This window comes from Dermochelys coriacea, chromosome 1 (assembly GCF_009764565.3).
Source record: "Dermochelys coriacea isolate rDerCor1 chromosome 1, rDerCor1.pri.v4, whole genome shotgun sequence".
Taxonomy (NCBI): Eukaryota; Metazoa; Chordata; order Testudines; family Dermochelyidae; genus Dermochelys; species Dermochelys coriacea.
In genome coordinates, this window is record NC_050068.2 from 63,532,372 (window position 1) to 63,604,460 (window position 72,089).

General features: G+C 43.1%; 1 protein-coding gene across 1 annotated transcript; it reads left to right on the plus strand.

Moving 5' to 3' along the window:
• Window positions 1-16,645: 16,645 nt before the first annotated feature.
• On the plus strand, window positions 16,646-48,103 carry OLFM4 (olfactomedin 4). Its single transcript, XM_038380639.2, has 6 exons — window positions 16,646-16,757; window positions 18,579-18,656; window positions 21,893-22,045; window positions 32,338-32,550; window positions 33,587-33,740; window positions 46,133-48,103. The coding sequence occupies exons 1-6, from the start codon at window positions 16,662-16,664 to the stop codon at window positions 46,933-46,935; spliced, it is 1,497 nt and encodes a 498-aa protein (XP_038236567.2). The 5' UTR covers window positions 16,646-16,661; the 3' UTR covers window positions 46,936-48,103.
• The last annotated feature ends 23,986 nt before the right edge of the window (window positions 48,104-72,089 follow it).

Genomic DNA, 72,089 nt, shown 5'->3' on the forward strand with positions numbered 1-72,089 from the left:
GGCCACAATGATTAGTTCCAGTACAATATGACAGAGAAGCTTGCTGCTCCTGTCTCCTGCCTTATGAAGCTTACCACATGGCGACAGCCAGCAGTAAGGGTAATCTATAATATGAGTGGACAGTACTGTAAAGAACTAATTACAAGAAATTTACATGTGGAGATCTAATTTGTAATGTCACTACTCCAATTTTCTGTTTTCCTCCTCATGTACGTAGCATTGTAGGATACACTATAATTAATAAAAAGAAAAGGAGTACTTGTGGCACCTTAGAGACTAACAAATTTATTAGAGCATAAGCTTTCATGAGCTACTGCTCACTTCCTATCCCAGTGTTTCTACATGAATCTATTGTCCAAAGGGAGTCCCAATGTCAGGGTGAAGTTGAAACTTACTTACCAGGTTTTAACATACATATTAATCCACTTATTTTAAATTTAAAAACATTACTAGATGGGAAAGATACACATTTGTCAAATTAGCAATGACTCGCAGAAGACAAAACTAGACTTGAATGAACTGATCCATGATGGGGAACTTTAAATACAGATTTCCCATACCTGGATAGAAGCTGCATTTAAAGCTTTGCTTGTGTTAAAAGGTGCATTAATTTTAGCTGTGTTAATTATGTAGCGCTGCTCATGCAGTTTGGTAAAACACTTTAAATTACATATAAAGGTCCTGTCACTGGGGCCACTGCTGCTCCCCAGCTTCAAGTATTCGCTGCCATGCTCAGTCTCAGTCAAGGAGATTTATTTTTTTTATGACAAACGTTAAAGAAACAGAATGCAGTCTTTAGTTAATACCTGGCCCCCAGACTTCAGGGCCACTCTTCCCAGGAGTCTCTGGTACACCAGGTCCTAGTAGCTTCTTTGCCTATGCCAGCTCTGCTCCACTCTTGGAGTTGCAGTCATGGGGTTGCTTCTTTGAGCCTCTGGCCCCCTTGCTCCTAGGACCACCACAGGAATTAGCTCCACTCCAGTGTGGCCGTTGCTGTCCAGGGTTCAGCCTATCTCAGTTCTTCCTCTTCAGCTGCCTACTAGCTGTCCTTTATAGGCCCAGGTGTAGCCTAGCCCTGTTTAATTGGCTGGATTAGGTTCACCTCACCTGCTCCAGTCCACGGGAGCTGGGCTCAGTCTATTCACAGAGACCAGTTCCCTGTGACAGGCCCTCACCACTGCTCCATATATTAGTCTGGCAAAAGTGTCACTTTAGTATAATAATTATTAAGGTGACAAGGTAGGGATGTTGACTAATATATATTAATAATATGTATTATCTGCACCATATTTATATTAGTATGCATTAAGCACAAATATTATAGCACAACATATAGCCTATATTGGCCTATGACTTTTATATAACCCAACTCACTTATGCTAAGAAGCCCATAACCCCTTGCATTCACTGAAGAAAGTTTTGGCCTGAGCAAAAAGGGAAGCTGTCAAGGTCTGGACAGATGAACGCTTTACCACAGAAATAGAAAGGGAGTTAATCTCACAGGCCTGTATGAGAATGTCCCCAAGGAAGAGAAAAAGATATATAATTGTTCTACCCTACTACAAACCTAGGAGGTGCCTTCATGCCCTTTGGCACCTGAAATGCATATGTTCAGATCAAGGAGATAACGTGTACTCCAAGGTACCAGAAAAACAAGGTAGAAAGCTGGCTGGTTAAATCTAGTTTCAGATGATGCACTCAGTACCTTTTACTTGTAAACAGGTAGGGTATAAAGTTATGGTTTTTAAGGAGTACACCTTCTGTGTAAGGTGAAGGTAACAATGCTGCATAATATGGCTTCCCAGAGATTGGTATCATATAAAACCTTTTTTCCCCGTACTATATTATTGCATTATAACAAGAAATCTGATGGACTGTACACTCAGTATAAGAATATGAAAAATATACTCGAGACCAAATAACCAAAGTGTATCCAAGTAATTGACTATACAATTATCAACAATCAGCATATTAGAAAACTGGCTTCTGTTTCTCAGCTCTGCAAGGCTGACCGTGTATAATGCTTCAGATATTTCTTCTCTTGTAAAATTTAAACTTATAACTTGGCTAAATCTGACTTGATCATCTTGGAGACGGCATAAGATACCGGTCTGACCCCAGGACTCTGCCTCTACCACATTTCAAGTTACTCCTCCAACCTACTGAGCTACAGAGTCTAAAATCTGCTAGAAAAAAATTAACAATGGAAAAACTACCTATTTTCCCCTAATCTTATTCTCAAAAATGGTTGTTTTGTTTTTGCTGAATCTTTAAAAAAATGAAATTAACCTGAGCAAGAAAAATTTCATTCCAGATGGTTAAAGTTTGGCAAAATTACAAGCAATTGAAAACAAGGCCTCTGTAATGGGAAGTGCTAGGTAGCCTTATCAGTGTCTCCTATATCATAGGGTTAAATTCCTCCTTGGTGTAACTTCACTGAAATTAAGGTTGAATTGGGTTCATAAGATCTGGAGACTATAGAATTGGGCTCATAATGAACTGTAACCATAACATTTCCTTGGGGAGCTAGTGAAAATTCAGGTTGTAATGTGGGTACTATTCTAAGAGAAGTTTCTTTTCTCAAGAGCTTCCTGCGGCTGCTGGACCACTCTGTTTTTTACTTGGTAGCTGAATAGTTTTGTTTTTTTTAAAAGGGTGGGGGATTTCTTCATTTAGCTTAAATAGTGGGGGGATGGAAAGAAGGGAGGCAGGGGGCAAGGGGCTGGGAGCTTTCTTTTCACCAATTTCTTCTATGACCTCTTCTGCAATGACTGAAACTGAGGATGAAGTCAATGAGATTGCTCATGTGAGTAGCTGTTCATTTGTTCTAGTCTATTCTGGTTCTTAGACAGCCCTCCTCACTGTAGTATTGGAATGATTTCTGGTAGTGCATTAAGTGATGTGATTAATGTCTGTCACATGTGGTTCATTCTTTTTCCCTGTACTCTCCAGAGGGAAATTGTGGGGAGGGAGGGGTTTTAAATGTCTTCTTTTAACAAAATGATTTAGTATGTTATACATACACTGTACTATGTGTTTATATTGGAAAGGCTGAAGGAATGCATTTTGCATTTGGAGTAGAAGGTAGTCAAGTCTGTGATGGTTCCTGTGAGAGTTTGTTTTACATTCTCTGACTGCCTCTAAGAACTGCCTGTTTCCTGCACAGATGAGCTTTAACCTTGTTGTAGAAAAATGGAAGTAAGGGATTCACAATCTGATCCTTTGATCTTTGTGGTATGTAGGGATGTTGTGAAATGTCTGTTTGGTATATTCATTTCTGAGTTATAGAGTATTGGGTTTAGTTCCATGCATATCACTGGGTCACATCCCTTGCCCAGCTGAGCTGTTTCAATTTTCTTTTTCTTGTGGTAACTTGTTGAAGACGGTCTGTAAGATGACCTATTTCCCTTCATGCCAACTTCAAGAAGAGGGAATGCATAGCTTGGGAAGAGAATACCACTGGCAAGAGGTCACTAATGCTTCTTGTGCCAATGAACTCATTGTACATTAGGTTGCCTACCCAATGCATACTGGAGAAGAGCCTTTTTCTAGCCATAAGGTCAGAACTTGTGTGGCTGCTGTTACAACTGCTTCTCTAGATTCAGGTTCTGGATCATCAAGATAGCCTTGTGGATGGTGCTCAAAGCAAGTGGAAGTACTGAGAACCATGGAACTGAGGTGAAACATTAGGGTGAACATTAGGGTGAAACTTGTACCACTCCACAAGGGACAGCAAGATGATAAAGGTAGCAATTTGATGGAGTATATGAAATGATACAAGCAGCCTGGAGGCTTTAGTGTGATCAAGGTAGGTATTTACATTCACAAGTGATAAGCACACCTGTAAGGGTAACAGGTCTTTCTCAGGCATCATCATCATAATAATCACCACCATTATTATTATCTTACACTTTAAACTGTTTGTATTGCAACTCCCTTGTGAGATAAGTCATGTCCCCATTTTACAAATGTGGAAAAGGAAGCACAGAGATGCTAATGGTGTTATCCAAAGCCATGCAGTAAGTCAGTGGAAGAGACAGAAAATGAAACTAGGAATCCTGACAGCCTGAACTCAGCACTATACCACACTACTAAACAAACTGTGGCTAATATATGTAGATGGCCATTAGCTTATGCTCACTGTTTCCTAATTGTTCCCTGACTACTATCCAAGTAGATTTATCTCTATAACGTAATACCCCTAATTCCTTGTTAATGCCATCCTTTTCAAGATGGTTTGTGTACCATATCCATTATGCACCTTACCCACTAGTGCGCCATCTGCCTTTGCTATGTCCCAAGTTATTGATGAACAGTTTATTCTTCCTTCTTTAAAGGCATTTTCATTTTTGCTTCTCACCTCCTTATCCACTTGCCTAGTCCCGCATGCTGTATGTAGCATATTCCTATTACACATTTATTTGTTTTCTAGCAATGGAGAGTCCTTTTTATTCTCATGTTGTCAGAGACTGTCTTGTCTTCTGCCTTTCTTTGTCCTTCTGGACAAAGGGATTTCGCTCCCTGCTTTCACTCCTGCTTCTTTTAACTAGCTATTTCTTTTTCTTAAGTGTCCTCTCAGTTGGAATTAATTTGCACACTCCTAGCATGTTTTGTTATAGCCAGTGACATTATTGTCATTGTTCCATGCATGCACTTACAGTTCCTCTCCTAATGCTCTTCATACATTTTAATGCCTCCTAACAAAGTGTACCAGTTATCTTCCATGCTGTCTTTCCTGAGCTTCATATAGCTCTCCTGCCTAGTGTCTTCATCTCTCTGTGGGTCATCTGTTTTCCCTTGGCTTTGACACTGTTAACAGATCAAGGCTGGTTCCAATGGATGGATCCAATGCTCTCCAGTTTGCTTAATTTTAACAGATAGCAAGTTATTTTGCTAAGTGCTTGAATCACTTCTCTTTGCTCTGCCCCGATGCATGTGTATCAACCCCTCTCTTTCCTCTTATGTTTTCTATGCATCCATCCTTTACAGCTGCCTCTTTCCCGATAATTAGAGCCCTACCAAATTCAGAGTCATGAAAAATGAGTCATGGACCATGAAATCTGGTCTCCCCCGTGAAATCTGGTCTTTGTCACTTTTACCCTATACTATACAGATTTCACAAGGGAAACCGGTGTTTCTCAAACTGGGGGTCCCCACCCAAAAAGGTGTCCCAAGCTTATTGTAGGAGTGGTCTCGGTATTGCCACTCTTACTTCAGTGCTGCCTTCAGAGCTGGGCAGCCAGAGAGCGGTGGCTGCTTGCTGGGCATCCAGCTCTGAAGGCAGCACCTCACCAGCAGCAGCACTGAAGTAACAGTGGCAATACCATACCATGCCACCCTTACTTCCAGCCTTCAGAGCAGGTTGGCTGGAGAGTGGTGGCCGCTGGCCAATGGCCCAGCTCTGAAGGCAACAGCTCAGAAGTTAGGATAGCAGTACCATACCTTGCCATCCTTATTTCTGCACTGCTACTGGCAGTGGTGCTGCCTTCAGACCTGGGCTCCTGGCCTGCAGCCGCCATTTTCCAGCTGCCCAACTCTGAAGGCAGTGCCGCCGCCAGCAGCAGTATAGAAGTAAGGGCGGAAATACCATGACCTCCCCTACAATAACCTTGCAACCTCCTCTGCCACAATCCTCTTTTGGGTCAAGACCCCAACAGTTACAACATCATATCCAAAATGAAATTTATAGTTTTTAAATCCTATGACTATGAAATTGACCAAAATGGACTCTGATTTTGGTAGGGCCCTACCTATGATGATCATTAGTGTAGACACCCTGGACCAATTTTTCCTTTTGGTCATGGCAGTTCAATCCATTACATTGTTGGGGTTACATTGTTAAGGCTGAGAAGAGAGTGCCCTCTTTACAAATACAATGGTGTCCTCTGTGCTCAGTTTCAGCTCATTCTGCCTGCATTAGGCCCCTTCTATTGTAAAAACTCCATGCTTCCCACAGTCTCTGGAATCTAAATCCTTCTTTGCTGGACCAGTTATTTTTTTGGGCACTAAAATTTCTGCTCTCTCTCATCCTGGGCCTGCCAACATTATGGTGACAAAGGAATTGAGCAAAAGCATTTGCTTAATTTTTTTTTTCCTCTGAAATGTTCTTTTTCAAAAGATTGGCTTAATGGTAATTGACACCGCAGTGCATTTCACAAGCATTTAAATCACTTGGTGGGGGAAAAAGAGAAGTAACTAAGTAGAGACAATGTGGGTGGGGTAATATGTTTTATTGGACCAATTTCTGTTGGTGAAAGAGAGAACCTTTCGAGCTTACACAAAGGGAAAGTATTTAGTGTCAGTTGGTGTGCATGTGTGAGTGTGTTCTCTCCGTCTGCCGTCCCAGCTCTGAGCAGAAAGCTGGTTCAGCAGACCTCAATAGTACAACCCAGAAAGCCCACCAACTCGGTGGCGAAGGAACTTGTCTAGGTTTATTCCTGATGAATGGTTCTACTCCTCTGGCTCTGTGGTTATAGGTATGCTAACACGCATGCCTGTGACAATGGACTTGGCTCACTCAGCAGCGGGATTTTCTGCTGCCCCCTAAGCTGGGCGAAGTTGCCCCTCCTATGATTTCTCTTTTATCCATTGATACAAACAAGTTACGTATATCACTCCTGACATGTTTAGTTACCATCCCTAGAGCTTCTACCCGATGGTTTGAACAAATAGCTCCATCCATCATCCTGTCCTCCTATCCTTGTCTTACTCAGGGTCGCTATGGTCCTGTACCATCTCCCAGGATTGTGTTTATGCCAGAACTCTATGTTGGGGTGTAGCTATACTGACCTTCTGGCCATAGGCACTGACTCTGTGGAGACTCCGTCTCCCCTCTGCCCCCAGCATCTCCTGCAGACCGGTGGGCACCACCGATGAGCACCTTCCCCTCCCTCCCCGTCCCTCCCACCTGCCACAGCTGTTTTGTGGTCTGTAGGAGGCTCTGGGGAAGGGTGAGGATGAGCGAGGATGTAGCGCATTTGTGGGAGGGGGCAAAAAGGGGTGGGGTGTATGTGGCCTTGGGGGAAGGGGTGGAGTGGGGGTGGGGCCTGGGGTAGAGCCAGAGGTCGAGTAGCCCTGGTACACTGGAAAGTTGGCACCTGTGCTTCTGGCATTTGTTTACATGAATACCTAATACCGACTAAAAGAGCAGGAGTACTTGTGGCACCTTAGTGATTAACAAATTTATTAGGGCATAAGCTTTCATGGGCTACAGCCCACTTCATCAGATGCATAGAATGGAACATATAGCAAGAAGACATATATACATACAGACTTGCTGTGTTTTAGCAATGCCAGCCATGCTTTTGCCAAGTTCATGTACTGGACAGTGAACTTGTAAGCAAGCTTCTACTTTATGACAGGGCCTGACTGTTGCTCATAGCCTGGCTTTTGCTGACTTTGGTTCAGGCCTCAGGCCTTGCACCAGGGCCAGTGCTCCAGGCTCTCTCTCTGTACTAGAGTACTCAGAGAATAACTAAATAACCAAGTAAGCAGATAACCTAGCAAAACAATGTGCCTCCTGCAATACATGTTGTGAAATACTGTAATAACTATGGTGTGAATTCTTGACTAATGTCTTACTGAGGATATCCTGCCTGCTGGAAATTTCTTATTTTGCAATACATGGATCCTTGCTATATGCAAATTCTATAAGAAAAGAAGCTGACCCAATTAGCTTCAAAAGAAACATTTTGCAATCATGTTGGATAAGGAAATGTCCTTGCCAAAACCTTGATATAATTTTTAGTCAATATGACTTAGGAATAATGTTTGCTAATTCTTTTTTTGGCTTTGGGTCAAAAATACATATTTTGGGGGGGCGTATTTCACAAGCTTTAGACAAGCTTTGTTAAATACGCAATATACAGTGTACTGGACAAAATGCATTGGATGGTTGAATTTATAAGTTTCTGGGGCTTCTCTCTTCTGCAGGCAAAACAGCAGAACCTCTTTTACATTAGGCTTGCAAAATGTTAAGTACAATGCAATGTATTCTCTCGCTGAACTATTCTGTCAGGTTACAACAATTAAATATTACATCCTGGTTTGGGATATGTATTTTAAAAAAAAGTCAAGTCATAAACCTGAGCTGCAGCTGGACTGTGAACACTTCACAAACAATTTGGAAATCTCAGATCAAATAGATTACATGTGTCATTTGACATTGTCTAGCAGGTACAGCCAAGGCTTAGGAATTATGGGACTACATTCTCAGGTCTTAAATTCTCACACAGTATTTCCTGGAGCCTCGGGGCTTCTGCCGAGGCATGCTGGGGCTCAGGGTGTCTGCCTCGCAGGCAGGGGTGAAAGTAAAATGCAGCTCTTACGAGTACAGGGCCACTATGGCCCTCCCCAGAAGGGGTGGGTGGGTGTCAGTGTCCCCCAGCCAGTCCATCTGCTCTCCCTGGCCCGTGCCTCCAGGGGCTCCAGCAGCGTTTTAAAGGGCCCGGGGCTCTGGCCGCCGCTGTCACGGTAGCAACAGCGGTAGCCGGAGCCCCAGGTCCCTTTAAATCACTGTCCCAGGGCAGCTACTTCTTTCCCCACCCCCCCACTGTTGGTGGCAGGGGGGGGGGGGAAATGGGCAGCGACATTAAAGCACTTTAACCTGTGGAACTCCATGCCAGAGGGTGTTGTGAAAGCCAAGACCATAACAGGATTAAAAAAAAAAGAACTAGATAAATTCATGGAGGATAGGTTCATCAATGGCTATTAGCCAGGTTGGGCAGGAATGGTGTCCCTAGCCTCTGTTTGCCAGAAGCTGGGAATAAGCAACAAGGGATGAATCACTTGATGATTATCTGTTCTGTTCATTCCCTCTGGGACACCTGGTACTGGTCACTGTTGGAAGACAGGATACTGGGCTAAATGGACCTTTGGTCTGACCCAGTAGGGCCGTTCTTATGTTCCCTCAGCAAATTGTTCCAGTGCTTAATCACTCTGACAGTTAGGAAGTTTTTCCTAATGTCCAACCTAAACTGCCCTTGCTGCAATTGAAACCCATTGCTTCTTGTCCTATCCTCAGAGGCTAAGGAGAACCATTTACCTCCCTCCTCCTTGTAACAATCTTTTATGTTCTTGAAAACTGTTATCATGTCTCCTCTCAGTCTTCTCTTCTCCACACTAAACAAACCCAATTTTTAAAATCTTCCCTTATAGGTCATGTTTTCTAGACCTTTAATCATTTTTGCTGCTCTTCTGTGGACTTTCTCCAATTTGTCCACATTTTTCTGAAATATGGCACCCAGAATTGGACACAATAATCCAGTTGAGGCTAATCAGCACGGAGTAGAGTAGAAGAATTACTTCTCCTGTCTTGCTTACAATACTCCTGCTAATACATCCCAAAATGATATTTGCTTTTTTTTTTTTTTTTGCAACAGTATTACACTGACTCATATTTAGCTTGTGATCCACTATGACCCTCAGATCCCTTTCCGCAGTACTCCTTCCTAGGCAGACATTTCCCATTTTGTATGTGTGCAACTGATTGTTCCTTGCTAAGTGGAATACTTTGCATTTGTCCTTATTAAATTTCATCCTATTTACTTCAGACCATTTCTCCAGTTTGTCCAGATCATTTTTAATTTTAATCCTATCCTCCAAAGGACTTGCAACCCCTCCCAGCTTAGTATCATCCACAAACATTATAAGTGTATTCTCTATGCCATTATCTAAATCAGGGATTGGCAACCTTTGGCACGTGGCCCGTCAGGAAAATAAGCTGGCAGGCCAGGATGGTTTGTTTACCTGCAACGTCTGCAGGTTTGGCCGATTGCAGCTCCCACTGGCCGTGGTTCGCCGTTTCAGGCCAATGGGGGCTGTAGGAAGTGGTAGCCAGCACATCCCTGGGCCCGCACCACTTCCCGCAGCCCCCATTGACCTGGAACAGCGAACCCCGGACAGTGGAAGCTGCAATCGGCCAAACCTGCGGACTCTGCAGGTAAACAAACTGTCCTGGCCTGCCAGCTGATTTCCCTGACGGGCCATGTGCTAAAGGTTACCGATCACTGATCTAAATCATTGATGAAGATATTGAACAGAACCAGACCCAGAACTGATCCCCATGGGACCCCACTCATTATGTCCTTCTAGCATGACTGTGAACCCACTAGGTACTCTCTGGGAACAATTTTCCAACCAGTTATGCACCCACCATATAGTAGCTCCATCTAGGTTGTATTTTCCTAGTTTGTTTATGAGAAGATCATGCAAGACAGTATCAAAAACCTTACTAAAGTCAAGATATACCACATCTACCACTTCTCCCCTATTCACAAGGCTTGTTACCCTGTCAAAGAAAGCTGTCACGTGGTATGACATGATTTGTTTATAGATTCATAGATACTAAGGTCAGAAGGGACCATTCTGATCATCTAGTCTGACCTCCTGCACAGCGCAGGCCACAGAATCTCACCCACCCTCTCCTACGAAAAACCTCACCTATGTCTGAGCTATTGAAGTCCTCAAATCATGGTTTAAAGACTTCAAGGAGCAGAGAAGCCTCCCTCAAGTCACCCATGCCCCATGCTACAGAGGAAGGCGAAAAACCTCCAGGGCCTCTCCAATCTGCCCTGGAGGAAAATTCCTTCCCGACCCCAAATATGGCAATCAGCTAAACCCTGAGCATATGGGCAAGATTCACCAGCCAGATACTATAGAAAATTCTTTCCTGGGTAACTCAGATCCCATCCATCTAATATCCCATCTCAGGGGATTAGGCCTATTTACCCTGAATATTTAAAGATCAATTACTTACCAAAATCACATTATCCCATCATACCATCTCCTCCATAAACTTATCAAGTAGAATCTTAAAACCAGATAGATCTTTTGCCCCCACTGCTTCCCTTGGAAGGCTATTCCAAAACTTCACTCCTCTGATGGTTAGAAACCTTTGTCTAATTTCAAGTCTAAACTTCCTGGTGGCCAGTTTATACCCATTTGTTCTTGTGTCCACATTGGTGCTGAGGTTAAATAATTCCTTTCCCTCTCCTGTATTTATCCCTCTGATATATTTATAGAGAGCAATCATATCTCCCCTCAACCTTCTTTTAGTTAGGCTAAACAAGCCAAGCTCCTTAAGTCTTCTTTCATAAGACAAGTTTTCCATTCCTCGGATCATCCTAGTAGCCCTTCTCTGTATCTGCTCCAGTTTGAATTCATCCTTTTTAAACATGGGAGACCAGAACTGCACACAATATTCTAGGTGAGGTCTCACCAGTGCCTTGTATAATGGTACTAAAACCTCCTTATCCCTACTGGAAATGCCTCTCCTTGTTCTTGACAAATCCATGCTGACTGTTGCTTAACACCTCATTATCTTCTAGGTGTTTGCAAATTGATTTCTTAATTATTTGCTGCATTATCTTTCCGAGTACAGAAGTTAACCTGACTGGTCTGTAATTTCCCAGGTTGTCCTTATTTCCCTTTTTATAGATAGGCACTATATTTGCCCTTTTCCAGTCTTCCATGACTTTTCAAAGATAATTGCTAATGACCTAGAGATCTCCTCAGTCAGCTCCTTGAGTATTCTAGGATGCATTTAATCAGGCCCTGGTGATCTGAAGATATCTAACTTGTCTAAGTGATTTTTGACTTGTTCTTTCCTTATTTTAGCCTGTGATCCTACCTCATTCTCACTGGCATTCACTATGTTAGACATCCAATCGCCACCAACCTTCTTGGTGAAAACCAAAACAAAGAATTCATTAAGTCCCTCTACTATTTCCACATTTTCTGTTATTGTCTTTCCCCCCCTCATTGAGTAATGGCCCTGTTCTGTCCTAGATCTTCCTCTTGCTTCTAATGTATTTGTAGAATGTTTTCTTGTTACCGTTTATGTCCCTAGCTAGTTTGATCTCATTTTGTGACTTGGCTTTTCTAATTTTATCCCTACATACTTGTGTTATTTGTTTATATTTATCCTTTGTAATTTGACCGAGTTTCCTCTTTTTGTAGGATTCTTTGAGTTTTAGGTTTCAGAATAGCAGCCGTGTTAATCTGTATTCGCAAAAAGAAAAGGAGTACTTGTGGCACCTTAGAGACTAACAAATTTATTTGAGCATAAGCTTTCATGAGCTACAGCTCACTTTATCGGATGCATTTGGTGGAAAATACAGTGGGGAAATTTATATACACACACAGAGAACATGAAACAATGGGTTTTATCATACACACTGTAAGGAGAGTGATCACTTAAGATGAGCCATCACCGGGGGGAGGGGTAAGGAGGAAAACCTTTCATGGTGACAAGCAAGGTGAGCCATTTCCAGCAGTTAACAAGAATATCTGAGGAACAGTGGAGGGTGAGGTGGGGTGGGGTGGGAGAAATAACATGGGGAAATAGTTTTAGTTTGTGTAATGACTCATCCACTCCCAATCTCTATTCAAGCCTAAGTTAATTTTATCCAGTTTGCAAATGAATAGGGCCTAATCACATCAGCCACACTATCAGAGGCTCGTTTACCTGCTCATATACCAATGTGATATATGCCATCATGTGCCAGCAATGCCCCTCTGCCATGTACATTGGTCAAACTGGACAGTCTCTATGTAAAAGAATAAATGGACACAAATCAGACGTCAAGAATTATAACATTCAAAAACCAGTCGGAGAACACTTCAATCTCTCCGGTCACTTGATTACAGACCTGAGAGTGGCTTTCAACAAAGAAACTTCAAAAACAGACTCCAATGAGAGAGTGCTGAATTGGAATTAATTTGCCTTTACCTTAAGCCGGGAAATTTTAGGGGTCCACCAATAACACTTAATTGGCAGGAGTGGCTAGATAGGGAAGGGGGTTGGAATTGCGACTTTAATGAATACCTTCCCACAGCTCTCGAGAGGGTCTGGCAGAAGGATGTTACATGCCATTGATGGGTTGGGTCTGTCACTGCCTTTGTGACTCACCAGTGTGACTTTGTGACTCACTCAAATTCTAGATGCCAGGTGAAGCTTTGGGAACATTACTTATCCTTACACAGAAAGATTAAGATTTTACGTATTCATAATAATGAAGTATAATGAATCCAGTTGGCACAGGTCATCTTTCCTTTAACTGATCCTTCTCAATGTGTTTTCCACCCCTTTCCTCCTTCTCTCTCATCTTCCCTTTGTCAGACCTCTCCAGGCCTGCTACAGGAAAGCTTGTACTAATATTAAGCATGAGCTTAAGCCCATTTAAGTCACTCTGCTTTTAATTATTTTGTTTCCTTGAGCTCATACTTTGAGACTTCTTCTGCTAGGCTGTCAATTTTAAACTCAGGGCTGCTTGGTAGTTTGTGGCACTTGTATTTGTGGCTCTTATAGGAGCTTTGGTCTTCTTTTTGGTAACTACAGTGTGTATCACAGCCTTCTGGTCCAAGGGAAGCTGGCAACAAAACTGTTTATTGTAATTTATTTAATTTAAGTGGGGTTATATATATGAGCTGCAATGTCTTGCACCTTCAAATAAAAATATGCTTTCTTGTCAGGGTTTTCCTCCACCTGCTGGGGGCAGGAGGGGTAGTGGAACCGGAGGTGGTGGTGGGAGGGGGCAGGCTGGTGTCCCTGCAATGGAAACATTATGGGGGCTCTGCCCCCCGGTAAACTTACATGTCTGTGGGGGGAGAGGGACAGAGGTGAGAGCAGGATGCAGAGTGGCTGGAGTGGCTGCCGTGGGGCCAGGCAGCAGGAACCCAGAGGGGCTGGAACAGGCCCAGGAGCAGGTGGGAACATCTGAATCCCTCCTTTCCAACCTGGAGCTGTCTGCCTCTCCTTTCCCTCTGATGAGTCTCAGCACCGCTCCTCACTCTCCCTCCTGTCCCTTTTCCCTGTCCCATTGACAGGGAGCTTCTGCCTCCCCTAGATGCCAGATTCCCTTGGGGACATTCCACAGTCTAAAAAGGGTGCGCGCAAAAGTTCATACTCACTAGGAGCCTGATTCAAGGTCTGCTGAAGTCAACGAGAGTGTTTGGATGAGGGTTTGGATCAGGCCATAGGTCAATATTCACTTAAGTGAGGATTCTCCTTAGTGTTGGTGTGGGGGATGGTGCATAGACAGCATGATTTTCCCACCCTTCCCCCAGCCCTGCTCCTTTATGCCTACCCCTGAAAAGAGCATAGATCCATTTACCTGTGGAGGGACTACCACGGAGGTTGGAAGAAGGGACACTACTAGGCCACAGAGAAAGCACTACACCGTTCTGCTCTTCTCAGCAAGAGATCCAAGTTTTCATCCCTTCCACCCACAAACAGATGGGACAATAGGGACCATAATTTTCTCAATTAAAACAGAATCCCGCATATTAAGCAGAATGTTTGGAACACCTTGGGTGGCCTGTTTGTGATTAGAAATGAACCAGAGAAGCAAATATTTTAGTTACCTTGTCCTCCCAATTCCCATGCTGCCAGTTTGTTTCTGTTCCAACTGCTGTCACTCGTCGGATGTTTAGACTGCATAATATTTTGCATACTAAGTTAAACCAACAGTGTGGCTCTAAATTTGCTCTATTGCAAATTTATACAAAATAAATCTGTGTGCTTATTCAAAGTCAACAATAGAAGATAAACATAGAAATCTGACAGACTGAGAACTATATGTCCCAAGAATTGATGAGAAACAATTTGTGCTGTCCACAGAATATAGCATGTCTTGGGACTATCTACACAACACCTCTGCCCTAGTGGAAAGTTCAGTCAAGTGGTGATAGGGCCAAATCCAAAGCTCCTTTATATCAGTGGGAGTCTTTCCATTAACTTCAGTGGGCCTAGGATCATACCTATGAAGCAGAGGCTGGAACTTTGGAAACTTGGATTCTGTTCCTGACTTTGTCACACTGGCTTCCTCTCTGAGTCTATGCTACAGCAGAAAAAGGTTTGTTGATATAGCTATACAGGTCTAGTTATACTAAACCCTTCTAGTGTACATTCAGCATCTACCAGCAAAAATGTGCTTTTGCTGGTGTAGCTTATACCAGTTCCCCAAACAAAATAAGGACTTATGCTGATACAAAAGGACTTTTATGCACCTACACTAGGACTTTTACCAGTATAGATGTATTGTAAAAATATATCACACCCCTAATCAACATTATTATACCTGCAAAAGTTTCTAGTGTAGATCTGATCTAAGTCTTAGTTGTCCCCTCTGTAAATTGGTATATTAATCCACTGCTGAAAAGCTCTTTACATTCTTCAGAAGGAAGATGTGGTAGACGTGAAGTGCTCTTATTACTCAGAGAAATTGGAATAACCTCATATCTGGAGGGACATAAAGTTTCTAACTTGTTTTGTAAGACAGGAAATAGGTGGGTAGAATATTATGTTCCGATATGGGGCCTCTTTGCACTGCTCCACCAGCACAAACAGGCGAGAAACCTGATAGAACTGGCCAGATGGGATTTCTCCTGTGTAAGGGAAATCCCCAAAGAGCCTACTACTGCCATAGTGGCTTCCTCCAGCCTGTGCCACCTCTGCCTCACCTGCATGCTGGGGGAGCTCATGTGGAACACAGCTCTGCGGCGCTCAGGCGTTGCATATCCTCTGCGTAAGGTCTCAGAATCCTCCCCCTCCCTCATTTTCTTACACTTAAAGAAGCAGTACTCAGAAAACAGAACCCAAGCTGCATTCTCCACAATAAGTATGTATTGTTTAAAATTACAACTGCAGACACTAATTAAAGGTAGGGGAACTGACCTGAACTCCCACCCAAACTCACACCTAGCCTTCCTGCCAGTTTAGAAATGTTTGGATAGCCATTTTCATCCTTGCTTACCTCTACGCCTGGCTCCAGTGAGCACTGGAAGCGGAAGTGCCTAAATGCCATGAGACCAGCTCATTGATTGCTGGAATGTCATGAAATATCCTGGCAAACCATGTAGATCTTTGTGCTCCCACGCAAAGGGCCATTCTACAGTGTGCTGTTCCCTGATCTCCGCTGCTTCAGGAGCCATGGTACCAAAGCTGTAGGATGGGCATTAACGTGGACTGTCTTAGCATTATCTTGCAGGTTTGCTGGGGCTGTTCTTTAACTCATTCCCCTCCCCGCTCCAATGGTTGGTCTTTAGCCCAAATTTGTGGAGCTCCATGTGTGCTATGCTTATGTTAAAGGGCATCCAGGGGCTTAGAGGAAGGGAGGGATGTTCCTTTGACATTGTATGTGAAATGACCTAACTTGAGGTGCTTTCACCCCATCTGAGTTTAGAAGCAGGGTTAGGAAGATGATGTGGCCCTGGTTGTCTATGTACTCCTGATAGGATTTACAATAAAAATATGGATAAGTCCAGTAAAAGGAAGCAGCTATTCACCCCCTTCCCCAAAAACCACCAAGAAAACATTTTAATCATTGCAGTCCTATCAAATTAATTGTTCTGTCCATTGTGTACTTATTCCTTTGTGGCTGTCAGAGAACAAAGATTAGATAGTGGGAATGAGGAAAGGCTTTGTGGTACAAAAGGGCAGGGTGGTTAATTTTTGACAGCGGGCAATGAAAAAGTTATGTTTGTATAATAGTAGTTCAGTCACTTTCTGTGCTGAGATTTACTCACCTTTATAAGAAGTATCAATAAATATTACCCAAGTTCCTCTTTCTAAGCACAAAACTCCTGCTGGGGGAATTCCCAGAGCACACTATAAAAGGGCTCTGTCTGTCCTTTCTCCATCATACCTGTTTGCTGAGAAGATGAAGTGTGCAAACTTGGCTGTGCTGCTAGTCTTTCTAGAAAATGCCATTGCACTGATTGCAACTACCACCACCATCACCACACTCCAGAATGTGGTAAGATGCGTATTATGATTTTCACAGGCTCTAATGTATTCTTTTTTCCTCTCACTATTCAAGTTGCTAGGAACGTCTTTTAAAATTATTTGAGGCAAGTTTTCCGATCTCCACTTGTTCTGTGGGCTCTCTGCAGGTAGCAAGTGTAAAATACTGCCTTTAACAAATATGCTGGGATTTAATTATAAATCTGAAAACAGATTACACTGTTTTAAAAAGCCAAAATTCTGCCTTCAGTTAGGCGAATGCAACTCCCATTGAGAATCTGAATAGAGTTTAAATGCAAAATGCAGGTCGTATTTAATTAAACATGGTTTGTACTTGAGACAAGCTCAATCCAAAACCACACATGCAAACACCCCTCAGGCTTTTGGAATGTTGAAGATCTGGATCTAGATCTCCGTGTCTCAGGTTCATTTGTCCAGCACTTTGAAAACATAATGCACTATACAAGTTCTAGGTGATACTATTAATGCAGTCTATTGGTCTAGTAGGCCTTGAAAGTGCTGTGGACTCATGTAGGGAACTCAGCATGTAAGGGGAGGGACTGTTTTTCACTGCAGCATGAATAAGAAGTGGCAATTCCTGGCAGTAAGAATCAAGGCTGAAGTGTAAATACATAATGATAAGCTGAGGATGGGGGAATTTAGTATGTCAGAGATTTCTCCTCATTATGCTCACTCTTGGGTAAACCATAATTTGTGCAGACATTTGTAAAATTTATGATGCTCCTTGTAACTCTGCTGTTAATCACTATCAGCCCCCCCTGTACAACACTATCAGGGGGCCAGACAAATGGTTGGGCATGTTATCTTTTTGACAAGCTGGCACAAAAAACCCCTGTTTTCTCTGAATCAGTTTAAACAAGTAGCCCTTTTCCTGCCATCTTCCAGTTCCTCAGCTGTCCAGCTGGCTGTTTTAGGGGCTCCTTAGGAGTGGGACTGTCTGACTGGCTTGGGGAATGAGGGAGTAGGTGATAGGGATGCAGCAGCATGAGGAGTTGAACCGGTTCTTGGATGAAGTAGTGGGAGGCCTTCAGGGGAAGCTGGCTAAAACTGGGACTCCAGAGCTCTGTCAGAATGGAGTTCTGCTTAAGCGTGGCTTTGAAGTTGTGCAACTGGGGATGACACCTGCCACGCGGAGCTCCTGCAGGAATGGCACATTGCTCTTGTATGGCTGGCTAACAGCTGCCTCCTTGTGCAAGCCCCTTCCTGCCCCACACTCTTCTAGTTTAATCACATCATTTGATGCATAGTTTATCAAATGGTTTTGCAAGCATTGGAGTTTGCCACGGTTCCCATTTGGTGGAGCTCAGCTGCGTATGGTGGTCTGCTGCATCGCTGCGGTATAGTATTTTGTGCAGTACATAGGCCCTTGATGACTGTAGATTCCCAAGGATGCATGTTAAGGTTCAAGAATGACATCCAATCTTGCCAGTGCTACGGAGGGGTAGGACCTGACACCTTATTTCATAAGATGGCAGTGAGAGGGTATATATTACTTTAGCATAAATAATGCACATTGTTTTGGACAGACTCAGCATTCACGGCCTTTCATTGATCACATGAAGCTTTTTTCAGAGGAAGGACTCCCTGAAACAGCACTGTACCAGAAGAAACATTAACTGTCTCAGCAGTCAGTCAGAAATCCCAATCAACGTTAGAGCTCCTGGAAATGGCTCCCTTAACAAAATCAAAGTGTTTCAGAATGCTGAGGAATGCGGAATGCTGATTGTCTGTCAGGAGAGAGGGGTCATGATTTAAATAGGGATGGGACACATAGTGTGTTGCATTGTAACAGGTGTTTTTGTTTCCTTTCCAGAATACATCTCTTCCTACCTTGGTGGAATACCTGACTGAACCTCAGGCCACACTCAACAAACCTCAGTTTATGCCAGAGGTACACCATTGTTTACTGTGCTTGGAAAGCTATAGTAAACATCATCATTAAGATAAGAGAGATGTGTGGTCTAGTATATTAAACGCAGGACTGGAAATCAGGTTGTTTAGAGGTCTAATCCTGGCTGTCACAGGACTCTGTGTCCTCTGTGCCAAATTGCTTAGGCTGAAACTTGAGCTCAGGATTTTCAAAATTAGTTTCCTAAATTTAGGTTCCTAAATTCATATATTGTTGCTGTAACTGGGCACAGACTCACCGGCAGCGCCTCCTGCTGGCCGTCTCAGGGCATTAGCATTCAAGCCTCTGGAGCGTCCTCTTCAGGCTGGTGTCTCACCTTGCTGCTGGCTCCCGTGTCCCTCCCAGGACCCCGGTGCCCCTTTCACTGTGTGCTGCCCCCTGGCAGTACCCCACAGTTCTAGGTCTCCCCCTCCCAGGGGAACCCCCCCCACCCACTATCCCTACCTTGCCTCAGTCGTAGGCTCCTGCCAGTCACCAGCTAGCCCCCACGCCCTGGGGCAGACTGCAGTATAAGCCACTGGCAAGGTTGGGTTTGGACCTGCTGCCTCTGCCTACCTGTGGCTGCCCCTGCAACCCCTGTACCTAATAGGCCTTCCCAGACCTGCAGCCTGGGGCTTTCCTAGGCCAGAGCTCCCAGGCTCCCCAGCCCTGCTCCAAACTAGGTCCTCTATTCAGGTCTCTGCAGCCAGGTCCGTCTCTCTCAGAGTTAGAGAGAGAGAGTGCTCTTCTGCTCCTGGCCCGCTGGGTCTGTTTGGGGCATGGCACCCAGCTGCGGCTACTCTGCCAATCAACCCAGCTCTTCCCCTGCCCCAGCCCTCTTCCAGGGCTATCTTAAACCCCTCTGGGCCCGAGCGGGGTGTCCACCCTGCTACATCACCCAAATAAATAACCTGGTTTTCAGAAATGCTCAGCACCCAGCAGCTCTCATTTACTTTATTAAGCTACAAATATTTGGACCAGGCTGAATAATATTTCTTTTAGACTCAGATACCTTTATGTAATACATGATTTAATTTTACAAACAGAACTTTTGCAGTCAAGTCCTTGCTGCAGGCTAGGACAGTTTGCTTTCTGTTAAATACTAAATGAAGCTTATTTAGTTTTTAAAAACATACACATCAACCAACCAACCAAAAAGAGCCAAACTTCAGCATATTTTTATGTAGGACTTGGAAAGATGTTATGACCAAATTAATAATTCTATTGACATTGCACTGTGATCAAAGGACTCAGGGACCCAGGAAGATCTTAATAAATAATAATAATATAATACTGCTTACGGTTTCTTCAATATAATGAATCCAGCATACAATAATGTCAATGGAAGAAATGAAACAATTCTGTCAACATCATATTAAGTCTGAGGAAGCTATGAACTTGATGTGATGTTAATGTGCAAAGGCCTTGAAATCTGCAACCATTGTTCATGCTGAATAGTTCAGCTGAAACCTGCCCTTCTAAATTCCTGCTAAATGTCATCAACCTTTAATTCTTAGTTCTTACAGGAGTTCAATGAGTCAACCTATGATGCCATTTATTTTTTTTGGAGGAAGGATAGTCTTATGGTTAAGGCAGTAGCCCGGGGCTCAGGGAATTTGGGATGGTCCAGTGGTTGGGGCTTTGGAGAGCTGGATTCAGATCGCTGCTCTGCCACAGACTTCTTGTGTGATCTCGGGCAAGTCATTAACTTCTCTGTGCTTCAGTTCCCCATCTGTACAATGGGGAAAATAGCACTTCCCTTCCTCACAGAGGTGTTGTAAGACAAATACATTAAAGATTCTGAGGTGCTCAGATAGTAGGGCAATGGGTGCCATAAAAAACAGAATTCTTGCCCCTGCCACAAATTTCATGTGTAATCTTGGCCAAGTTACTTAAACTTTCTGGGTCAAATGCTGGATCCCATTGAAGTCAATGGCAAAATTCCCATTGCCTTCAACGGGGCTCCTCATCGGTGAAACCGGAATAACAATATTTCTTCCTCCCACCCTTTAGCTATCTTGTCTATTTAGACTTTAGCCTCTTTAAGGCAGGGCCTGTCTTTTAGTATGTATATGTACATCTTCTAGCATAATGAGGCCTAACCTCAGAGGGGGTAACTAGGCACTCCTACAGTACAAATAATTTTTAAAAAGTAGTTGAATCCATCCATTGACGTTTGGTGGGTTTTTGATAGTTTAAATCCACTTTTAAGAGTTATTTAATTTATTAAATAAACATAGATAAAGGGCAGTTTGAAATCTGTATCAGGGATAAAATAATGCCCCCTCCCTACAGGCTAGCACAGATGGGGGCCTTATCAAAGGTAAGTACAATAACCGTATTTGACTGTTAATTGGATGTTTTTCTCTCTGCTCCTTTTTTCACCATTCCTGCTGAGCAGAATGCAAATCCAGTAATGTGAGGAGTCTGAGGGTGACAATTCCAAAAGCACCTAAGGGAGTTAGGAGCCCAAGGCCCATTTTTAATAATGACCTAGGCCCAGATTTTTAAAAGCTATTTAAGCATTGCTGCACTCAGTGTTGCAATGGCTAACCAATTTAGGTGTCTCAATTTCATTTTTAAAAGGGATTAAGGAGCCCAAATTTAGGGATTGTGTTAATCAATAAAGGAAGCACTGAATGTGGAACAGAAGCCTGTTTATCTCACTTTATTGGAAGTGGACAAATTTAGCCATGGTACAAAACTACTCATAAAAGCGATATTCAACAGCCAATATTTTATTATTTTTTAACTCTAACTGCCCCAATTAAAAAACTTGTTTATACCTCTCTGCACTGATGGAGCAGTGATAAATGTCCCTTACTCCACTCAGTATCCTGCAGTAGCCGGCATAGCAGCTCTCATGTGAATGTGGTTGAGTATACAACCTGTTTATCAGAGCTAGCTGAAAAATATCAAATGAATCATATTCCCAATGGGGAAAATAGGGTTTAGTCAAAAACATTTTTTGCCAGTGTTAAAATGGTTATAATAGAATTTAACTACCTCTATAGAGGTGAGGTGAAGCTTAATGAATTAATATAGGAAAATACTTTGAGTTTATTGGAAGAAAGATGTAATGAATAATTGCTTTCAGGGTCAGTATTATTATTATTATTATTAATTATTACAGCTCAACTTTTCCCTGCCTGGGGACTGTTGTCAGTCCTTTGCTGTTGTTTCCTAATAGCATATTGACTATTTTTTATTTGCTTTCTGAAACAAACTTGTTCTTACAGCCATTTGCCAATGTATCCGGCTCTTTGAATGAAAATGGAGTGTGCCAGTGCTCAGTGTACCTGCCAGACACCACGTTTCCTGTGCAGAAGGTCGAGATGCTGGAAATCACAGCCCAAGTGCTTTCTGAGAAATTTGAAATAGAACTTACTAAAGTAAGGATTTTTGGTTTTTCTTTTTAAAAAAATCTAGCAGTCCTATTGTTAGTGAATGTGAAATTGTCCAGCAGTCAGAACTTTGCAGGGCCTGCCTTCCAAGCAACGGCAGCGAGGGGCTTGTAAAAATTGCAAGGAAAAGGGTGACTAAACATAAAATGTTCAATATTGTAGCATGCAAGCAGGGCCTTATAATAACATGAGTTTCAAATATCCTCAGGCCTCATTCCTCGGCCTATATAAGCAGTCCCTAGGGAGGTGCGGGACCTGGGGCGGAAGTGATGGATTCATCTCTTCCAGGACCGACTGCACTGGCCAATCGCACTGGCCTGTGGGGCCCCCAAAGCACGGGGCCAGGAGCGGTCACCCCAATTTGCCCTACCCAAGGGATGGCTCTACCTATAGGCACATGGTGTTCTTGGAGGGATGGAGGAAGGGCTATGCTACTCTTTATTAACCATGGAACAATCTTGTTGGCTTGTAATTGCTATATACAGTCACAGAGGAAGCCATGATTCCTGCTCCCTCCTGTATTATTACTTGTATGTAACCAGCTTATGGGAGGGAATGAGAGAAAAGAGAGCAAATGTCAGCTTAGCCCAGGGTGAAGCATGGGCAAAAATCCACCCCCTGACCTCCTCCATTCCCTTAACAGTTGAAAAAAAGTCAGTTATTTTCTCTGTCAACATCTGATGCTTAGCAATGACTACTGAATTATGCATTCTAGTTAAAGAGTTAAAAACTCCTTATTCTTACACTACTTTGCTTGTTTGTTACAAGGATTCAGATCTCATTTTTCTTGCAAAAGTCAGGCAAAACTAGGGGACTACCGTGGTTTCTTGAGAGAAGGAGAACCTGCATTTGATTTTTGCTGGTAGATGAATATTCAGGGTTTAAATTAGGTGTCTATGAGAAAGTGTTTGACTTTTCCAGGAGCCAGACATCTTAAAAAATAAAGTGTCCTCGAATTAATCAGTAGAAAAGGCACAGCAGTAAATTACAAATTCTAACCATAAATATTCATAACTCTCTTCTAGTATAATCAAGAATAGATAAGAAATTATGTATAAAAACACAACAATGGGGGGCATAATCCTATAGAAAGTCTTTTCAGTTAAAATAATTTGCTTTGAAATAACTAGCGCAAACGATGACATACATTCAGTTGTCAGTGGAGATATGAAGGGCAATTTGACAAATCTCAATGCCTCTCAGCACAAGAGTTACCTGATAACTTTAGGAGGAATATGGAACTTGAAATAATGATTCATGAAAACACTAGGTATTTAAAGTGCTCCCATTGTGGTCAGTGGCAAAATTTCAGTTGCTTGCAACAGGACAGGATCAGGTCTATAATTCTCATCCTGAAACTTGGACTAATTTTGCAAGGCCAATCTCCTGTTGAAGTGAAACTCTGCATTGGGAGTTTTGCCTGAGTAAGGACCAAGTATGGATGGCAGGAATTGGCTGATTTTTTGAAACCCTGTAGCCATTCTCTATTTAAAAAATGGCTGGACTCTAGTGACCTCAGCTGATGTTGTTTTCTCAAAGTCAATGGAGCTCTGGCAGTGTATACCAGTTCAGGAGTTGGCCCTCACTGTTCAACTCTAGTGGTAGATACCAAAAAAAATCTTGACCTAGTCTGAGTTTCACTGCACTTTATCATGTTGCGTCTGATCAGCCAAACAGTGTTACAATGCATCAAGTTAGATATAGTGTGATAGATCCTCCAATGTGATCCAGGCAAAGAGATATCAGGTCAGAAATGAAAACAAACAAACTGTATTTTCGTTTAACTGTGGGGGTATTACAATTTCATAGTTAATTATTATGTTGCTTGACTATAGAACTAAAAAGATACCAGGCGTTGACCTGTTCATCTCTGAATTCAAGTAAAACTGAAAGATCTGGAGAGGGGCAGAAGATGCTTGAATCTATGTGCATATTTGTACTTGTCTTATGTAAACATATTTCTCAGGCTCTCTTTGAAATGAGTTTTTCACCTTTCTAATTGTAAAGATACTCGTCAGTGTGTAACCCAATGTACTGCTTGTTTCCTGAAAATACTTATGGACAAAATGAAACAATAAAACCAAAAGATCTCCCAACTCATCCTAGTGATAGAGGGGTCTGAACCAAAACTCTGGGTTCCAAGCACCCCCAAACTATGCGGATGTTCAGATCCACATCCAATTTTGCAACCCAGACTCATCTTTACACATTATGGAGTGGAAGTGACCACTGAACTACTGTGAAAGTTGAAACAACTAGGCAAATCATAAACACTTGGATTTGGGTTTTGAATCTGAGAACCATTTTACAAAGAGGGTTGGAATAACAAACAGATCCTCAACTAATTTAAATGAATGAAGCACCATGGAAGTTAGTTTACAACTTGCTAATTTACACCAGCTGAGGATGTGACCCAAATGCCATAACTACATTTCACCATCCCATTGTGGTTGGGTTCAATCTTGCCTTACTTGCTTAGTCAAAACTCCATTTGAAGCTAATGGGAGTTTTTCCAGAGTAAGACTTGCAGGATCCAGCCCTTTAAGAGGTGCTATACATGCATTAGAAGTCTTAGATATACAACCTGATTGAATCCCTAAGCTTTTGTCTGATTATAGGCTGCTAATTCAACAAGCAAAGGGGGCCCTTTTATAAAATCAGCAGGCAGTGAATTTCACAGACAAAGAGATACTCTGATATTCCAAAGCAGTAAAAAACTGTAGCCTGAAAATGTTGGACTAATTTTCTCATCTGTAATTTGAAACTTTGCTAGCATAATTATCAAGATGAAAAAATTAACCTGTTAGACTAATGCGGGAATCAGCTTTTGTTCGCAACAGTGAAGAGGAGTAAGGCTCTCTTTGTGCACCTCATTAAAAGGGAAGAATAGCAACGTTAACCCCATGGGAGAATGTGCCTTTCAGTGCTTTGACCACAATGCCCAGAACATGCTTGGGCAATAAAAACAGGAAGAGCAAACACACCTGCCCAACAGAGATGAAAACTACATTCAAAACAGATTATTCTGTTGGAAATATTCCTCTTGATCTCAGCTGGGTTATATGACATGCGGGTGGCATGCTCACAATGTGATCATGGAGATCAGACTTGCCTGTGGCCAATGCACTTGCATGTGAATTGCTTGCTCATGTCATTTCTATCCCCCTTTCCCTCCCTCTCCATCCTTTTTCATTTTATGTCTTCCTTCTGCTTCCTCATTCCTCCGCTCCCACCCTCCACCTGCATGCTGGAGAAGTGTCTGCTTGCATGCTGAGTAACCTGTGTTGATAAATACCAGTTTTGGGTAACTGACACAATAAATTAACATGACAGATTTTCTCCCTGCCCTTTTCAGGCCCTTAGTGTGACAATGCTTGCAAAGCAGGAAAAACTAGATAGGAATAATTCTTACACATGCCTAAAATAGATGAATTTTATATTTCTTTAAGGGTGAAATTCACCCCCTGCGGAGGTTCACCACAAGGCCTATGCACTGCTCAAACCCCACTGCAAAGCTCTGTGATGAATGCGAGATGCATGCGAGGTGAATACTGATCTGTACCCCAAAATGTGGTTCATGTACTAGATGTCTGAGATGGTGTGTTGGCCTGTTAGAAAGGAGCAGATGGTTTCAACACAATCCCCCACAGGTAGATACAGTCACAAGCTATTAAGGCAAAATGGGTCTAACTACCAAGCAATAGAGCAGCCATCATGGAAGGCATTCTCCTAGATGGCCCAGCTGGGCAACTGGGAAAAAACAGTCTGAAGCAGAAAGAAGACTGGGCTGTGTAACACACTCCAAATAGGGCTTACGTATTGCCTCTGTCTTGTGCTGGGCCTCTCCATTTTGCCAAAATTGAAAAAAACAGATCAATACATCTGAGAAAACCAAAACTCCTGGGCTCAGGCCTGAAGCTCTTACTTATGAGAGTAGCCCTTACTTAGGCTGGTAGTCCACTGACTTCAGTGGATTGCAGATTTGGCATATTTTGGACAACTAGCTTTTCTTTTAAAGCATTTGTTTTCTTTGAGTATTTTAATATTATTAGCATCGGGATAGATACCCACATTTCTGAACGTTTGTGCCTGTGGTATAGGTAATTGCACATATCAGTATGTGTTTTCTCCACATGGTTGCCACTTTGTGCTCATCAGTTTGCGAATGCAAATGCATTTTTGTGCATGCGGTGGGTTCATGTGCAAATTTTACAGGCACAGTTTAGACACCAACTTTTAAACATCTTCCCCACAGAGCTTACTGGGGAAATCTTCCAGCTCTCACTGGATTTTTGTGAGTAGCAAGGTAGTCAAAATCCATCTAAATCCTCTATTCAAACAACATGGATCTTGCTCTATGGACTGGTCCATGTTAGGGTGGAGGTAGGGAAATTTAGACATACCTATGGTGAACGTCCAGTCAGTTAGCTCCATTATGGAGATAAATTTAAACAGACACTATTTGTTTTGATTGCCAAGTACAATACCTTTAATCATTCCTAAACTTGAATTTACACAGGACTAAAACTATGAGAGCAGATCCTCAGTGAGTGTAAATCAGGGACTTGGTGTAACCAGAAGATATTCAAAGACCTGAAACTCAAAAAAGAGTCGTACAAAAGTGGAAACTAGGTGAAATTACAGAGGATGAATATTAAAAAAACCCAACAGTAGCATGAAGGGACAAAATTAGAAAGACCAAGGCAAAAAACCCCAAGATTAATCTAGCCTGAGACATAAAGAGTAACAAGAAAACATTTTACCAATATTTGAGAAGCAAGAAGATGACCAAGGACAGGAGAGGCCCATTACTCAATGAGGAGGGAAAGACAATAAAAGAAAACACAGCAATATCTGAAGTGTTAATTGCCTTTTTTGTTAATATTTTCACCAAAAAAATTAGCAGCGATTGGATGACTAATATAGTGAACATCAGTGCAAATGGGGTAGGATCTGAGGCTAAAATAAGGAAACAACAAGTTAAGAATTACTTAGACAAGTTAAATGTCTTCAAGCTGGCAGGGCCTGATGAAATACATCATAGAATACTTCAGGAAAATATTGAAAATATTGCTGAGCTATTAGCAATGATCTTTGAGAACTCATGGAGGATGGGAGAGATCCCAGAGGCCTGGAAAAGGGCAAATATAGTACCTATCTATAAAAAGGGCATAAGGAAAGGCCAGGGAATTATAGACCAGTCATCTTAACTTTGGTTTCCGGAAAGATAATGGAGCAAATAATTAAACAATTTGCAAGCACCTAGAAAAAGTGAAAAGTAGCAGTCAATCTGAATTTGTGAAGAAAAAATTATTTCAACCGAATATCCTTCTTTGACAAGGCAACAACCCTTGTGCATAATGTGGACACAGCAGATGTGATATATCTTGATTTTAGTAAGGATTTTGATACTCTTTCACATGACTTACTTGTAAGAAAGCTAGAGAAATATAGCCTAGATGAACCTACTATAAGGTTGGTAGGAAACAACTGGTAGGAAAATTGTATACAGAGAGTATTTATCAATAGTTCACATTTGAGCTGGAAGGGCATATTGAATGGGGTCCTGTAGGAATCTTTTATGGGTCTGGTTTTATTCAATATCTTCATAAATGATTTAGATAATGGCATAGAGAGTACACTTTTAAAATTTGTTGACAATACCAAGATGGGAGGGATTGCAAATGCTTTGGAGGACAGGATTAGAATTCAAAATGATCTTGATAAACTGGAGAAATGGTCTGAAATAAATAGGATGAAATTCAATAAAGACATATGCAAAGTACTACCTTTAGGAAGGAATAATCAATTGCACAAATACAAAATGGATATGACTGCATAGGAACACGTACTGCAGAAAAGGATCTAGGGGTTATGTGGCATCGCAAATGAAATATCAGTGAACAATGTAATATTGTTGCAAAAAAACTGAACATCATGCTGGGATGTATTAGCAGAAGTGTTGTAAGTAAGATATGAGAAGTAATTCTTCCATTCTACTCAGCACTGATAAGGCCTCAGCTGGAGTATGGTATCCAGTTCTGGGCACGACACTGAAAAGATGTGGACAAATTGAAGGAAGTCCAGAGGAGAGTAACAAAAATGATTAAAGGTCTAGAAAACATGACCTATGAAGAAAGATTGAAAAGATTGGGTTTGTTTAGTCAGGAGAGGAGTAGACTGAGGGGGGAGGTGAAAACGGTTTTCAGGTACCTAAAAGGTTGTTAGTAGTTAAGGAGAACAATTTTTCACTGAGGGATGTACTGGCCACCGCTTCCAGCAGCTCCGATTGGCCTGGAGCAGTGAACCACGGCCACTGGGAGCCGCGATCAGCCGAACATGTGGACACGGTAGGTAAACAAACTGGCCCGGCCCACCAGGGGCTTTCCCTGCACAAGCGGCGGAACAAGTTTGGGAACCACTGCTGTAGACAATATCACCAGGACAGTAGAACAGGAAAGCTCTAGTCTTAATGAAAAACTGTACACGTCACATTTTTAAAAGTCCATTTCGGAGCTGTCCTCTTGATTAAAATAGATCTGAAAAAAATTGTGACTGGTGCAAAACACTCTTACTTCATGTTAAGATAATGCAAAAGTTGCCAAATTGATTTTTAATCCAACAAATTAATTTTAAGTCTTAGAATATGCATGAGCAATTTCAGTCCAGAAGGTAATATTTAGGGAAGTGATAAGCACCTGAAAATTAGAGCTTATAATGGAAATGCCTTCTGAGTCCATAACTTCAGAGTTGACACAATAATATAATTCTATTTATTCCTGTTGAGAGATACTTCTTACCTTTTGGAATGCCATTAAGGAAAAATGGATACAGTTTTAAATCATATGGGAAGAATCATAGAAATCAGGGTTGGAAGAGACCTCAGGAGGTCATCTAATCCAACCCCCTGCTCAGAGCAGGACCAATCCCCAATTTTTTTTATTTTTTATTGCCCCAGATCCCTAAATGGCCCCCTCAAGGATTGAACTCACAATCCTGGGTTTAGCGGGCCAGTGCCCAAACCACTGAGCTATTCCCTCCCCCCTGAGCAAGATTATATCTTTTCCAAGATGTTCCATTTGTATGGAACTCAAATTTTTCAGAGAATGCTTCAAATCCACATAATGTTCTTGACATTCTTCACAATGTTTGCACCGTGACCTTTACATTAGTAGATACATGTGCAAAAGTATATTTCTCCAGCCATCTGTTTAGTGGTTCCACATCTGAAGAGGCTGCTGGGCAACAGTTATTCTACCTAAAGGCTAAAACAACTATTTCATCTCAACTGGCCTTCATTTAAATCAGTTTCAGGATGGATGGGTTGGATTTGTAATAGTGCACTCTGCTAAAATATCCCTTTCTTCAGGGGACTCAATAAGTTCTAATGCAGAAAAGATTGGATACTATGGCCTGACCAGTGGCCACTGAAGTCAACAGAAAGTCATCTTGGAGAAATTGCTGGATCTTTCGTTACCTTTTTCAGCCCCCGAGAGTACATCTGTACAGCAAGTGGCAGGCCGCAGCAGTGAATCTCTGAGCCCAAGTCAACAGACTCAGGTTTGCACTACGTGCTAAAAATAGCTGTATAGGTGTTGTGCTCAGGCTGGAGTGCAGGCTCTGAGGCCTAGGGAGGGGTTTATTTTTAGCACTGCTATTTTTAGCATGGCAGTGAGAGCCCACGTCTGTCGACAGGCTCAGAGACTCGCAGCCACAGCCTATGCAGACATACCTCAAAATTTTTCATGTATATCACTTATTAGAAATAATCACTGCAGATTCCCTGGTAGACTGTGGCCCCTGAAATTCTATATAATCCTGGATAAAGTTAGCTCCTAGTGGGAACATTAGTGAGTGTAAGCGGGTGGCTTGCCCTGTACAGGCCAGAGGGCCTGCGGCTCAGGGCCGGATTAACTTTTTTTGGGCCTGGTGACAAACATATTTATGGACCCCTTAGGGACAGTGGAGCATGGCGTGGGGAGGTTGGGCCCCAGAGCGAGGGGCTGGCCAGGGGCAATGGGGCATGGCATGGCGGGGGTGGCCCCACTCCGCCCAGCCCAGTGCAAGGGCACAGTTTACAAACCGGCAGTTGCCAGATGCACAATGGCTTGTCTGGCCCTGTGCTGCCAGCATGCCACTTCCCTTTGGGGGTGGACCTGGGCTGTGCCCCACCGCTCCCTGCCCAACACCCCCCTACGCCCTATGCCTAACGTCCCCTGGACCTGCTAAGCCATTTGTGGTGCCCCTCCACATATCCCACACCACCAATGCACAGTGCCCTGCACACCACCACAACTGTCCAGCACCCCCCCAGCCCGACCACAACTGTTCAGCACCCAAACAAAACCCACACTCCTTACCACCCTAACACACACAGATCTCCCCCACCTGCCACTGCCCAGCGCCTTTCCCCACAGGCCTATCACCACAACTACACAGCACCCCAAAGAACCTCCATTGCTCAGCACCCCAACACACACAGACCTCCTCCACCACCCAGAGCCCCCCACAGACCTCCCCATTGCTTAGCAACCCAAAACACATAAACTTCCCCCACTGCTCAGCACCCCCGCCCCCTCACAGCCCAGCAGCCCTCCACTGGCCCCCCAGAGATCCACTCCCCTCATGCCCTGCCCCCCGGCTGAACTCACTGCTGCTGGGAGGTGACTGTGTCTGCTGGGCTGAGCCAGCAGCATGGCTGGAGCTGGTCCCATTCCCGGGGCAGGGAATTGCTCTGGCCCCTTGGGAGCAGCATGATCACCCAGGCAAGACCTGCCCCTGCCACGGACAGACTCTCAGGACCCTCTTGCCTGGAGGGGCCCAGCCAAGCCCCCAACACTGCCTCTTCCCCCCTACACTGGCCGAGAGTGGCCAGAGCCAGAGCTGCACTGGGGTCTGGCCAGGGGGCAGAGAGGAGCCAGTGGGTTGGTGGGGCCTCAGGGCACAGTGCAAATGGAGAAAGCCAGGCTGGGGCTCCTTCTGAGTGTGGGTCCAGCACCTTGGCACCATTGTAAACCTGGTGTTGCTGGGGCAGCCAACCCCGATTACTGAAAGAGGCACACCTGATAGGGATCAGGAGATTCCCCTATAAAAAGTAGCTGGAAGCTGAAATGGGGAAAACTCAGGGAGAGTAAAGACTGCTGGGAGTGAGGAGGCTCCAGCAGAGTTCTGGGATTTGTGACTATTGTTTGTCTATACCACTGGTACACAACCTTATTACACAGGAGTGCCACATAAACCTTATGTGGGCCAAACAGATTCTACATATTTTAATAAGATTTAAAGTCACATGTATTGATTTATATTTGAAGTTTAGCTTGTGTTGTATTTCTTTAGATAGGTTGTTTCTATGTACAGTATTGTCTATTTACACACTTGTGTAAACTAAAATGATGTAAACGTGATGACCAAATGCTAATGAATCGGCCATTAGTATATTGTGTTGAAGCAGGCTGCAGGCTTTATGAAATTCTCTGCTGGGCTGTGTACAGCCCACAGGCCATAGGTTGGGCATTCCTGATCTACACTGTCCAGCAGTTTGGACCACAGGGGTGTGAATAGCAATGTGCACCAAGATGCTGCACTGTAATTCACTTGTGCGGATGCTGCGGGTGCAACCCATAAGTTTCCTAGTTTGCCTTCATAGAATCCTCTTCAAACAGGACTATATTAATGGGAAGAAGCAACCTTTTAGTTCACACCCCAGGCATCCATACAGGGAAGTTACAGAGCAGCACTTTGATGTGCCCTGCAGTCTGAACCACAGGTCAGTATAGATGTAGCCTAAGATTCCAGCTAGGAAGTGCTGGCAGTAGCCTGCTAAGGCAGGGGAGACCCTGAGAGAGCAGGGGAAAGACAGCCAACGCTCTCCAAGCAGGGAGGCTTGGGAGCAGGAAGAGAAACGTTTGCTTGTTGGACTTTAATTTGGGACTCTGAGATTTATTTTGAGTTTGTTTTGTGAATCAACCTAGGTCCCAACAATGGGTATTTTGACCCCAGAAAAAGAGTATGGTGTCTGCATAAGGGGTACTGGAGGGGGAAAGACGCAGGTGCTGCAGGGTGACCTCTGGTCAAGAGGGGTTGCTCACAGTGTGGTTGCTCTTGTTACAGTGAGGAATAAAAAAGTGAAGATTATGAATGAAATTGTGCCCTCAGTAATGCATAGGTGTAAATGAAGGCACAATTTGACAAATTTATATATAAATACATGTAATAAAGATGTCAAACATGCCTGTTATATTTGCTAAACTGAACTTGAAAATGTGCTTGGTTTTTTTTAGGTTAGCCAATATACCAAAGTAGTTGAAATATATGAACAGAAAATCCGAAACCTCACCATCAAGGTGGAACATATGGAGTCAACCAGTGTTTCTTACACTGAGCTGGACTTTCAGTTACTGAAACTGGAAATCAATGAAATGGAAAGACTGGTCACTCAGCTGAAATCCACACTTGTTGGAAGCAATGTGATTGTTGAACAACTATACGTTGAGGTAGAGTATGAGGGTTATTCTGCCATTCAGAAACATTCAGTTCTGTGTTGCACCAGTGACATTTGGAATGTCTCTACTATTGTCAGTGGAGTTACTCTGGATTTAAATCAGTGTAAATTAAAGCAAATCTTGGCCTTAAGCATGTTTCTTCATATATGACAGAAAATGGCAATTTTTATCATTTGTGTGACTGAAAGCTAAAGTTCTTGGATGCTGCTATATTATAGAATATCAGGGTTGGAAGGGACCTCAGGAGGTCATTTAGTCCAACCCCCTGCTCAAAGCAGGACCAATCCCCAATTTTTGACCTGGATCCCTAAATGGCACCCTCAAGGATTGAACTCACAACCCTGTGTTTAGCAGGCTAATGCTCAAGCCACTGAGCTATCCCTCCCCCATTTATTTATTAAATAAATATGCTGTCTAAATTATTATAAAAATATTAATTTATGGGCACCAATGCCTGAAAGCTTCTGTGCTCTACAAATATAATTTAAAAATTTAACTTATTAGGGTAGTAACCCAATCAATATAAAATCAAGAACTGGAAAAGACTCACACCTTCCCAATATTCAATAAATCAAATTTTCAAAGTTATCACTCACTCACCTGGAGTGAATAATTGCTTTTGATGGTAAATAAAATATCATTAGTTTCTTCACTGTCCTCTTCAACATTAAATGAGTGTGTGAGTAGATTATTTTATCTGGGCAGGTAAAATTTCAAGACACATTTGCAAGGTTGAAATCATTTATAGTTAACAGTTAATAATCAGTAAGCCTTATTGGACATTTTTGGGTGATCTTTAGCATTATGGAATATGATTGAGTGCTAAAATCACAAACCTTTTCTTGTGGTTACACACATCCACATGATGTTTATGCTAAACCTGATGTTTATGCTAAAACATATTTTTGGGAACATTTCCTAAAACTTGTTCTGCAGCACCTTTTGTGAAATGATAAATCCAGCCTAAAATGTTTGTGAAATAAAGTTGACTGTAATTTAAAGTCATGCTGAACTTTTATTTCTCCAGATTAGGAATTTGACTCTCATGGTAAATGATCTGGAATCACTGGACAAAAACAATATCCTTGCAATCCGTCGAGAAATTGTGACTCTGCAGAATCGATTGAAGGAATGTGAAAAAGATAGAAATCAAACCACTCCACCCCCGTATTTCCCACCAGGTAAGCATTTCATGTATAGATCACATGAGAAGGGATGGGAGAAGTAGGAAGAAGACTGAGTTAAATGAAATGACAATAAAGCACAGGTCCTGGAAAATTTGCCAGATATGTTCTAACCTTTCAGCAACAGGCTGGTATGAAAGATGAAAGCAGGAAACAAACACTTTCACATACTCTTATACTGTTTTTCAAGTGGAAAAAGTTGGAAAACAGTACAAATGTAATGTTTTCCCCTTCTTCCAAACTCTCTTTTTGTGGTAAAATATAAGAACGGCCATATTGGGTCAGACCAAAGGTCCATCTAGCCCAGTATCCCGTCTTCCAACCGTGGCCAGTGCAAAGTGTCCCAGAGGGAATGAACAGAACAGGTAATCATCAAGTGATCCCTCCACTATCGCCCATTCCCAGCTTCTGGCAACCAGAGGCTAGGGACACCATCCCTGCCCATCCTGGCTAATAGCCATTGATGGACCTATCCTCCATGAATTTATCTAGTTCTTTTTTGAACCCTGTTATAGTCTTGGCCTTCACAACACCCTCTGGCAAGGAGTTCCACAGATTGACTGTTCATTGTGTGACAAATACTTCCTTTTGTTTGTTTGACACCTGCTGCCTATTAATTTCATTTGGTGACCCTAGTTCTTGTGTTATGAGAAGAAATAAATAGCACTTCCTTATTTACTTTCTCAACACCAGTCATGATTTTATAGACCTTTATCATATCTCTCCTTAGTTGTCTTTTTTCCAAGCTGAAAAGTCCCAGTCTTATTAAACTCTCATCATATGGCAGACTCTCCGTACCCCTAATAATTTTTGTTGCTCTTTTCTGAACCTTTTCCAATTCCAGTATATCTTTTTTTTTTGAGATGGGGTGACCACATCTGCACACAGTATTCAAGATGTGGGTATACCATAGATTTATATAGAGACAATATGATATTTTCTATCTTATTATCTATCCCTTTCCTAATGATTGCCAACATTCTATTCATTTTTTTGACTGCCGCTGCACACTGAGTGGATGTTTTCAGAGAACTATCCACAATCACTCCAAGATCTCTTTCTTGAGTGGTAACAGCTAATTTAGACCCCATCATTTTATATGTATAGTTGGGTTTATGTTTTAAATGTGCATTACTTTGCATTTATGAACATTGAATTTCATCTGCCATTTTGTTGTACAGTTAACCAGTTTTGAGAGAGAGTTTTTTTCTGACTAGCTCTGATCATGGATAACTTCTGTGAAAGTGATCTGTGTTTTGTCAATATCACTCTACTGCTGCTTGGGAAATTTGAGAAGTAGCTGATGCACTGGGGGAGTTTGTATGCAGACTCAAGAAGACAACATTGCGTAGTTTACATTTTTCATTATTATGCAGAAATTTATTTTGAGCCATAAAGGCTAGAATCTTAGGGTGAAATCCTAGTCCCATTGAACTCAGTGGGAGTTTTGCCATTGTCTTCAATGGAGCCAGGATTTCACTCAGTTTTTTTTTAAAGAAAGTTTAAATTCTCTAGCAATTGATAGCTTTCCTTAAGGGAAAGCTTCCCAGTCACTAATGAGTAGGCAAGAGGATTTTTCAAGCAGCGTTACTCCCTTGTATGCATTTTTATGACTTCTTTTTGCCAAATTATTCTAAAGCAGAAGATATTAAAATGTTCATAATACAATTGGGGAAGAAGACTGTTTTTTCACCTGTACCTAACAATTTGCTAGCAAATCAGAGGTGAACCAGACGAATAATGAAAAGTTTGGAGAAGCCTTTGAACAAAGCAGAGCACTTTCCACTGTACAGTGCACGTATATTACCTGCCAGCACTTGTCTCCTATCATCTTCAGGTCAGTTATTTCAAGCTTCCCATTAGCAGGAGAGAAGAACTGGTGGAAGTAAATGTTTTCCCTCTGTGGCCTCTTCAGGGTTTGCCAGCATTGCAGGCAGCAAGTGCAGTTTGTCTCTGATAGGAAAAATGAACAGCACCTTCTCCGTTAGGTCAGATGATGCGGGAGATGGGGAGGGAAATACACTCTAAAGTCCTTTGCTAATCCTTAGGAAAGGCTTACCAATTGTTCAGTGAAAAGTGTAGGGTTTAAAAAGCATTTGAAGGGCATTCCATTGATTTATTGAGGGTGATGGTGTGTAGAGAGAGGCTGCATCTTTCTTCTCAAGCCTGAGAACAAGTCTTTCTTAGGCCACGTCTACACTACCCGCCAGATCGGCGGGTAGTGATACATCTATCGGGGATCGATTTATCGTGTCTAGTGTAGACACGATAAATCGATCCCCGATTGCTCTGCCGTCGACTCCGGAATTCCATCCCGGAGAGAGGCAGAAGCTGAGTCGACGGGGGGCGGCAGCCGTCGATCCCGAGCCTCGAGGACGTGAAGTAAGTGATTCTAAGTCGATCTAAGATATGTCGACTTCAGCTACGCTATTCTCGTAGCTGAAGTTGTGTATCTTAGCTCAATCCCCCCCCCACAGTGTAGACCAGGCCTTACAGTGGAAAAGTGCTAAAACCTTTAACCATAGTGCTGTGTTCAGCAGGTGTATGTAAGAGGAGGAGGGGCTTATTTCAGGGTTGGTGGATCTCTTTCTGGTTGACTTGAATGTGACATGCCTGCAGGGCACCGCAGCTTTCTTAGCACCGGGAATGGCATGGAAGGCCAGATCCTCAGCTGGCATAAGTTGCCATAGCTCCATTGATTGTAGTTGGACTATGACAGTTTATACCAGTTAGGGACCTAGCTGATGACTTTTTTGATGGGTTCTGGGTGCAATTCCCCCATTAGCACAGAGTCTTCAGAAGGCCCCTACTGCAGTGGAACCTCAGTGGTTCTCTTGTTTGAGGGGATGTGTGAAGCTGTGGAGAGACCATAGGGAGTGACTCTACATGTCTTGTGCATGGTAGAAGTAAGTTGCCATCAACTTCAAATAGCTCAAAACAAGGATTGCTGGGAGTTTGGGAGCAGAGAGTGATTGTGATTTCTGGGTGTGCCATAAGGTAGATCAAATGATAGTAAACCATGCTGAAGGGGAGTATATCAGTGCCATGGTTCCTACTTCTGCCCAAGACTGGAATAGCAACTGTGGAGAGCCTGGGAATTTGCCTGTCTGTTAGGAAGTGGAGCTGTAAATATCTAGATAGAGACAAAGATTCAGATCCCTAACCTGCTGTATAATTGACCACACAAAGCCTGCTTAGCCTGACATTGTTTGCATCGTGGGGAGGAAGGGGAACAGATGAATAACACTCTCTTTGCAGTGGGTGCAATCTTTCATTTCATGTCATATTGTTCAAAACTTTCTACAGCGATTGCACACAGTATAGTCCAGGGGTGGGTAAACTATGGCCTGTGGGCCGGATATGGCCCCTCAGGGCTTTGGATCCGGCCCACAGGATTGTCCCCCGTGGTGCCGCAGAAGTGGCTGTCACCACGTTCCTGGGGCCCCGGGGGTGGGGGGGGGAGAGGGCTGTGTGCATTGCCCTTGCCTCCAGGCACTGCCCCCCGCAGCTCCCATTGGCCGGGAACGGGGAACTGTGGCCAATGGGAGCTTTGGGGGGGTACCTGGAGGCACAGCAAGGGCAGTGCGCGGAGCCCTGTGACCCCCACTCCAGGGGCCGCGCAGGGACGTGGTGACAGCCGCTTCCCAGAGCGGTGTGGCGTGGGGCCAGGGCAGGCATGCAGGGAGCCTGCCCTGGTCCCGGTGTGCGCTGCTGCCACCCCGGAGCCGCTTTAGGTAAGCGGCACCGGGGCAGAGTCTGAACCCCTCCTGCAACCCGCCCCCCAACTCCCTGCCCTAAGCCCCCGCCTGCATCTTGCACCCCTCCTGCACCCCAACTCTCTTCCATGAGCCCCCTGCTGCACCCTGCATCCCAACCCCCTGCCCTGAGCCCCCTGCCACACCCCGCACCTCTCCTGCACCCAACCCCCTTCCCTGAGCCTCCTCATACACTCTGCACCCCTCCTCTGGCCCAATCCCTTGCCCTGAGCCCGTTCCTGCACACCACACCCCCTCCCACACCTCGCACTCCCTCCTGCATCCGAACCCCCTGCCCTGAGCCCCCTGCCACACCCCGCACCTCTCCTGCACCCAACCCCCTTCCCTGAGCCTCCTCATACACTCTGCACCCCTCCTCTGCCCCAATCCCTTGCCCTGAGCCCGTTCCTGCACACTGCACCCCCTCGCACACCTCACACTCCCTCCCACATCCCAACCCCCTGCCCGGGCCCTGCATACAATTTCCCCACCCAGATGTGGCCCTCGGCCCAAAAAGTTTGCCCACCCCATTTCCTTAACAGAGAGAATGTGAGAGGGAGAGGTTGTTGTTTGGGAACAGGGGGCAAATACGTGACTTTGTTGGATTTCCTGGATGGGTCCCTTTGGAGGATGCGGATGGTTGCTCACACTAGACTGTCAAAACTCCCTAACATGCCTTTAAGCAGTTACACACAGATTTCCAGACATTTCCTCCACAGCCTTGATTCCTGTCAAACAACTTCCTCTGCTTTTGGCTCATACTATATTTATAATATTTGTATTACACTGACTCTTTGTCCCTGTTTTCAGATCTGTTCCCCCCCCCCTTCATATTTTGGTTGGGTAAAGCGGACTTGGGAGAGCCTGAAAAAATCCCTAACTTGTCTAAGGCGGATTTAATTAAAGTTACTCGTTCCTGCAGTACTTTGGAACAAAGCCCCTCAAACACTGCATGCCAAGGTGCTGCTCACTGACACGCTGTGTAGAGAGAGCAGGCCTATTCTCAAGGAACCTGTCAGAAGGAAAGTACAGTTCTCCATCTAGCCTGCTCTCTGACTGCAGTTTTCTAGTGCATGGCCCAGTCCACGATGGGATTCAGTAAATGTGCTGATAATAAAAACTCATTACTTTTACCATGCCTGCAGCAGTTTCCAGCACCTCTGTCACTATTTACTGCCCCAAATCGGCAGAAACGTATCCAACCTTTTCCCATCCCTTTGACAAACTAAGGACTTGTCTACACTGGCACTTTACAGCGCTGGAACTTTCTCACTCAGGGGTGTGAAAAAACATCCCCTTGAGAGCTGCAAGTTTCAGCGCTGCAAAGTGCCAGTGTAGACAGTGCACCAGTGCTGGGAGCCGCGCTTCCAGCCCTGGTAGCTATTCCCCGTGTGGAGGTGGATTTTTAGAGCTCTCCCAGAGCTGGTGCCGCAACTACACAAGCCACGTTAAAGGGCTGCCGCAGCAGCCCTTTAACATTGCCAGTGAAGACGTGCCCTGAATGACTATCTCTCTTTTATGTTGATTTCAACTGATTGCATCAGGGCAGGAGTACAGAGATAAATGTTCAGTGAGGGCTCAGCAACAGGCTCATTGTCACACTGGACTAAAATGATCTGGTAGTCAGCAGAGAGTCATGAGCCAAATGAGACACTAACAGGCAAATGAAAAGGCAAAGCAGGTTCCCCTCCCCCCCCACTCCATTGTGCCTTCATGGACTAATACATCAGACTGCAGGTTATTTGCAAACAGCTCTCACCAGGGTGGGGACATGGAATCAGCCTCCGTGGAAACTCTGGCATCTCGGTATGAGGGTTACACTGATTTCATGCACCCCCCATCTAAATAAGGCTGGGATGTAGGAAAATAAATGCCTATAATCTGGTTGTCTTTTGGGGTAATGTAGGGGCATCAGTTATCACTTGAAATGTTAATGCTTTAGTTATGGATATCTTTAATTTAGAGCTGGACATTTCCATGGTGTTTTTACAAACACAGGTCCACTCCAGCAATCTGATCCAGGTGGGTGGATCTCTGTGCCCCGATATCAACGGGAATCAATGTGGGTGTAAGTGTCTGCCTGCATGGGCCAGATCAGAGGAGTAGGACTAAAATGTAATATGTTCCCTTCCCCAGGGAGCTTACTATTTCTGGGTTGGATGGTGTCCCAGCCCTTTGGAAGAGGTGGCGCGTTGCCGGGCTGCCCCAGGAGCAACACAGGAAGGATTGTGGTTCAAGGAGCCACATTTTCCCTTTCTGCCTTGTTCTTCAAGGGGCACAGGCAATGTTCTCTCTAATTTTTTCTATCCATGTGTGGAATGAATTTTGTTATGTGCACCAATATCGAGGTAATGTGTGGATGTGTGCCACCAGTAGAAACAAAAAACCTACATATAATAATATTTTTAAAAAGTTACCATATTACTCCATTGCATAATCACAGGTTTCAGAGTAGCAGCCGTGTTAGTCTGTATTCGCAAAAAGAAAAGGAGTACTTGTGGCACCTTAGAGACTAACAAATTTATTAGAGCATAAGCTTTCGTGAGCTACAGCATCCGATGAAGTGAGCTGTAGCTCACGAAAGCTTATGCTCTAATAAATTTGTTAGTCTCTAAGGTGCCACAAGTACTCCTTTTCTTTTTGCATATTACTCCAGACATTTTAGAACTCACTACTCAAAGAATTAAATGTAAGTGTAAGAGAGGAATAAAAATTATGAAATGCACAGATCAGTAAAAAAACTCAAATAACAGCACTTTGAAAGAATAAAATTACAGAGACTATACGTGCATTGTAGGAAGTATTAAGAAGAAACAACAACAACAACAACACCACAAGTATGTATTGGGAGGTGAGTGTGAGAGAGAGAGACACCCACACTGTGTTTTCTTAGCTCCCTCTACCTTATTTCCCCACATGAACATGCAGCCCACCTCTGAAAAAGAGACAAGACACGGCTTTAGCCCTGGGACTTCAATGATTAGAGGCCTAACACAGTAAAAAAGGAGTTAAAAATGCTAAAGTCTGAATAATTCATATGGATTATTTCAACTGCTGCCCAATATTTACAAAATGACATGACACTTTGTTTCTTTTGTGTATCTTTTTCCATAAGATCCAGACAGGAAGGCAGGTTAAGATTAAATAAACAACAAGTTCCTCTAAACCTGTGCAGAAGACAGATAACTCACCCTGACTACCACAGAGTTGGTTTTTTAAAGTGTTTCTGGGAGAATTTTCAAAAATCAAATATCCACTATATGGAACCTCACACAATTTCTCATGTCATTAAACTGAACATGCTTCTAACCTTATTTTAATAATTCATGCATGGTTTCATAAATAAGAAACAAACAAGTGTTCAGCAGAAAGATCTCTTTAAGGGAAGAAATAATAATTTATTACTTCTTTTGGAAGAAAAGGTCTCTCTGCTGAACACGTTTCTTTTTTATTTATGAAACTGCATATGAATTATTAAAATAAAGCTGGATTGGGTTCAGTTTAATAACATGAAAACTTATTTGAGGTTGCATATATAGGAGTTTAGTAGTACCTCAGTACCAGCAATATTATTTGGAACAAATCACAGGTTTATAGAGGCACTTAATAACCATTTAAAAATAAGATTGCTGTGAGTTAAGTTCAGTAATAGATTCAATATGTCAACAGTTAAGAACAAACCATAATGCCGGAGGTAGCGATACACAATAGAGATATAAGGCAAATGGCTCAAATTGATTTATGGCATTGGCAGGCTGCAAGCCACTGTGCATCATCATCCACATTATCTTTCTTGCATTGCATTAGCTGAGGTATGAGCACCTCCAAACATCAGTATGTATGCCAAGTACTGAGGCCATGTTATTAGCCATGCTAATTGCCATTTGCAGAGCTACAGCCTGCCTGGCTATATGTGCCTGCATTGTGTGCTATATCTGGAAATGAGGTCTCCGGTCTCAGCCGTCAATTCCAGTCAGTAAAGCACTTAAGCATGTGTTTAACTGCTTTGCCGAATCTGAGCCTAGAATGCTGATTTGCTGTAATTGGAGCATTATTTGGTAGTGTTTTTCAACAAAGGAGCAAAACCCTGGGCTACACCATCTTCTAGCAGTGTGTCCTCAGAGCAGAAGATTGATCAGGGGGAAGTTACAGTGGCACAGAATGGCTGTAATCTCTAGCCAACCATGCCCCACAAATGGCTGGTGCTGACCAATCATGACCCAGGTGGCCAGGGGAGGCAGCAATTCAGCATAGCCTCTCTGCAGCTTCCATCAGCCGGGCTCCACAGAAGCCCCAGGAAGAAATGAAATCTGCTTCTCACCCCCAGCAGTGAGGGCAGTGAGTGAATTCCTGATCCCCACATGCTTTGGCACCAGGGGTCAGGCTGGGGTAGGGAGGTGTGGGAAAAGATGTACAACAGAAGAAAGGAGACAGTGGAGCTTAGGAAAGGTGGAGAGACAAAAGCAAGTGAGACATGGTGAGTTTCACTGAAAAAACATATTTCATAGACTGCCACAAATGTTACAATTACAGTTAAATGCACATTAAAATTGGATTCTGCAGATGTTACCAATAGTTAAACTGAAAGGCCACAAAGATACAGTCCTGCCTCTATGGCGGTGCATCTTTCTAGCTAGATGCCAATAAATCATCCCTGCCAGGGATGACTTTGATCCCTCTATTTCTGAACAAGAAATATTTTGCATTTGCAAGTGTAACGCCGACAGACCCCGGTCATTGGTGGACAGGATCAAACCTGGGACCTCTGGAGCTTAGTGCATGAACCTCTACAGCATGTGCTAAAAGCCAATGCGCTGTTAGCTCAGGCTGTAGAGCAGACTAATTATATTTCTCTCTCTAAGTGGTCTCAGTGCCACTAGATGGGACAGAACACCACACCCAGAAGGTGTATAGGTTACATACTTCCCCTAGCTGAGGAAGCATGTCCCAAGCTTCAGAGTCTTTCCAGTTGAAATCCTGGACAAGCCCCAACTTGTAACGTGGACAGCCCCAGTCATTGGGAGGTAGGATTGAACCGGGGATCTCTGGAGCTTAGTGCATGAGCCTCTACCGTATGATATAAAAGCAGCTGCTTGTTAGCTAAGGTTGTAGAGCAGACTCATTTAACTCTCTCTCTAAGTGGTCTCGGGTGCCACTAGATGAGATGGAACACCACACCCAGGAGGTGTGTGGGTTACACAAGCACCAGTTTTCTCCAAGTGGCAGGTGTGTTCCAATCATTTCCCAGGGAGAGCATCTTCAGACTGACCACAAGGGGTTCTCCCTCCTCTGCACATTGCTTTGTATATTGTGGACTGTTCAGAAGATGTTTCTGGCCAAAGGAACCTGCTCGTCTGGGCCTGTCAGTGTTCCCTATTTTGCTCCACAGGTGCTCTTCAACCCTCCTTAAGGGGGACCAGCTTTAGGTATGAGAGCATAGTTCTGTCTTTGTGTTATCTCTGTTCTTAGTACTAATAAGGGGGTGATGGTGTTATTTGCGCTGTGGCCTCTTCTCTATTAGGAATAGATTAAGGCCAGCAACTCTTTTCATACAGGCTTGCAAACAGCCATCAAATGATATTCACTGAAAAGAAAAAATATAAGTGACTTGTGTCAAAAACACCCCCTCCACCAGAGCATGTGCAGCCTCTGCCCTGATCTAGGTGTTTATGATGTCATTAGCTGTTGCCGTGAATTGATCAATTAATAGAAACATGAAACTCAGGTCTTGGCAGGTAAAATTTCCTTCACCTCTAAGGAAGGAAGCATTATCTAGCGGTGAAAGCACCCGCATTAGGAAATGTTTGTTCTATTCCTGGCATTGCCACTCACTTGCTGTGTGACCTTGTATAGGTCACTTAGCATCTGTGTCTCAGATGACCATATTTTTAAAGGAAAAAGAAACCTGGCACATGTACATGCTGACATCTTTTAGGGCTGCAAAGAGTCAGACAAAAGGATACTTTTATTTTAAAGTGTGCTGGTGTCACCACTGCCAGCTTCTGACACAGAGAGACATGCATATTTTGGAGTGGAGGATTTTTTCAGTTTTTAAATCAGCTTCTGTACCGAATGACTGGAGGATAGCTAATGTGACGCAATTTTAAAAAAAGGGCTCCCTGGCAATTACAGACCAGTAAGCCTGACTTCAGCACCAGGCAAACTGGTTGAAACTATAGTAAAGAACAATTGTCAGACACATAGATTAACATAATTTGTTGGGGAATAGTCAACATGGTTTTTGTAAAGGGAAAACACGCCTAACCAATCTACGAGAATTCTTTGAGGGGGTCAACAAGCATGTGGACAAGGGGGATCCAGTGGATATAGTATATTTAGATTTTCAGAAAGCCCTTGACAAGGTCTCTCCTCAAAGCCTCTTGAGCAAAGTAAGCAGTCATGGGATAAGAGGGAAGGTTCTCTCATGTATTCGTAACTGGTTAAAAGATAGGAAACAAGGGGTAGGAATAAATGGTCAGTTTTCAGAATGGGGAAAGGAAAATTGTGGTGTCTCCCAGGGGTCTGTACTGGGACCAGTCCTATTCAACATATTCATAAATGAGCTGGTAAAAAGGGTAAACAGTGCGGTGGCAAAATTTGCAGATGATACAAAACTACTCAAGATAGTTAAGTCCCAGGCAGACTGAGAAGAACTACAGAAGGATCTCTCAAAACTGGATGGTTGGGCAACGAAATGGCAGATGAAATTCAATGTTGATAAATGCAAAGTAATACACATTGGAAAACATAAACCCAACTATACATATAAAATGATGGGGTCTAAATTAGCTGTTACCACTCAAGAAAGAGATCTTGGAGTTATTGTGGAGAGTTCTCTGAAAACAACCACTCAATGTGAAGCGGCAGTCAAAAAAGCGAACAGAATGCTGACAATCATTAAGAAAAGTATAGATAATAAGACAGAAAATATCATATTGCCTCTATATACACCCATGGTACGCCCACATTTTGAATACTGCATGCAGATGTGGTCACCCCATCTCAAAAAAGGTATATTGGAATTGGAAAAGGTTCAGAAAAGAGCAACAAAAATGATTAGGGGTATGGAGTGTCTGCCATATGAGGAGAGATTAATAAGATGGGGACTTTTCAGCCTGGAAACAAGATGACTAAGGGGGAATATAATAGAGAACTATAAAATCATGACTGGTGTGGAGAAAGTAAATAAGGAAGTGTTATTTACACCTTCTCATAACACAAGAACTAGGGGTCACCAAATGAAATTAATAGGCAGCAGGTGTCAAACAAACAAAAGGAAGTATTTGTCACACAATGAACAGTCAATCTGTGGAACTCCTTGCCAGAGGGTGTTGTGAAGGCCAAGACTATAACAGGGTTCAAAAAAGAACTAGATAAATTCATGGCTGTTAGCCAGGATGGGCAGGGATGGTGTCCATAGCCTCTGTTTGCCAGAAGCTGGGAATGGGCGATAGCGGAGGGATCACTTGATGATTACCTGTTCTGTTCATTCCCTCTGGGGCACCTGGCATTGGTCACTGTCAGAAGACAGGTACTGGTCTAGATGGACTTTTGGTCTGACCCAATATGGCTGTTCTTATGTTCTCATGTTCCAATAATGTCATGTTCTGCGTTCATTGTGAAACATTGAACAAAGTGTCACCAACAGTCGCTTTGAGCAAAGGAATAGCTTTGATATCATTCATTCAAGTTCTCTTCATTCCAGACATTGTTCATTTCACTGGGCTGTTTGTTCTCGGTAAATAGTGCAAATTCTACTCAGCATAGCAATACATCTTGAACAAGCATTGTGTAGCTATAAAAAACCCAAACATTTTGGCTGATGAAATGAAAAACACAGGCTATTTCAATCATCCTGAAGCTCCTGGGTCATTGTAAAAAACACCAGGACTGTCCTGTTTAAACTAGGATGTAAGGTCACTTCATAGTTACCTCACATGTAAACTGGGGATATTTAATACCATCTCACAGAGCTGTTGTAAGGCTATGCTCATTAATGTTTGAATTGCTTTGAGAGCCTCAGATGGAAGGCACTGTGATGTATTGTTTTTAAGTGGTGATTTTGACAGCAGCAAGCTAATCTGAAATGAGCCTCTAGAACTAGTGCTGCTATTTCTCCCTTCAACTTCTAAAATTCGTTGTTGTACAGGGAGACAAGATGTTCCATTTTCTTGTTTCCCATATTCCCAGAACTATGCTCCACTACAGGAGCAAAGGACCTGAAATGCTTCTGAAATTGTATTTTCTCTGTGATTTCCCAGCCCATTGGGTTGGAAAGCATAGAATAGGTGGAAACAGAAAACTGATCACTTATCTGAAACAGAAGCTGATCACTTATTTACTGCAAGTGAGTACTGACTGAAAACAGAGGTCCCTATAATTTGTTGCTGGATTGTTGGCTATTTTTTCAGTATGACCCCCATCTAGTGGTATTTGACCTCTGTATCTCAGTCAGACTGGAACAGCTACAGTAATGACATCCATGTGCTGTTTACATGGTGCAAAGCAAATCTTTGACAAAGATATGTATGTATTTCTATTCTTGCAACAAAGCTGGTTCTTATAAAGCACACACTGTAATCTTCTTCCCTAATCATGCCATTTGAAAAGCCTGTATTTTCTTTTTGCTTACAGGTAGCTGTGGTCATGGTGGAATTGTGAATATCAGCCAACCCTATATTGTACAGCTGAACTGGAGAGGATTTTCCTTCAAATATGGTGCCTGGGGTAGGGATTACTCTCTTCAGACCCCAGAGAAGGACCTATACTGGGTTGCACCTTTGAACACAGATGGGAGACTCTTGGAATATTACAGACTTCATAATTCCTATGATGATTTGCTGCTATTCAAAAATGCTCGAGAGAAAAGAATTGTATATGGGGAAGGCAGTGGCACTGCAGTTTACAATAATTTCATGTACTATAATATATATAATTCAAGAGATATGGGCAAGCTTGATTTAAACACAAACACATTAACTGTGAGGAAAACTCTGCCCAATGCTGCTTATGGTAACCGTTTCTCTTATGCTGGTGTTGGGTGGCAAGATATGGACTTTGCTGTGGATGAAAGTGGATTATGGGTAATTTATTCAACTGAAGAAAGCACAGGTAACATTGTGATTAGCAAACTCAATGAGACCACACTTGATGTGCTCCATACTTGGAAAACAAGGCAGTACAAGCCATCTGTTTCCAACGCTTTCATCATATGTGGTGTTCTATATGCCACACGACCTGTCAACACTAAGAAAGAAGAAATATTTTACATGTATGACACCAACACCAAACAGGAAGGTAAAATTAACATAATTATGGACAAAATGTTAGAAACAGTTCAGAGTATCAACTATAACCCCTCAGACCATATCTTGTATGTCTACAATAATGGCTACCTTGTTAAATACAATCTGATTTTTCAACCTGTATTACACTGATATGAATAAACATAACAGCTAGAGATCATAGAAATTCCCATTTTGTATCCCTGTGGAAAATGTTAAAGTTAGATTAGAATTTAATCCTACCAAGAACAGCTACTGGGCTATTTATTACCATGAGCTTTCCCATTGAAGGGATTACTTACACTATAACCTCTATGCCTGGTAATAAATAATTGCAAGACTGGGTTCTTAGCTTTTTAACTGGTGTTTAGATCCAATGGTGACAGGTCCACTAGAAATGCCTCTGATATAAAGATAAATAGATGACTTACTGATGGACAGAACATGCATAGCAATTGGCTTACACACTCATGTGCATTAGGAGGAATGTCTGTATTTGAATAAAACATGGAAACTGAACTGCTGTTTGTCATCATTGCTCAAAGTATGAAGGCCATAAATACATTAAACACTGGTCTCAAATAATTACTAAAAGATTAAAATTAGAGGAGAATTGAGACTTGATCTTTAAAGAGCAGACCATAGGTTAAGATGAAGCTATGGAAATGGTTGCCATGGAACCCATCAATATATTTTAGATGGCAGGGTTCTAATGCACTACTTTCCTAAAGATGCACTCCAGGGAATAAAAACCGTACCCATTTTTGGATGGTTGCATTTTCTTAGCACTGAGTCCTGGGAGCCTGAGCCATAGCCCGCTGAAAGCAACAGAAAGAGTTCCATTGACTTGAATAGTCTCTGGCAGTTCCTTGATGTAGGCCATATGCTGCAGTAGAACAGAAACTATGCCATCCTGCATACTTCCATTTAGCCATTTGGCATTCTGCAATTTACTGTGACCTCCATTAGCATTTTTCAAAAACACTCTGAAAACAAGGAGCCAAAATTCATTTCCAGTATAACTCCATTGGCTTCAATTATTTTACTTTGGGGGGTGAATCTGGCACATGATCTGTCAGTTACAGAATACTGAAGTTAGGACAAAATCAGTCATATGATCTTTATTTTTAAAATGCCACAACATATTTTTTAAATCAATATCTGTACTGTAATCATGTCAGAAATACTGACATGTACAATTATGAAAATGCAGTGAATGTTTGCTGGTTTTATTTTATTAATCCTATTTTTGTTTTCTTATAATCTGGATCAGTAGATGGGAGTGATTAATTTTTGTTTAATAAAGTGTTCTAAAAAATCCAAACCCTATAAGTCATTGTGCAACAGCTGGGAAACTTTTGGGATGCAGCAAAAAGCCAGCTTGACCAAACAATATTGGAAACAGAGATCATCATACTCCTTTGGTCTTAGAGTGCTTAAATACTCCTGGAACAACACAAAGGTGTGAATCAGTATGTCAGTAACTAGATGAGGGACTTTATTTCCACCTGTTGAAATATGTTCATCAGTTAGATTAACATTCTCCACCAAACTGAGATGTTACTTGAGAGGTCTGAGGCTGATGACCCATCTTTAAGTCAGGTGCTGCTATTTACCAGGTATCTGCATCTGTTTCCCGAAAACGTATGAAATAAATTTGAAAGCCAGCCATCACCGGCACAGTAATCTGATCCATGAGCATGGGCCTATAAGGAATTCACAATAGACCAACTGAGGGTTTGTTTAAAAATAAAAAAGCTAATAGAGAACAGAATATTTCTTGCTTCACATTTTTTGGGGTGGCGAACCAATAATTCCCAAGGGTTGCCCTATTCACAGGCATAAAAGGTAGCTCTATATGGCATAAAGAAAAGGAGTACTTGTGGCACCTTAGAGACTAACAAATTTATTTGAGCATAAGCTTTCGTGAGCTACAGCTCACTTCATTGGATGCATTCGATGAAGTGAGCTGTAGCTCACGAAAGCTTATGCTCAAATAAATTTGTTACTATCTAAGGTGCCACAAGTACTCCTTTTCTTTTTGCAAATACAGACTAACATGGCTGCTACTCTGAAACCCGTCTATATGGCATCATATTTTAAGGAGCAATTTGGGGCTAGATCCACAAAGAGGACTTAGGTTCAGTGTTGCAAAACCTAACTTTAGGTCCCCCGCCCCTTACTGGAATCTTCAGCCCTGATTCAGGTACAGAGGCTCCCCATAAATGTATGCGGAAATTTAGGCACCTGAGATTGAATGAGATTCACAGAAGCTGAGTGGGATGCTGCTTAAGCTAGCCAGTAGCAAATGCTGAGTAGAGGGTTGGCCTCAAGTCCACTTAATGCTACTTGGGATTCACAGCTGTGAACCCTCTCCTAGAATTAGGTGTTTAACCCAGGTCAGCCCTGTGTGAAGGGGGGAAATTGGAGGTCGTGATGCCCTTTTTATACACAGTATTTAAAGCATTCAGCTTGGATGTGGGAGATCAGGGTTCAAATCCCCATTCTTCTTGTGTCAGAGCAAGCACTTGAACCCAGGTCTTTCACTGCCCAAGTGAATATGCTAAGTACTGGGCTACAGGGAACTCTGAAGTGGGTCAGGGGAGGGGCTTTCTCAATCTCACCTGTTGAAGCTGCTTCACTTTGTATGAAATTGTTAAATAGTCAGTGGGCCAAAGAGTAGTCAGAATGACTCTATAGCAGAGGGATTACAGTATCTAGTTTATAGACCCAAATTCTAGTCCTGCACCAATGACAGTTTAAACCTGGAACATTACTCAATTCTAAGGTGTTACAGTATCTTATTATTGTCACTGTGAGAAATCTTGTGATTAGCAACAAACTTGCTAGTAGCCAGCAGGGCCAAACCCGTCAACTTTCTTTTGTAGGAGGTTCCTATTTACCAAATAGACTGTGCAATGTCAGCTCATTCTGTATCTAATATCAGAAAGACTAAAGCAAAGGGCAAGTCTAGCTGATTCTGTGCATTTCCCACTTGCAATTTTTGAGTGTCACATCAGCTGGACAGCTCCATGCCTTTCTGTACTGTCCAAAGAGAGACCTCTTCAGCCATGTAGGTGCCTAGTGTGGGGTAGGTCCCAAATAGCCTCATATTGTAAATGCGTTTCTGATGTGGTACTCTCCAACTTACAAAGAGGAGTACAGTGTCGCCAGTCCCTGCACGGGCTTGCCAAATTGAACAGCAATGCAACGGGAAAGCAAGCGCCTTCCATTGAAGAAAATGACAAAACTTCCTTTTTCTTCAATGGGAGCAAGACTACAATGAACCGAAACCGGAACATAAATTCACAAATTGGAGATCCATTCCTGATCTGATTCCTCTTCACAGTCTTGCATCTTGGCTTGTCTCTCTGTCATCTCCTTGTGGATATTTTGCTATCTATTTCATTGTAACTCGGTTAAAATTGAGCTCCTTTTATTCCTCTCAAGATCTCCATTGCATTCTCAGTCACCACTGACAATACTACTATCCTTCCTGTCACTCAGACTCATTGTGAGAATCATCTTTGACTCTTCACCCTCTCTAGAGCCATGCATCCAAGCTGTATCCAAGCCTTATCACTTCTTCCTCCCTAGCACTTCCACTCTTGGGCCTATTCCCTCAGTCTACATGACTAAAACTTTCCCTGGTGCTTATCTGCATCCTCTCTGACCTTCCTGGCATCCACCTCATTCTCCTATCTAGGCAAAATGATGTTGCAAAGTTACCTTTTTGACCTGTCACAGTGACAATGTCAGTCCCCTTCTCGAGTCCAATAGAACATGTCATATAGAAGCTCTTTGTTCCTCCTTTATGGTCTTTCACAACCTAACCCTTCCCCACTTGTCTACTCTTTTATCAAACCCTACCTTTTCTGCTTTGCCAATGCTGTTAGCCCCTATCCATTAGTTCATCTGTCATCCAAGCACTTTCCCATTTTCTTCCACTCTGACTCTTATTCATGTCCACTCCCCCTAAACTAATCCATAAATCCATTACACTGTCCTCCAAATAGCTCCTTAAGACCGACTTCTTCCAGATGCCTATGGTTAGTTGCCATCTGATTACAGCTAAGCAGATGTTTCCAGTAGGAACTTCTAATATTTATCGTATTTAAAACAATTAAAGACGTGAACCAACTCAGGACCATCTATTTGTGCATATAGCTGACCTCTGCAAACTCATGATCTTGTTACTTTTACCCTTACTGTTTATCCCTCATTCTTTTCAATTGTTGTGACAATTACTTGTTGCGTCTTAGCTTACATTTTGTTATATGTTTTTCTAGGGAGGAACTGCCTTTTTGCTCTGCGTTAGAACAGCATCAAACACCAATTGTGGCCTCTAGGTACTTCTAGGATACAAACAATAAATAATAGCATGCCTGGAATTTTTTGTGCATCTGTGTTTTTGTCTGAAATTCCATGTGTGCGGCTATGTGGATTGAATTTAAATTGGCTTTGAAAAGTAGGCAAACAATATGCTTCCAGACAACTGTGTAAACATTGTGTTGGAAACAGTGTTTCAACAGTTATGTGCACATAATGACATTTAAATTTCATGAATTCATCCCTAAATTTATAAGGTGTAAGAGATGGGGATCTCTTTCTCCTGTAGATATTACATTGTTTTTTGTGATTGAATATTATTGCACCTGAAAGTTAGAGACTAACAACACTAGTCTGAGGCAATCACAGAGCACAAAGCCAATGGGTAGTCTTTTGCACACTGCACTATTGGTGGGACTCCGCCATAAAAACAACATTTAGCCTGTCTCTTGAGAATAGATTGAAAAATAATGACTTGCTGTTTCTGCTGAAGATTCTTGAGGAATTCTGTTCCTATTTGTTCTTAGTCCGTTTTCAAACTCTAACAAACAGTTCTAGTGTTCATTACTTAACACTCTTTAGTTAAGTATTTGCCAGTGTAATGCCCTTGGAGTTCAGGGAACGTGTCTCCTTTAAAACCTTGTTCTGGGGCAGAAGTGCATGTTGTTTCAGGCCTGGGGAGTGGGAGAACGACTGGGCAGGAGAGGACCGAGCAGGCCCTCATGTAATGAAGTAGCAGAGAACGAGCCCAGAGTCTGGGAGGGACAAAGCGACTGACTGGGCCACCCCAGGACTGGAGCTAGAAGGAGCACAGTGCTAGGGAGGAATCACCCAAGAAGGACAAACCAGAGCCTGATCCAGAGCTCTGTGGGGCTGTGAGTACTGGGGCTTGTGACCTTGCATTGGGAATAAAGAGGGAGGCTGTAGCTTGTTAAGTGGGGAGGTTGTTGCTCTGTGTGGCTTTGTAGAGAGTGGCAGAAGAGGGCACCGGAGGGGTTTGCTGGGGAAAGTTTACTGGTGCCGAAGGCTCACTTACAGGAGTATCAAGACTCACTGCCAGACTGGAACTTTTCCCAGGACTCCTGAAGTCTGAGTGTAGATGCATTGCTCAGTGTCTGCCCCTCTCAGTCTGTGGTACCACTGGGGCCTTGTGTTGGATATAACCCTGCTCCCTTATCTCCCCCCCCTGTTGTTTTTCTCCATTCATCCCTCTGTGATGAAGTATTTTCCTTTCCTATATTCCTTGTACTATTCTAGTGCATATGTGTTTACTCCAGGGGATGTGAAACAAGTACTCCTGGGTTGGAAGGGAGTTTCTCTGCTGAATTACTGCACTTGCCTTTTCTTGGCCAGAGCTCCCTGCAAAGCAAACTCCTTCTTGGCCACAAGGGCATTAAAATTACACTAGCAAGTTAAAATCATTTCCTCCATTATACGCTCTTTTGGCTTTATCTCCACCTTCAGTTTTTGGTTCCGATTGAGCTAGCCTTGTCATTGTACTGGTAATGACTTACATCCTTACATGGCCCACGATATTGAGGTTTATCTCCAGAAAGATCCTAAAGAACCATATAAGCCACATTTGTGTATGTACATGTAACTCATGGTGAATGTGTGTTACAGGTCCCCTGCTGTAGCTGATCTGCTCTATCCACTAATCCATCTTTCCAAGAAGTAAGGATTTGTTCACACAAGGAAGCTACATCACTTTAACTACACTGGTACAGTTAAAGTGGTACAACTGGTAGTAAGGGATCAGTTATACTAGTATCATCATCATGTTCCTATTGCGCCTTTGGCGATTAGGGCAGTGAGGAAGCTCCTCCACTCCTGTCTGTTTCTGGCAAGTCTTTCAATGGTTCCCCAGCTGTGCCCCAGGTTTTTCAGCTCAGCTTCCACTGTTCTTCGCCATGTTGTTTTCAGGCAGCCTCGTTTTCACTTGCCTTCAGGTGTCCGTCTTACTGCTACTCTGGTGATGGAATCAGTTTCCATCAGAAGCACATGGCGGATCCGTCTCCAATGCCTCCTGGCAATGAAGGTGCTCAGATTCTCTTGGCTGCATGGTATCAATAGGTCTTGGTTTGAGATTGTTCTGGGCCAAAAGAGACAGAGGATTTTTCTGAGGCAGTTTGGACATGTCATACTTCCTCATTCCCCAGCATTCTCCACTATAAAGTAGTGTTGAAAATATGCAGCTCTGATAAATCTTGAATTTGGTTTTGGTGTTGTATTTTGATGATTTCCAGACTGTATTTAAGCTCCTGAAGCTGTTCCTGGCTTTATTGATTTTGTTCCAGATGTTCTGGATTGTTCCACCATCTTGGCTGATAGTGCTGTCCAAAAATGTGAATGTTTCTACGTTGGTGAGAACATAATCCTTTATCTGTACTTGTGATGGTGAGGCAATATTAAGGGTCATGATATCTGTCTGATTGCCGTTGATTTACAGTCCAATTTACTGGCTGAATGTGTTGAGTCAAGTTGTTTTTTCTTGTATATGGTGTTAGGTATGTGAAAGGAGAGCGACATCATCTGCAAAGTCCAGGTCTTCAAGGGATGAGAAGAGTGTCCATTTAATGCCTCTTGGCTGGTCTTCTGTTGTACGCCGCATTACCCCGTCAATGGCAATGTTGAAGAGGATTGCAGACATGACACACCCTGATGTACTCCTGTTTTGACTTCAAAAACTGAGCTCACTGTGATCAACACTGCATGTAAAGTTGAAATAGAAGCTTTTGATGATGTTGATTATACAGAAAGGAATTCCATATGCCCACTGCCTGCCATAGGCTGGTCCTGTGAATGCTATCAAAAGCCTTCTCAAAGTCTGAAATTTATGTAGAGTTGCCGTTGCCATTCTAAGGACTGTTCTGTTCTGTTTTGTAGAGTTAAGATCTGGTCTGTGCATCCATGCCCTTTCCGAAAAACAGCTTGCTCTTTTCTGAGAATGCTATCATCTGCCTCTGATATATGCTGGACTATGATCTTACACAATACTTTGCTTGGCACAGATAAAAGTGCCAATTATTACAATCACAGAGTTCCTTTCTCTGGTATCTTCACTATAACCCCATTGGTCCACTCATCGGGCACTTTTTCCCTTTTCCAGACTGATGTAAATAGAGGGGCCCAGTATAGATGCTGCTAATTTAGGATTTACCGTGAACAATTCTGCATTCATAGAATCATAGAATCATAGAATCATAGAATATCAGGGTTGGAAGGGACCCCAGAAGGTCATCTAGTCCAACCCCCTGCTCAAAGCAGGACCAAGTCCCAGTTAAATCATCCCAGCCAGGGCTTTGTCAAGCCTGACCTTAAAAACCTCTAAGGAAGGAGATTCTACCACCTCCCTAGGTAACGCATTCCAGTGTTTCACCACCCTCTTAGTGAAAAAGTTTTTCCTAATATCCAATCTAAACCTCCCCCATTGCAACTTGAGACCATTACTCCTCGTTCTGTCATCTGCTAAGTTATCCTTGCCAGGAGCTTTCCCATTTTTTAAGGATTTGATGGCTTGAATAATCTCTTTCTTAGCTGGGGTGTCTGTGTTGATATCAAGATCTTCTTCTGCCTCCTGGATGTTTGCTTCCTCTTTAGGTGGCTCCCTGTTCAGCAATTCTTTGAAATGCTCTGTCTGGTGCATTTCTTGTTCTTTTTCGGTTGTTAGGAGGTGTCCTTGTTTGTTCCTGAGAGTGTTTGTTGGTGTCTGCCGTTGACCACTGATAAGCCGCGTCATTTTGTAGACGGTTCCTTGTTCACAATGAACAGCTGCATCCTCTGCTTGTGTTGCCAGATTAGCAACATAATGCCATTCGTCCACTCTCACAAACTGTTTGATCTCCCGGTGTGCCTTGCTATACTGCTCGTCACAGGCGCCAACTTTTGTTGGCGCTGGTGGGTGCTCGTGACCCTCCCACCCCCGGCCCCGCCCAACTCCGTCCTCTCCTTCCCCGATTGGATCCCTCCCCAAATCCCTGCTCCGGGCCTGCCTCTCCCCTGAGTGCACTGCATTCCTCTTCCTCCCCCCTCCCAGCGCTTGCCGCACGAAGCAGCTGTTTCGCAGCACAAGCGCTGGGAGTGAAAGGGGAGAAGCAGGCCGTGGCGGCGCTCTCAGGGGAGGAGGCGGAGGTGGAGCGGAGGCGAGCTGGGGCAGGGGGCGTGGGGCGGGGAGCTGCCGGTGGGTGCTCTGATTTTTCCCCGTGAGTGCTCCAGCCCCGGACCACTCACGGTGTCTGCGTCAATGCTGCTTGTGGTATCTGTCCTTTAGCTTCTGGGATTTTAAAAACTTTTTTCTTCAGGGCTCATCTGGTTTCTGTGGCATTCCATGTGCTGGATGTAATCCACTCCTTCCTTCTCTTTTGTCTGTAGCCTAGACAGGCTTCACTGCTATGTTTATAAAGCTGGAAATTAATATTTAATCTCACTGAGGAGCTGGGAATCTCCTCTCACCAAGGGGCTATAACATTTGTTACTTTGTCCCACTTTTTGTTGATCTCCTCATCTGCATTCCCCTCCTCTTCATCAAGGTCTGCAAGTGCTTGAAACCTGTTCTTTAACTGCAGAACGAAGGCTCCTCTATTTCAAGGGACTTTAGCTTGTCAATATCATAACGTCTATGTCCCTTGTTTGGTGGACCCACACATCTCAGTTTTAGCTTGATGGAGGCTGTCACAAGGTGGTGGTCGCTGCCAACATCTGCACCCCTTTTCACTTTCACATCTATCAGTGAGCGTCACCATTTGCCATTGATCAAGATATGGTCAATCTGGTTCTCATCTCTGCTATTTGGAGAACACGATGTCAGCTTGTGAATTTCACAATGTTCAAATAGGATTCCGCCGATGACTAGGTCATTCATATTACAGAAATCAACAAGCCTCTCTCCGTTTTCATTCATGGTGCCACACCCATGTTTTCCCATTGCTCTGTCGTTGTTTGTGTTGTCCTTACCGACCTTGTAGGTCTCCCATGACAATAGTTAGTTCGTGGGATGGTACTTTCTCTAACTCCACCTGTAGTGTCAGGTAGAATTTGTCCTTTACTTCTTCATCACCGTCATTTGTCGGAGCATAGCACTGAATCAGGGTGATGCTATTATGTTTCCCTTTCAGTCTGGCTCTCATAAATCTGCTGCTGATGGATTTCCATTCAAGCAGGGAATGCTCCACTCCCTTCTTCAAAAGGAGGGCAACACCCTCATGGTGTTGTCCATCACCCCATCCAGAAAACAGCAAAGTTTCTCCCGAGGCTGCTGTTAATCTTCCTGATCCCTTCCATCTGCTCTCGTATAAGGGTCCTTTATACTGTTAGAACTATTCTCGGACAGGAAGAACAGCAACTATACTGGTATCAGCATGCAGCATAGGTGTAGCCATATAGGTCCCAGGATATTAAAGAGACAAGGTGTGTGAGACAATATATTTTATTGGACCAACTTCTGATGGTGAGAGAGTACCTTTCCCAGACCTGAAGAAGAGCTCCCTGTAGCTCAAAAGCATCTCTCTCTCACCCACAGAAGTTGGTTCAGTAAAAGGGATTATCTCATCCACCTTGTCTTTCTAATATCCTAGTATAAGTCATCTCTATACCACTAAGAAAAGGAGTACTTGTGGCACCTTAGAGACTAACAAATTTATTTGAGCATAAGCTTTCGTGAGCTACAGCTCACTTCATTGGAGTAGGGCTTCTACTGGTATAACTATTGTAGTTAAAAAAAAAAGTCACACCTATTTGAAATAGTAATCCTGGTTAAAAAAAAATAAAGTGTAAATCAGGCCTAAGTCTAATGATGTTCAAAACTGCTGAACAACTTCAAAGAGCCATCTTTTTAAAAAATAAAATAAAGATCAGTGAAAAAATAAAGTTCTCTCTTCCTCTACACTCTCTAAAATGTGGAATTTCCCCTCCGAATGACATTGAGGCAGGGTTCAGGATAGGAAATATGCAGTCTTGCACCAGTGAGAGGAGTAATATCCAGTAGTTTGTAAACCATCAGGGCTGGGAATTAATATTTAATCTCTCTGAGGAACTGGGAATCTCCTCTTTCCAAGGGGTTCTAACACTTGTTCAGTGCCTATCCAGGTTTTGAGATATCAGACTTGAAAAAAAGATCACATTATGATTGATTGAAAAGAGAGAGTGTGTAGCAAGAAGTCCCTCTCCTCCCCTCTGGAGTACAGACAGTAAGCAAGCTGTTTGTCATGCACAGGGCTGCAAATTGAATGAGTAAGAATGAATAGGCAACCATTCTTAGGAACTCTATGGGGAACAGCTACAGCCGTTGGCCTGGTTTCTCTGGACTAGCTGAGTTGTGCTTGGCTCAGGTCCAGCATGTGGAGGAATCAAAGGTGACTTGCAGCCACCATCCCAGTAATGAGGCTGGAGGGTGCTGGCCTTGGCGAAAGTCAGGGCAGCTTTAAGTCTCTTTTATCTTATGCTGGCTGCTAATGGCACCCAGGAGTCATTCCAGAAGCTGGGAATCAGCTGGATGTGGCAATATCCTGACCTCATGCCTTTCCTCCTGCCCCATCTCCTGTGCTAGGATTTGAGCTGGGATACCGCTTCTTGGTGCAGCCTAGAGCGGTGCAAAGCAGCCAGAAGTCAATGGAAAACTGGGCCCACCATTTGGTTCTTAGGGACCAATCCTGCTCCTACAGAACTGATTGACAAAACTTCCATTGACCTTAAGCCATAATCGTATTCATGGTTTTCATGAAGCAAACAGTGAAGGAGTTTGAGAGGGAAATGTGATAGAGGTCCAGATTTAAAGGAGAAAGTGAACTATTCGTGTGCTATTTGCAAGCACAAGTGTCAGAACTGAGGTTTTTTTACCCTACTGAATTTGCAAATAGGTGGGAAAAGGGGAGTGGAAGCTTACTGGTAATCCATATAATTATCTATCTAATCTATTAACTTTTTTAAAAGAACCAAACTGAGGGACACCAAAAATTTATTCATGCAGAAAAAATGTTAAAAGATGAGGGATTAGTCTTTCCCTTAGTATAAATAACTTTTTATAATCTAATAGACGTAAGAGGACACTAGATTTGTGTGGAATGTAGGTGACTCTGGGAATAAAATGCATGCAGTCCCTTGAAATGAGAGGCATTTTGGAATCTTAAGTCATAGTTTTGGTGCTTTGGTTCTCAGCTCATTTTAAGTCCATAGGTATGTCTTCAGGAGAATTCCAATTTCCAGTTAATCAGAGTAGTGCCTTGCTTCTGATTTGGAATCAGGGCTGATTGATCAAAATAAGAATCATGAAAAAAAAATGAGCCAATCATTGTGCAAGAGCATATCAGTCTACAGCAGTGTTAAAGACTGAGATTTAAGACTCAAGTCTCCCTATGAATGTTGAAAATGCATATTTAAGCAGCACAGATTGTTACCATCCACATTCTGAACAGAACCCAGAGCCTTAAACTGTTCTATTTATTGTATACATATGGAAATACTGTTTACAGCAGAAAAGTAGAGGTGCAAATCCTTTTTATGCATGGTGTGGGACATTTAATACATTCAATAGTAAGGCAATTTTATAGATTTTGAATGGAAGCATTGTTTGCTTATTCTTCTTATTGTGACAATCCCCCTGGAAGATATAGCAGAGTTAAAGGCTCAGACTTTTTGGAACTCAATAAAAATCTTGAATGATACAATTGCACGCTGATTTAAAAAAAGAAAAGGAGTACTTGTGGCACCTTAGAGACTAACAAATTTCTGATTCTCCCCTATGGCAACAGTCTACAGAGCAGGTAGACTATTCCATCATCACAGGATACCAGAGCTCAAGCTCCAGCCCAAAATCTCTATACAACAATTTTTCAGCCCCACAAGGTCAAATCAGTTGACCCAGGCCAGCCTGGGCTTTTTAATACCCGGGGAGATATATCAGAAGGAGATGGGAAACAGTGAATCTACTACTGTCTTTCTCTTCTTTCTTCCTCTCTAATAGGATGGAACAAAGTGACATGGAGAGATTTGGAGACATGCCCAAGGGCAGACAGGAGACAGCCAGTCACTCTAAGACCCAGGAATCAATCCCAGGAATTACTTCAAACATTTATTTTAGTTCTGATCTCTTTGAACGAATGTTCATTCAGATTCAATAATAATCGCCACAGTGTACAAACCTAGAAAGACAGAGTGCCACTTTGTGTTGATTTTTAATTTTATTCAGTGTTAAATCATTACATTTCCATCTGGAGAGATCAGTAGCATAATTTGGTTTTCAAGCAGATACAGTCCCCAATCAGCATTGGAACTATGTTATGATTCACAAGCAGTTCATGAATATTTTCTTTGCATCTCTGAGACAGTCATCCAAAGGATAAGTGATGAGTTTTCCATGTTTCTCACAGTTAGCAAGGTGGCAGGTGAAGTGGAAGGGAGTTTGGATCCGTGGATTATGTGATTGAAGGGAGGCAGTTGAAGATTGGTATTGTTATGAGCTGGGTGAAACGTTGTTATGGGGTGAGTCAAGAGATTGAAGGTGAGTTCACACCCATCAATTAACATAAATGTAAGCAAAAACACCACCTAAGACAAAAGAGGTGTATGAATCTACCCAGGAGCTTTTGGCTGAGTACTGTTTTTTGGTAGGTGTGCATGGGAAAAGAGATCTCATAGAAACTGAGGTCAGATAAGAACATTTGGAGAGAGAAAGGCAGTCTGAAGGAGCAGCTAAATGTATGTGGCTGACCCTGGAAGAAACCAGGGAAGAGCTTTTGGGTTGGAGTGCAGGCTGAAAAGAGTGCTCTTGACGCTGTGATCCAAAAAAGTCGTTTCCTATTATCTGATTCCTTCTGCATTTGCGGGATGCTGAACTTTGTACATTCTTTGTAAATAAAATTGTATCAAAGAAATATTTGACTACCACCAATTTCTGTTCCCCACAGGGTCCCAAACTGACTAGCTGCTCAGGTTGAAAAGGAGCAACAATATTTACAGTATGGAGGAGAAGGTTTGTGGCCTCCATTACTGTAGAAGAGGTACAATGACACAGAAGTATGGTGGTTAGATTTCAAGGGATCGCTGGTGGGTAAATAAGGAGGATAGGGCAGAGTTTAGGATGTTTGTGGAATCTGAATCTGCAAGTTGGGCAATTCTAATTTAAGAGAAAATAGGCTTGTGAGACTTCAATTTTTTAAATATAATTTTGATGGATATCAATGTTTATTTTAAAGCATTTTTAAAGATTTTTTATTAAGTTAAATTTTCACAGTCGTGGGAGATTATAGGGGTGTCAGACAACGGGAGGGAGGTGAGGTCAGATTATTTAATGACCATAGATGTTGAAAATCAAAAAGTTAGCTTTATACTATTAAAACAAATTGTCATCACCACATGTCAACATAGGCAAAATAAATATCCTTAAATCAAACTCCAATAAGTTCTCAAGCAGCGTTTTTCTTACTTATCGGTAAATTTTGATTATTGTGGATGGAAATACTTTTTCATCGGTTTGTGTGTGTATGGTGAAATTGATTTTTATCAACTGTTACAGATAAACTAAATTCTTCCATGCCTATCTATCGATGCCACACTTTAGCACATTTTTCCTAATTAAATGATACGTTTACAGCTATAAAAACCTTGAGTATTTTTGTTCTGAAATTTTGCATATCTAAAGTCACATATTCTTATTCTACACAGCAAAAAAATAATAATTTTTTAAAACTGAACAGTGCATTGAATAGACTTTGGGGGCTAAATCTCTAAAGCATTCCAAGGATTTAATCTTGTAGGTATCTTGGTGAGAGAACGCTAACAGTCTGTGATAGGATCAGAGCAAATGCATCAACACAGATCGTGCTGGGAAACGTACCTGGTACGTGGTACAAACACAGATTTGGTTTATCAGGTATGTCACAGTGTTGTCCGTGAAATTCTGACACTTCAAAGAGCACAGTCTCTGCACAGAAATTGCAGATGAAACCAGCAACAAAGAGGTTAATGTGCTGAGAACTGGAAAGCAGACTATAGCTAAATCGAGCAAATATTGCCATTTTGTACCTGACTCTTCCACAATCCATCATTCATTTGCAGCTATATTGTGCTATCAATCCATGTGCATTCCATGGGGTTTCAGCCGCACAACTCCCATTAACTTTAATAGGAGTCAGGAGAATAAAGTGCTGAGCTAAGCACTTTGAAAATGTACCCTTTAATTCTTAAAAATATATTACTCTGCTTTGTGCAATGGGGAATCTGCAGGGAATAGAGATGAATGCTTCCTAATGTCAGTGTGCTTTGTGCTTAATGTTTACAGTGTGGTTCATAGGCTGCTTTATATTACAATGGACAATAGATTTCATTACTCAAATGACCAAATGTGTGACTTTAGAATCTATCGACAAGAAGCACACAAAAATCTCTCAGTGAGATAACAATTATGTGCGTGTGTGTAGGTTATGCAGGAAAGACAGTCATTTAGGAAAATTCACTGCTGCTGCCTCTTTTATAAAAGCCAGTTGCCAGGATACGGTCAAGATCAACAATGAAACTGTAGCTCTGGCAGTTCTGGTGTTAAATGAACCTCCCACCCCACCCCAACAGCAACCAAATGAGACTCAGAGCCAAATATTTAACCCTAGGCCAGAGAACTAGTGTTTAATTTGGGCCAGAGTTTGCCAGGGCTGAGCCCCGGCACCCTTAGGCTTGGCAGTTCATAGCCCCAGCACCTCTGGGCTTGCTGCATCAGTTATGCATGTAAAAAATATTGCTTGAGCGCCAGCACCTTTTTCCATTACAAATTAAGCACTGCAGAGGACCATGTGCAAGGAGTGCAAATGCATCCAGGCCCACATCTTCTCGTGAACGATTATAGTAAATGTGTGCGCGGATCAGAAGATTGCACATAACAGCTGCTGAGGTACCTCAAAGCCAGAGCCTACAAGATGCTGAGTCATCATCTCTCATTAACTTCCCTGAATGGGAGTTGTGGGTGCTCGGCACCTCACAGGGGCTGCTCGGCACCTCACAGGGTTGGGTTCTAACTACCCAGTTGTCTACTTTGCTTCCTAGTTTCTATGCACAATTGCAATGATTCTGACAAAAATTAGCCATTCGGTACATATGGATCTACATTCAAAGTCATTTCTTGAACACACGTCAACTTCGATCTTTGATGCGCCCTGTAAAGTGCGCATAAAAAACAGAGGAGATTTTCTGTGGGAACTTAAACAAATACAATAGTCATAAATGCTTCTGAAAGAGGGATGCAAACTATCCTTTTAGTTTTATACGCAGCCATATTTCTTGTTCAGCAAGACAGTTTTTGCACAGATCTCAAGTTTTGCTGCTCTAGGAATGTGAAAAAGGGGACAGAGTTTTAACTGCATTGAGATCAGTAGGCATGATCAGCACTCAAGACTATTCTCCTTACCCCGATAAACAGTAGTTCTTCACAATGATTTCTGAAGTGTACCATGTTCCCATTTACTTAGATGCGCAGTGCATAGAGTGGGAACCATTGAAAAGTCTTGTCCTGCATTATCTAAGGGATTCCGAAGGAAATTGAGGAAATCTACATTACAATACATTCTTCCGGAGCGGAGGGATCTCACAAAGCATAGCCTGCACAACAGAGGCAGCTGTTCGGGGTAATATACATTATATTTGGGTTATTCCTTCCCAAATATGGTGCACCCCTCAAGGGCCTCCACAGTCATAGCAGGGGGATTGTTCAGCCCAGATGAGGGAGATGCAATGGTGGGCGGAAGTCTCCAAATCCAACAACATGAATATATTTATCGATTTTCAAAATGAAAAATTAACAATTACCCTCTCTCATTGCCAGCAAAAAACTAATCTCAGTCAGATCTAATGTTGGGTTCCCAGGGATTCGCTGCCAGGCCCAGATCAAGGTGAACTGGTAGATCCTCCTGTTCCCCTACAAACTACAAGCTCATCCCTAAAGGTATTCCTTGCAGGTCAAGGTTAAAAATGCATTGCTGGGGGATTATGGAGGAAGCTTGCACTGCTATTGATTATAACCTTCATGTCCTGTGTATGAATAGAAGGGGACAGGTTTCCCTGCTGTCAAACTGGCATCTTTTCCAAGCATTAAACTAAACTGAACCTGAAAGCAGAGCGCATAATTGTTTCCAGTCCCTGCACAGATTTGTGGGGCACAAGGGTCTTTCTCTTTGTATCCCTGGGCGTGGGCTAGGCATAATCATAGTCCTTCATCAGCCTGAGGGTAAATGTTACTCAAACCTAGTGCCACTAGACTCCCTAGAGGAGTCAAGAAAGGGCAAGGTAAAGTGCAGTTAGTCCTTCCCATGTAAAAAGCATGCATTTCACCAGTACAGCTGATGTGCTCTCCCTCTGCCCCAGTGCTGTTATGCTTGCCTGAGTTGCCCCAACACAGCATTGGCCAACAGAACCCAGTCACAGGATCATGCCATCAGCATCTTTTTCTAACACTAAGTTCACTTAGGGCCTGAACCATTTCCATTGACTTCCCCGGGTGTGGGGAATATAAAATAGGACATGAAGTCCATTAAAATAGTATTTTTATTTTAGCTGAGCAAATAATTTGCTGTGAATAATTTGTAGATTTTCACCCTTTTTTCCCCTATTTGTGAAATTATTGCATTTATTTGTTGGTAGTCCTTCATATGTTTTTCGCCTAAGACTAGTTTGCTATGAATATTTAAGCTTCACACTTTGCACTGTGTTGGTTCATTACGAGTTACAAATATTATAATTAGATATACCTGACCCTTGCTAGAACACGTGTCTATATAGAGCGAATTCACATATAACGCGGTTACGGCCATGGATCCCAAATTTTATTACTTTAATGGGAATTCATTTTAACACGGTCCCCGTGTTAACGCGGTACCTCTCATGGATCCCAAATCCTGTATTCTAGCGAGGGTCTGGTGTATTATTGTGCATTCACTTTCAGTGACTATTTCAGCCTTCAGGTTTAAAATCCGCTTTTCACAAGTATGCATGCTACAGAAGACTGATCACCCAAGTACTCCCTGAAAGCAAACACAAGAAGGGTTGTGAATATTGGTGAATAGAATTTTCAATTGAAAATACATAGTTGTGGAACATTTTTTCCTACTCTTTGTTTTAGTTTTTAAGAAAAAATGTATTGAAAACAAGAAGTAACTTAGCCCTGGTCTACACTACAAGTTTAGGTCGAATTTAGCAGTGTTAGATCGATTTAATTCTGCACCCGTCCACACGACGAAGCCATTTTTGTCGACTTAAAGGGCTCTTAAAATCGATTTCTGTACTCCTCTCCGATGAGGGGATTAGCGCTAAAATCGACACTGACAGGTCGAATTAGGGGTAGTATGGATGCAATTCGATGGTATTGGCCTCCAGGAGCTATCCCAAAGTACTCCATTGTGACCTCTCTGGACAGCACTTTCAACTCAGATGCACTAGCCAGGTACACAGGAACTTTTTAATTTCATTTCCTGTTTGGCCAGCATGGCGAGATCATCAGCAAAGGTGACCATGCAGTCCCAGAATCACAAAAAAGCTCCAGCATGGACCAAATGGGAGGTACTGGATCTCATCGCTGTATGGGGAGATGAATCCATGCTATCAGAACTCCGTTCCAAAAGACGAAATGCCAATATATTTGCCAAAATCTCCAAGGGCATGATGGACAGAGGCTACAACAGGGACCCGCAGCAGTGCCATGTGAAAATTAAGGAGCTTAGGCAAGCCTACCAAAAAAACAAAGAGGCAAACGGCCACTCTGGATCAGAGCCCCAGACACGCTGCTTCTATGATGAGCTGCATGCCATTCTAGGGAGCGTCCCTACTACTACCCCACCCCTGTGTGTGGACACTTGCAAGGGAGAGTCTCACGCAACAGACATGAGGATTTTGGTCACGAGGAAGATGAGGAGGATGAGGATAGCATGCAGCAGGCAAATGGAGAAACCATTCTCCTGACAGCCAGGAACTGTTTATCACCCTGGAGCCAATACCCTCCCAATCCTACCAAGGTGGGCTCCCGAACCATGAAGCCAGAGAAGACACCTCTGGTGAGTGTATCTTTGTAAATATTATACATGATTTAAAAGCAAGCATGTTTAATGATTAATTTGCCCTGAAGACTTGGGATGCATTCGCGGCCAGTACAGCCCCCCTTTTAAATGGCCAACCCAATGGGTGCTTGGTATGGGAAAGGGGGACGTTGCTGTTTGAAACCATTACCACATGTTATGAAGGTTGAAGAAGCCAAAAGACTGTGGCTTACCATGGCTGCCTGCAAGCCGAATTCTGTTGCCCGGCCCTGCATATGTGATCTCTCACACCAAACCGGCAGGCCCTCAATATAAGAGGCAAAATGTGACCTTGTAATGAAAGCACATGTGCTATGTAATGTTAACAACTTGGTTCACCATGGAAGAGTCTACCCATTGTTCTCTAAAATGTGTCTTTTTAAATACTACTCTCCCTTTTTTTCCTCCTGCAGCTGCAAATGTTTCAACGCTCCCCCTATCATCTCCATCCCAGAAGCTAGCGCAGATAAGAAGGCGAAAAAAACCGCACTTGCGACTAAATGTTCTCTGAGCTCATGCAGTCCTCCTGCACTGAAAGAGCTCAGCAGAATGCGTGAAGGCAAACAATGGCAGAGTCCAGGAAAGCAGAAAATGAACGCGAGGACAGGAGGGATGAGCAAGATGAGAAGTGGCGGGAGTAAGATGAGAGGAAGCGGCCATGGAATGAGAGAAGGCAGGATACAATGCTGAGGCTACTGGGGGATCAAACTGATATGCTCTGGCATCTGGTGGAGCTGCAGGAAAGGCAGCCGAAGCAGAGACTGCCACTGCAGCCCCTGTGTAACCGCTTGCCCTCCTGCCCAAGTTCCATAGCCTCCTCACCCAGAGGCCCAAGAATGTTGGGGGCGGGGCCTCCGGGCACCCAACCACTCCACCCCAGAGGACTGCCCAAGCAACAGAAGGCTAGCATTCAATAAGTTTTGAAGTGCACTGTGGCCTTGTCCTTCCCTCCTCCCCTCATCCAACACCCCACCCGGTGCTTCCCTCCTCCCCCACCTCTCCTGGGCTACCTTGGCAGTTATTCCCTTATTTGTGTGATGAATTAATAAAGAATGCATGATTTTGAAACAACACTGACTTTATTGCCTCTGCAAGCGGTGGTCGAATGTGGGAGGGCGGTTGGCTTACAGGGAAGTTGCATGAACCAAGGGGGCGGGTTTTCATCAAGGAGAAACAAACAGAACTGTCACACCGTAGCCTGGCCAGTCATGAAACTGGTTTTCAAAGCTTCTCTGATGCGCAGCACGCCCCTGCAGTGCTCTTCTAATCGCCCTGGTGTCTGGTTGTGTGTAATCAGAGTCCAGGCGTTTTACCTTAACCTCCCACCCCACCATAAACGTCTCCCCCTTACTCTCACAGATATTGTGGAGCGCACAGCAAGCAGTAATAACAGTGGGAATATTGGTTTCGCTGAGGTCTAACCGAGTCAGTAAACTGTGCCAGCATGCTTTTAAACGTCCAAATGCACATTCTACCACCTTTCTGCACTTGCTCAGCCTATAGTTGAACAGATCCTGACTCCTGTCCAGGGTGCCTGTGTATGGCTTCATGAGCCAGGGCATTAAGGGGTAGGCTGGGTCCCCAAGGATAATTATAGGCATTTCAACATCGCCAACGGTTATTTTGTGGTCTGGAAAGTAAGTCCCTTCCTGCAGCTGTTCAAACAGACCAGAGCTCCTGAAGATGCGAGCATCATGTACCTTTCCCGGCCATCCCACACTGATGTTGGTGAAACATCCCTTGTGATCCACCAGTGCTTGCAGCACCATTGAAAAGTACCCCTTGCAGTTTATGTACTGGCTGCCTTGGTGGTCCGGTCCCAAGATAGGGATATGCATTCCGTCTATTGTCCCACCACACTGCAGCAAAGCCATCCACTATGACCTGCACATCTCCCAGAGTCACTACCCTTGATAGCAGCAGTTCAGTGATTGCATTGGCTACTTGGATCACAGCAGCCCCCACAGTAGATTTGCTGACTCCAAATTGATTCCCAACTGACCGGTAACTGTCTGGCGTTGCAAGCTTCCAGAGGGCTATTGCCACTCACTTCTGAACTGTGAGGGCTGCTCTCATCCTAGCATTCTTGCACTTCAGGGCAGGGGAAAGCAAGTCACAAAGTTCCATGAAAGTGCCCTTACTCATGCGAAAGTTTTGCAGCCGCTGGGAATCATCCCAGACCTGCAACACTGTGCGGTCCCACAGGTCTGTGCTTGTTTTCTGGGCCCAGAATCTGTGTTCCACGGCATGAGCCTGCCCCATTGCCACCAGGATGTCCAAATTGCCAGGGCCTGTGCTTTGAGAGAAGTCTGTGTCCATGTCCTCATTACTCTCGTCACCGCACTGCCATCATCTCCTCACCTGCTTTTGCGAGTTCCGGTTCTGCACATATTGCAGGATAATGTGCGAGGTGTTTACAATGCTCATAACTGCTGTGGTGATCTGAGTGGGCTCCATGCTTGCCGTGGTATGGCGTCTGCAGGAGAACAGAGTTGCAGCGGACGAGTGGTGGCTAAAAATGGATGCCACGAGAATAGATATTTATAGAGAACGACGAGAGGACCTGAGAGGTGGATTCATGAGAGCAGGAGAGCAGAGCTGCAGCGGAAGCGGTGGAGGATGACATTTAGCACTGCACACATTTCCCAAGAAAGAACACACATACCCGGGAGCCCATGACAGACAACATGGAGAAATTTGCAATTGAGACAATAGCAGCAGAGCAGAGTTGCAGCGGAAGCAGTGTATGACAACAGTTAGCAGCACCCAGGAGGACCAGAACAGATCCCCCGAGCTGCAGGAGAGCAGAGTTGCAGCGGAAGCGGTGGATGATGATGGTTAGCAGACCTATTGCATCGTCTGCTGCCAGCAGCACCCAGGATACAACAGCGGTGGTGTTGGTGAGCTGAGCTGAGCTGGCTGCACTCTTGTCGTGGTATGGTGTCTGCACGGAAAAAAGGTGCAAAACGATTGTCTGCCGTTGCTTTCACGGAGGGAGGAGCAACTGACGACATGTACCGAAAACCACCCGCGACAATGTTTTTTCCCCATCAGGCATTGGGAGCTTAACCCAGAATTCCAGTGGGTGGTGGAGACTGTGGGATAGCTACCCACATTGCACCACTCCGTAAGTTGATGCTAGCCAGGGTAGTGAAGATGCACTCTGCCGACTTAATGCGCTTAATGTAGACATACACAATCGACTGCATAAGATCAATTTCTAAAAATCGACTTCTACAATATTGACCTAATTTCATATGTAGACATACCTTAAAAGCTGTCTTAGCATACACTGATGCTATCCCATTGATCAATGCTAGAAATGGAAAGATATCAATATGAATATGTAAATAAGAATGCATTTTCATATCTGTAATTGATTCTTCCATGACATTTTCCCCCACATCACATTCTGGCACTCATTTAGGGATTCTTGGTCTGGAGGTTGTCACCAGGTTTACAGGGTACAGGCCAACTGTTGTACAACCATGGGATATTGTCAGGATGTAGGAGGCAAGTTGAATTTAAATAAAAAGTTGCCATTGACATGTACAATATTTCTCCATCTTTGTCAGAACTTCTGCAAGGAAAGTGAATTGTAGTTAAAGCGCAGGACTTGGAAAGAAGGCACCAAGATTTTATTAAATTTTCAGTATGACTTTTGGTAAGTTATTTTTGGGCCTCTGTTTCCCCATCTATTGAGTGGGGACAATAGTGCAGGGGTGATACAAGTGTAGATGTGGATACACCTACATCTTGAATAGTGTGTGCAGATTGGGTCATCCCATCTCAAAAAGTTATATTGTAATTGGAAAAGGTATAGAGAAGGGCAACAAAAATGATTAGGGGTATGGAGCAGCTTCTGTATGAGGAGCAATTAAAAAGACTGGGACTTTTCGGCTTGGAAAAGTTACAACTAAGGGGGGACATGATGGAGGTCTATAAAAATCGTGACTGGTGTGGAGAAAGTGAATAAGGAAATGTTATTTATTCCTTCACATAACACAAGAACCAGGGGTAACCCAATGAAATGAATAGACAGCAAGTTTAATACAAACAAGAGGAAGTATTTCTTCACACAATGCAGAGTCAACCTGTGGAACTCCTTGCCAGCAGATGTTGTGAAGGCCAAAACTATAACTGCATTAAAAAAAGAACTAGATAAGTTCTTGGAGGATAGGTCCATCAATGGCTATTAGTCAGGCTGGCAGGAATGCTACACCATGCTCTGAGTGTCCCTAGCCTCTGTTTGCCAGAAGCTGGGAGTGGACAACAGGGGATGGATGACTTGATTGTCTGTGTTATTCATTCCTTCTGAAGAACTTGGCATTGGCCACTGACAGAAAACAGGTTTCAGAGTAGCAGCCGTGTTAGTCTGTATTCGCAAAAAGAAAAGGAGTACTTGTGGCACCTTAGAGACTAACAAATTTATTAGAGCATAAGCTTTCGTGAGCTACAGCTCACTTCATCGGATGCATTTGGTGGAAAAAACAGAGGAGAGATTTATATACACACACACAGAGAACATGAAACAATGGGTTTATCATACACACTGTAAGAAGAAAAGGAGTACCCGTGGCACCTTAGAGACTAACAAATTTATCAGAGCATAAGCTTTCGTGAGCTACAGCTCACTGCCAGCAATACCCCTCTGCCATGTACATTGGCGAAACTGGACAGTCTCTACGTAAAAGAATGAATGGACACAAATCAGACGTCAAGAATTATAACATTCAAAAACCAGTTGGAGAACACTTCAATCTCTCTGGTCACTCGATCACAGACCTAAGAGTGGCTATACTTCAACAAAAAAGCTTCAAAAACAGACTCCAACGAGAGACTGCTGAATTGGAATTAATTTGCAAACTGGATACAATTAACTTAGGCTTGAATAGAGACTGGGAATGGATGAGTCATTACACAAAGTAAAACTATTTCCCCATGGTATTTCTCCCTCCCACCCCACCCCCCACTGTTCCTCTGATATTCTTGTTAACTGCTGGAATTAGCCTACCTTGCTTGTCACCATGAAAGGTTTTCCTCCTTTCCCCCCCCTGCTGCTGGTGATGGCTTATCTTAAGTGATCACTCTCCTTACAGTGTGTATGATAAACCCATTGTTTCATGTTCTCTGTGTGTGTGTGTGTATATAAATCTCTCCTCTGTTTTTTCCACCAAATGCATCCGATGAAGTGAGCTGTAGCTCACGAAAGCTTATGCTCTAATAAATTTGTTAGTCTCTAAGGTGCCACAAGTAACTCCTTTTCTTTTTGACAGAAAACAGGATACTGGGCTAGATGGACCATTGGTATGACCCAGTATGGCCGTTCTTACTTTCTAAATTCACTAATAATTGCAAATTGTGCAATTGTGTTGAGATCTGCAGATGGAAGGCAGGCACAATAGAAGTGCAAATAAATCATCATTACTGTATCATTATTCATTCATGATAGTTTCGCCATTCACTACAAACCACAGTCTGTGGAGCTCAGAGTTGATACAATAGACTGGAAAATAAGTTTGTTTTCAAAAATAAAAATGTGCATTAAGGAAGAGGGAGGAAAGAGATAAGGAATTGTACTGTAGCATCCCTAGTATTAAATAAGGGCATTGTGTATACTTATTTGTTATTGTGGCTTGTAATATTAGTGGTGATTCTCTGAAGGAGAACAAGAGGTGGAGAAGAGAATAAGAAGGAATCATTGTGTACTGTTGTGTGGAATGAATAGATCTAGAGACTGGGATATAGAACTTTCATAAATGCCATCACTTTGAATGTGAATGCTAGGGGTGATCCCTCCAGGTCACAGCTAAGTCACATCATGGGGTGGAGTGTCCCTTTTGCTGTTCCTGCCCATGCGGTATAATTTCTGTGGCTAAGCAGAGGACTTAAGTTTCCAGGTCTTGCACTCTGGCACTTTTTGTAAGTTGTAAATTCCCTTTAAAAGTAGAGAGGATGCAGAGCCAAAAACCCCAGATCTGGACACTCCTCAACTCTGGGGGAGGAACGTGCATGGCATTGAACCTGGACCTGTAATTTTGCAGCTGCCTTTATAACAGGCCAAAACAAAACCCCAGAGATGAACCCCCCTCAACCTCTGATGCTGAAAACTTGGATTCACATCTGAATTTGGTGTTTTGAGCCATCTCTGCTTAAAACACAAACATATAGAGGCCAACCCTCATCTGCAGTAAGCTGTAATAGCTCCCTTGAAGTCAGTGGAGTCATGACAATTGGATCTGTCCCGTGTTTTGTGCTGCTTCCTGTAGCAAACGAATGCTACAGGGAAGAAGCCATGGAAAAAAGAAAGACAATGTGGAGGGGTGAAGTGGGGGAAAGAATTAAATTAATAGCAAAAGGAAGCCTTAGAGCCTATCTCAAGGCTTTAGACAAAACACTACCATACTTGTGAGCCTTCTGCACCCTCTGTGCGGTTGAAAAAGGCAGGGGAAAGAAATGGCATCATGTTAGCTACAAAAATACAGTACTTAATTATATTCAATAGTCAGTCGAGTTTTGCTTGGAGTCGGTGTTCCTTTTGACACTCAGAGTTCTAGCCCTCACTAAAAAGCAGTCCCTGTAACAAAAGAGATTGCTAAGAAAATTTAAAACAGACTCCTAACAATGGAGGTTTCAGTGCTACTGCACAAGTGTTGGGAAAGCATGTCTTGGGACTTCCATAGGGCTTCTCTGAATACATTTGAAAAGCAATTAAGGCTGGCAAATAGCTACTAAAGTTTTGCATCACCAGTCCTGAGAGTGCCTTGGTAATGGTGTGACTTATTTAATTCAATGTAGGCTTGAAAAGGGACCTCTAGGGCTCAAAAATGCTGTTGTGTAGACCACTCATGTGCCTCAAGGGGATTGTCACAACATCTCCATGGCAATTGATCTAGTGAGCTGAGAGACTTTCAGGGAGCTGCCACATTATAA

Excerpts from the sequence above, each read along its gene's own strand:
- OLFM4 (XM_038380639.2), top strand. The coding sequence starts at position 16,662 with ATGAAGTGTGCAAACTTGGCTGTGCTGCTAGTCTTTCTAGAAAATGCC. Across the intron at positions 22,046-32,337 it reads TTGAAATAGAACTTACTAAA|GTTAGCCAATATACCAAAGT; the intron begins GTAAGGATTTTT and ends GGTTTTTTTTAG. Across the intron at positions 33,741-46,132 it reads ACCCCCGTATTTCCCACCAG|GTAGCTGTGGTCATGGTGGA; the intron begins GTAAGCATTTCA and ends TTTTGCTTACAG.